Here is a 70,267-nt window from a genome sequence, read left to right on the forward strand (position 1 = left end):
ACACTCACCTGTCGGGAGAGCCGGGCCGGACACCTGGGTGAGCTGCGGCGCTGCCTCTTCTGATCCACCTCACACATCAGCTGCGGGTCGAGCCGCACGTCCTGATTTTCCCGTCACCTCCATCAGCCAATGAAAACGCTGGAATTCCGGGATGTCATGATGTGGCTCCACCCCCCCGCTCGTACGTGCAGAGATCCGCGACTCCAGCGCATCATCACCGAGTCCTTCGAGGCGAGGCGGCGTCCATGTCCTATTATGGTTGCTGCCGTTATTCGGTTAGTCTGTCACAGCGGTGAATGAAAGGCGTGGGCGCATGCGCAGAGGGTGGGTGGGGGTCGTGCGGCGTCCCCTCAGCTTCCCATGATGCCTGTCGCTGACGACCTTGAGGGTAGAGATGCTGCTGATGCTGCGGTTGCTGATGCAACGCCTCCGGTTACCGGGGCAACGAGTCATGATGATGCTCCAGTTGTTTTCTTCGAATACAGTCTATGACCATAACACCATCAACTAAACACAAACACATCTAAGTTCCCTCAGTCTCGTGATTTGTCCATGACAGCTAAAGTCAGCTGTCTGTTCGTCAGTGGTTATTTTAGGGTGTAGAATGTTGTTGATACGTTCAGACAAACAGCTGTGGTGGTGTTTGTGATCATTAATCATTTGCTTCCCTTCCTCTCGCTGGTCCTCTTCATCCGGCTGGAACATCTGGAGGTGAACCAGCTCCTCCTGTAGTCGTCTCATGGAGCTGACCCAAACCTGCAGAGAGGAGCGGTCTTTAAACTGCTGGCATGAAGGAGGGATACAGTCCTTGTTTCATACTCACCGGGTCCTTCCTCCAGCACGGAGCCGATACTGGCTGCTCATCCAGTTAGCTCTGATAAGACTGAGCAAAAGTTGCATGAATATTATAAGCAAGGCTAAAAAATAATAATGATAATAGACTTTAAGGTCCGAAGATAAACTGTTAGACAGAGCCAGCAGAGCCAGCGGGACAGTTTAAAGACACATGCCGGGATGAGGCTGTTCTCAGCGGGGTACGATGGCACCTTGACAGTTTAATCAACTTCATTCTCGACAATAAATCATAAAACTGGGCCTAAAGACGGAACAATAGCATTGCTTTTACTTATTTTGTATTATAATTGTGTTTTCTTTCGCCGCTGCTTGGTGTGAAATGCATTCTGGGATACTATGCTTTCTCTACTGTATAAGTGACAAGGCATTGATGCATGCTCAAGGCTTAAAGCAAGAAAAAAATCCTGAGCCTGAATTTCTTTCTGGGGGTGCAACAGTAAACTATTTAGAATTACGACATAAATAACCAAAAGGCGTGTCGTCTCTGCCCCTCTCTTCTATCCATTTATTTTAAGTCCTTTGTCTGTTGTCTTCCTCTGGCTTCATAAACTGACTCTCCATCATCTCCAACTGTGACTTTGATTAAAAAAAAAAAAAAAAAAACAGCTGGATGCTGCGTTCACGAAAACTCAGAACCGCGAATTCTATATTACAACTCGGACATTTCCGACTTCACACAACAGGTCCACCCGGAGGAGAAAAATAAGGTTGGCATATTGCCATTGTTTGCTGGTCGTTAAAATATGTGCAGCAGCCGTTTATGTTTATTTTGGAAGCAGTAATTCCCGAGTTTGACCACTTAGAGCTCATTTTGCTGGTTGTGTTGTGTGTTACCTCCTGTTGCTGTCGACTGTTCACCTTGATGAACAGACTGCTCTGTGTGCTCCGTGTCCAGTTCCTCCTCTGCCTCCTGTTATGATAGCACTTCTTGTCATAGATGGATGGGGGACGTGACTCTTAAATGTTTGTGTGTGTGTGTGTGTGCTGTGACTGATGAGGAGTTGGACCGTGTTGTAGTGATGTCCACAGAAGACATCCAAACTCTGGTTACAAGCCAATGTGTGTTCAGGTAATAATACGGCCACGATGTATAATGAAGAATGAGCCGATCGTTGTGGAGGAATAATCCAGGTAGGATGAGGATTATACATCGTGGCCATACTCTTACCTGGAACACACACAGAGGTGTGCATGTTACAAAAGCAATTACAATTAACAACAATTAACAGTAATGTTAGACTAGCGCAGTGCTTCTCAAATAGTGAGGGGGGGGGCGTGTGTGACCTACTATAATAAAGTGTGGTCTATATTCATTTCTTTTTTCTTGTCCTTAATGATTATAAGAGAGAAAGCAGAGGTGTACTTATAACAATTTTATAGACAAATTATACTATTTATCGTCACGGCGGGGGGCGAAATATCTTCTTCCTGGGGGGGTAACAGAAAATAATTGAGAAGCACTGGACTAGTGCAAAAGTAGCTGGTAAGACAGCATCAATAGAAATGTAGTGGAGTAAAAAGTACAATATTTGTCCCTCAAATGCAGTGAAGTGAAGTTGTTGTTTATGTTGATGTCCAAAAAGTCTGAGGATTTTTTTTATGGCTAAGGTTTCTACTAAATAATTACACACTGATGAAGTCAGCTGATATTAAGTCACGGATGGGGCGCAGACACACGGAGAACATGAATAAAAAATAGGCTTCTGGGGAAATGTTCCGGCCCCCACTTCGGTACCGGTCACCGTCCGTGTCCTGATCTGACGTTACTTTAACGAACGGGGAGCGCTAGTTAGCTAACGTCAACTAGCATAGCTGTTAGCTGCCGTTTGACACCATTCGCTTCCAACGTGTTCGCAAAAAAAGCACCAAAAAGACTTACCGACATTCTGACGGCAAAAGGGAATAATTCGTAATTTGCTTTATTTCTGTCTTGCCAAGAGTCGAAGCCCCGGGTTGCTAGTTGCTAACTGCTAACCGCGGGGGTTGCTAGGAAACGCTCGCTGTCTCTGGGCGGAAATGACGGGTAATAAACAAACATGTCGGCTGACCTAACAAAGAGCTACACATCGTTACACTTCCATCTTATGTACGGAAGTGCTTTCATAACAGTGATCTAACTATCCACCATAGAATTAACGTGCGAAAGAGAACTATTTAATGAAACCACATGATAGCATAATGTGTTTTCTACGTTTAGTTTGAAGCACAGCAGCTTACTTCACCAAAGCTCCACAGTATTTTATGAGTAGAAAGGTGTAGCTTACCTGTCAGCACAGGTGATTAACGACTGGTTGACGAACAGCCGGCGATTTAAAGTTTTCGTGAGGTTTTTGTTTTGTGTTTTCAGATGGAACTTTATTTTGAAAATTATTCTATTTCCGGCACTATAAGTCAAAAGCGCGTGGGCTTTCTCGCAAATTTAAAACAAAACAAACAAAAACACCGTTTCCTGTCGCGTCTTAAAAAAAAAAAAGATCAAAGGATTCCTTTGTTGCGGTTGGTATGGCTTTGATCTCCACGCACTTTGTGACGTCATTCCTTACGTCATATTTTTTTATATATAGGCACAGAAGTCGTTCTCTTTCTCTCAAACACATTCATCTTCAGTGAATAACTCGATGTCAATCATCATGACTCAAACGGAGAAATCGCAGGAAGTGCTGCTGGATTTTCGTCCAGTCTTGGCATGTTTTAACAAAAGGATCACAGAAGAACAGTGGAATCTGATCGAGTCAGGAGGCTTCAACGATGCCACAAGATTTCTTCTGGTGGAGCTGCTTTTGGAGATCATCACGTCAATTTCAGGAGCCATATTGTCGTCAGGCAACATTGTGGAGGAACATGTGCAGGCCAGCATCCACAGCTCACTCAAGCAGGCTTTTGCTGACCTCTTTCAATCAGAGGCCGAAGTCCAGCGTGCAGATGACCTGAGGAACATGATTGTTAAAGAGGTTGTGGAAAATGTCAACTCTGCCCTCTCTGGTGGCGAAAGGCCGGCAGGGCCTTTTCTAAACCGCATCATTCCACCTTGCACACTTAAGACTATGCTTTGTCATGCCAGCACACTTCTACGAAAGGTCAAATCCAGGATCAGGCTGTTTTTTAAGTCTCTAGCCACCTTCACAAGTAGCCCAGCTGCTGAGAAACAAAGTGAGGAACAGGAAGAACCAGATAGCGAGTCATCAGAGTGGGTTTCCCAACCAAGGGTTCCCCCACTGAAGGTTCCTCCACCAAAGGTTTCCAGAGAGGCCATAACAGCTGTGGAGGAAATGATACAGAAGGAGATCAACAAATTCACAAAACCTCTTCTGAACAATTTACCAAACTTTAAGTATAAGCTGCTCCAATCTGCATCTTCACGAGACATAAAAATTGCTGCAGAAGAAATTGCTTTAACAGTCTTCCAAATATACACCAAAGGTCAACGTAAAGTGGGTTTGCAACGGCTGTGGAGCATCATCGAGAACCCTCTTGCCTTTCAGTTTGTTAAGGCATCCATACATCACACGGTGGAACAGCTAAAGGCAAAATTTAACTGCCACTCCAGCGCTGAAAACAGGATGTCAATGCAGTCGCTTATGGCTAGAATTGATTCTTTGCTTTTTACAGCAGCTGGAAATAATAATGAAAATGACATCAATGTATTTTGGAAGTTAAAGCAAATTTGCAGTGGTAAAGTTCAGACATTCACACAGGAACTACATAATCTCCTCTTGGACCACATCAAAGCGAACTGGACGCTGAAGGATCCAAAAAGCGCATCCATCCACAGTAACATGTACTCAGAAGTATGGAACAAAGTTCAGTGCTGCCTGGGACTGATGAGCTGGTGGCTGAACACTCAGGCTATCGTTCACAGACTCCATGTGACCCAAGCTTTAAAGAAACATGAGCTATTCAGGAAACCGCAGCCTAACATCAAACAGATCGCTGTGAAAAAGACTACAGATGCTGCTCCTGCTTCACGACACAGAGAACCGAGTCCTCCGAGTCCCAAACAGAAGGCTGTCCATACACTTGTGGAGAAAGTCATCAAGAAGACGTTCAGAAAAACGGGTGTCAACTTTCCATCTGCAAAGTCAGACGCTGTGTTAGAACACCTTTCTATGAAATTATGGGCAGAGGTCCGGGACATCGATTTTGATCACAACCGTAAAAAATTTCAAAAACTTCACAAATCCATTTCCAAGGACCTGTGTCAGAAATGGAGGAGTGAAAGGCTGCTGTTCCATGCCATGGTATTAAAGCAACCAGCAGTGGAGCAATGCATCACTTCCTCATTCAGACATCACATGACACAACCCAAACAGCCAAACGCCATCAGCAGGTTCTTCTCACAAGTCGGCAGATCCCTCACCAACATCTTCAGGAGGAATAGAGTTGTCTAACCAAGGCAAGCTCTAACATTCAGCTCGAAGACATTTCTCATTTTAGTAACCAAGAAGTAATAGATGTAATGAAGAACTCTAGACCTTTCCCCAATCATCCACTACGATGGTGTGGGTTTTCCCCGGGTGCTCCGGTTTCTCCCACTTATTTATATTAAACAAACAAACAAAAAAAAATCAATAATAATAATAATTAAAAAAAAATATTAAAATAATAATACCAAATCTATTTATTTTCTCACCAAAGTTTGAAAAGGTAAAGCTGCCATCTCCCGGACTTATGGAGTTATGGTGGTGTGGTTTTTCCCACTCATATTATTTATGATAATAATGTTAAAAAAAGAAAGCAGAGCTCCACATCCTGTGTCCATATTACAGACACTGCAGGCAAAGTTTGAAAAGGTAATGCTCCCACCTGCTGGACTTATGAAGCAGGTGCAACAACTCAACTCAACTCTATTTTATTCAATAAAGATCAGCCAATGAAGATGAAAAGGAAAATAATCTTAGGTAGTTACTGACTAAATATTATCAGCAAAATTTACACTATCAAGACACAGAGACGGTATTACTTCCCCACCAAATCTTAAACAGTATCAACAGTTAGGAAAATAAATGTACATGTACAGCTGATATTTCAGGCAGAGCATCTGAAATGTTTACAGCTGGACAGACCGTCAGACATTATAAAGTGTCCAGTAAACTCATTTAGAATCATTTGATGAATACTCTGATCTGTTTCCGGGTCACGGGGGTTCTGGGGTCACCCTGGACAGGTCTGCAGTCCATCACAGAGACCAACAACCACTCAGACCTACGGACAGTTTAGTGTCACCAATGAACCCAAACAGGATGTCTTTGGAGGCCCCAGGCCGGGAACCGGACCCAGGACCTCCTTGTTTTGGGCCGGCAGCTCTAACCTCCATGCAGCTGCACTGCCTGATGGAGGAAATATGCAAAGAAGATGTGTTTTAAAGAATAACAGTGCCCCCCAGTGTCATTCAGTGGGACTGGCTGCTGGTCCTGGTCTGTCCTGACCAAACAGGAGGTGTCCACCCAGCTGGACATGGACAAACTCTGTCTGAAGGAGTGAGGAGGCCATGGTGGAAATAATTTATCCTCTCGGTTCATTTTAATCCGCCTCAGGCCCAAGATGACCTTTACTCAACAAAAACGTTAAACCTGCGTCAACGGCCATTTCAACATTTTCAACTATGAAAACATCCCAGTGAAACAGAAAAACTTGCCTTTTCATGTATGAATTATGAAACCATTAAAAATGACATCAAAACAGCATGAAAAATATGTTCAAACATTTATCCAAAATGTAATATTCTGAAAAGGTTAATTACGTGTTGTCATCCATCATCCACAATTATAATTATCCTTAAAAATTCTGTTGGATCTAAGTATGTCAGTGAAAATTACATCGTTACGTCACTCTGCAATTCTATTTGAGGTTGAAAAGTTCATTGTGTGCAAAAATAGACGACATAGTCAAATTTGAACAAACAGAATCTGAGCTGCTGGTCAAAAGATGTTTCTATTTGATCCGTTGCCTGAATGAAAAATCACCAGATGAGACTATATGAGTTAATGCCCTTAATGCTATATTTTAATTATTGGGTCCATCTCTCACACCTGCATTAAATTGGCAGAAATATTGTAAAGCCAGTCTTTTCCCTGGAATGAGGTTTGTGTGGGTATTTATTTCTGCAATTAACTGTGATGTTGAATTTTAAAGAGCTCTTGCTGCTCTAAGCACATAAAATAAAACTTCACTTTAATTCTGGGGTAAGTGGTCCTTGTCTTTTCTAGTGCAAAATGAAATGATGATTTTTATTGTCCTCTAAATTTTTTGAACTAAAGTTCAGTCTAGGAGCAATAAACACCTCGCGACGAACATGAAAAATGAGTAAATCATTAAGTTAAACTCAACGCTTGACATTTCCTGCCAAAGCTGATTTTCATGTGAACCTGCTGTAAAAATGGAAAGTTGTTTGAACTCAAAAAAATCCACTCAGCGCTGATTCATCTCCCTCATGGCTTCATCCAACAGAATCTCAACTGGAATGCAGGTTTAGTTGTAATAATTGCTGAACAACATGTACATATATGCTGCACATTACAACAAAAGGAAAAAAAGAAAAAGTCCAGATTGTTTCAATTCTTGAAATATTTAAATAGTTTTATTCAAAATCCTGACATCGTCCTATTTTCAAATATTTGACAGCATTAATAGTTCATTTTCTTCCTCTTTCAAGTTTCATAATTCAGTTTATAGCTTTGGCTTACACATGAGGGAGGGGGAGGCTGACTCAACACTGTAATACTCAAAAAGACACAAGAAGAAACATAAGAGAAAAGCTAATAAGCATTCGAATGTACAGCAAAGGCAAGATAAGCGAGTCTTTACACGTAAAGTTGTATGATGTTATACACAGTGAGGGAGCAGGAGGAGGTGGACGAATCCACGTCTACGACACGTACGGTTTGGCCCACTATCATGAAAACGAGAGCACCTTTTCAAAGTGCTGCTCCTTGTCTTGGCATTACAGTCAAAGAAGAACATTTTGTGGATATTTACAGCAGAGAAGCGGGACGCGGTCGGGATGATGCGGTCCTGATGGTGGTCTGTCACCATGGCAACAACAGATACCTCTTTTAGAGTTGAACACAAGCGACACAGTTACTCCCAGACGCGGGGCTGAGAAAGCGCTGTGTCATTATTTACAGTTAAAAACAGTCCATGTGATATAATTTACATGTACAAAAACTCCTTTTCTTATAAAAATGTGAAAGTGCAGCTACAAACAGTTCAACAGAGTCACCGTCCGCCTCCTCATCTTCTCTGAGTGTGTGCGTCCGTCTCTGCCATGTGGTTTGAGCTGGTCAGAAATAGGATCAGATCAGCGGCCCACAGGTAAATCCCGCTGTAAGCCACCTGGTTGCCGAGGAGACAACAGTATTACCGCAGTGACACGTTGAGGAACAGCCAACATGCACAGATGCAGTCAGGCGGCGGCTCGTGGCCGTGACGTGTCATGTGCCATACTGACGCTCTGCTGTTTGACTTTTGAACAGAGAGACAGATCAGATACTCAGAAAATCAGGTATGATGGGTCAGGGACAAAAAGAAAGATAATTGGAGAGATAGATCATTAAATACAAAAATGACTGCAGAGTAAAAACCCTTTCGCAATTTAATTATTTTTTGTTTTTTTTTTATAACATTTATTTATCTCTGCCTACATTTATTTATGAATTATTTCGGTGTCTTTATGTGAGCCATTTTCTTTCATTAAATAGAAACTAATAAAGTGACTTTTGGGCCAAAAATCTATCTCCCATAAAGGAGAGTCACAGTCAGGAGACATCTCAGTCTGCAGATGGTGACGGAGGTTTTCCACTGCCCACATTTTGAACATATGGACACAGAAATAATCAGATTAACAAAAAAGATGTATAAATAATGAAATAAATAGAATGCAGTCATAGCATTTTTTTCATTACCAAAAAGGTTTTCATTTGTTGATGTTTTAATTTCTGCATTTCTCTCATTATATTAGGGTCATTTTTATCAAGCATAGTGGCAAACACATTAGATGTGGATTATATATTTTTTCTGTGACTGCAACAAAAACAAATTTAGTTTCCTTTCTACAAAAAAAAAAAGCATAAGAGAGAGTTTTCAATATGAAATACTAAAATAAAACAGTCTGCCAAAAACTCAGTTTTCAAATTCAACGTCATTAGTCTGTGCTAAATCTGCAGCAAAAAAAAAAAGTCCTGGCAGAATAACTGACAGTTCTAAGACTTTCCTTAAGTCCTTAAGCAACACATATGAATCATCGTGCTTCTTTTACCTCCTGCAATGTTTATGTCGCTAACAGCAAAGGGAACGAGGTGGGGCAGGTGAGCTAAATGCAACCAGCAACCTTTGGGCCCGTTCAGATGGGAGGAAATCCTATTACGTGTTTTGGATCCCTTCATAGTGGCCGCAGTCATGACCACACAGCCGGTAAATCCAAAGCCCTGCGCTCTTTGGAGCTTTCAAAGTCGTCTTGCTGAGAGTGTGAGAGCGAGGAAGTGAAGGTGTGGGTGGAAAGGCAGGAATGGCAACACATCTCGCTCTGCCTGTTTTTTAAATAAATAATTCTCTCATCTTTGATCCAATCCGGGGCAGATTCCAGTTCTCCTGCTCCAGGCCTCAGTGGCAGGGTTCAAAGGGCAACTCGGTGAGCCCGCCGTGGAGCTCCACAGCCTCCTCCGACCACGACATGACATCACCGACGAGGTGGCCGGCGCAGGTCGCCTGGCTGTAGATCTCATTGGGTGTCAGCACTCTGGACCAGAACTGGAGGTCCGACAGCTCGCCCATGAAGGATTGGGTGACGTCAAAACGGCCCCCCATTGTGTCCTGAGGACAGAAGAGACTTTTTGTGGGACGCACTCGATCTTAACAGACTGAAATGTGACAAGAGCTTTTTTTTTTTTTCCCACATCATTTAGAGAAAAACAGAGAATTCATGATTTAAAGAGTTTTACAAATGAAAGATTAAAAAGAAATCTGACCTTTCAGATTATTAAATGTAAATTAAAGCAAAGAGAAAGAATCTTTTTAAAAGCTGCTCTTTACAAGCGGCTGCTGGAAACAATGAAGTACATATTTCATTTTGCTCTGTGACCTGTGACCTCCTACCTGCTCCTGCCCCAGGATGAAGATGCCCCCTGGTTTGATGGAGTGCCAGGCGGACAGGTTTTGCCCTGAGCCTTTCTTCACTCCGTCCTGGTAGGCCACCCAGATGCCGTCACGTGTCGACCACGTCACACAGATGTGATGCCATTTCCCATCCGTCATGGTTATCGGCAAAGTCACCGCCTGAACACAGAGAGAGAGACGGGGACTGATGTGAGACAGGACATCAATCCACCGAGATTTTGGTTCCAAAGCTTATTTGGCTTGACTTTAATTTCAGAACATTTTAAAGGTCCCATGTCATATAAAGGTTGATGTCTGAGTTCAGACATTTAAAGGCTGACTGCGTCACGTGTGGAAGGTTCCTTCAAATGAGGCCTGGAAATGTCTTTAATTTTTCACCCAACTCCTCCCAAGATTCATTGCACAGCTGAAGGATGCAGCGCCAGAAGGGGGCAACAGCTCAGGTCTATGGTCTGCATTAATAAAGTACCGTTGAAGTCTCAGCCTCTGAATACAGACTGTGAGCATTCTCTGTGCCAGGACTTCAGGTTACACCAATATCAATCAGTTGAAGCTGAATTTTGCACCAAATTTCATTTTTATCTGAATGAAATCACTCTGTTCAAAGGATTTAATCATGAAAGCGCAAATCTTTCACACATTTTTAGAAATGCCAGGACATGACACATGCTACATCATGTTTTCTCCTCTGGGCTCTGGATATTTAATTAAGAATGACTGAATTTCATCATCCCGACGATCGTTTAGCTTTGTTGCCGATCGGTTTAATCACTGTGAAGTGTGTGACTGGAGAAAAACAAACATGACACTTTATCTCCCCAGCTAATGTCGCTCCTACGACAATTAGGCCAATCAATTACAATAATCTGATTAATTGCTTTGTTGACTGTTCAGAGCAGAGTGTGGGGGGGGTTAGTCTTCCGTTTAGTGGAAAAAGGTCTCAGCCTTTCAGAGAATAAGAGATGAGAGGGGCTGAGACGATGATTTGATAATTCACACCTCAGTCGCTGCTGTGTGCCATGCTTGTTTTTGTTTTGTGAATCCTGCCTCAGCACAAATATGTCGATTGATGAGCTGCACTGAATTCTGAAAGTCTGACCTGTATGTGATTAAAACCATGAATGAAAGTGGCCCAAATCTGTCCTTGTCCCTCCGTCCCTTCCCCTCTGGGTTCTGGGGGTGTGTGAACTGGACTGTTACATGCAGATTGGAATAATCCGAAGATAAACAGGTCTGCACGTGTTCCCAGTGCCAGAGTCAGTCGGGATCAAAGCCAGAACACAAACATACTTTGGAAAAATATCAGTAAGGAGTTGGATTTCCAGCTGGTTTGGTCTCTGAACCTTTACCTTGTCGTTGATCAGCAGCTCCATGGGATTGGAGCCCCATTCCACCAGCACCAGCTCATTGGCCTGGCCCGGCACAGCGTAGGAGAAGGGAGTCCCGAGGCCCGGACCTGCTCCCGCCTTCAGCCACAGGCAGACGGTCAGGGCGAAGATCTCGTTGACCACCGAGCGCTTCATCCTGGCGTACATGTAGTTGGTCCTCATGGGGAAGTCGAGCAGGAAGGCGCTCGGACTCTTGAGCTTCTTGTGGTCTGAAGAGATGCAGAGTGAGAGATTTAGAATCCCCCAGCAGCTGTTCGGTCCAGCGTTTTGTCAGATCTGACTCCATGCTCAGCTGAGGTTCAGGCTGTTAGTTTGATCAGTTGGTTTGTGTTGAAAATAATTTTTGGCTTTTGTCAAAGTCAGGACGCTGTCGTCATGGTTACAATAATAAACACATGGTAAAGGAGACAATCGCTCACTCCCAACCTCAAAATATGGATTTGTTGACACAATCTCAAATGTAAAAACAATCAACACTTGATGGATACAAAGTACAGTATGTTGTTGCTGTGTGTGTGTACCGTGGTCACCGTTGCCGTGGTGCAGTTGGCTCAGCACCGTCTCCAGCTTGCTGTGCCCGGCGCTCCGGAGACTCGTCTCCTTGCTGCTGGAAGGCAGTCGCCGAGGGGGGTGATCGTTGCTGTGGTGGCTGTCATGGTGATCATTGTGGTGGTCGTCATGGTGGTCGCTGTGATGGTCGTCATGGTGATCGTTGTGATGGTCGTCGTGGTGGTCATGGTGATGGTCGTCGTGGTGGTCATGGTGATGGTCGTCGTAGTGGTCGTCGTGGTGATCACTGTGATGGTTGTCATAGTGACCGTGATGGCGGCTGTGGTGCCAGTCATAATGGTGGTCATAGTGATGACTGGGCTGGCGGCCGCGGTGACTGCTGTGATGGTTGTTGCGGTGGCTGTCGTGGTGGTTGTTACGATGGCTGTTGTGGTGGTTGCCATGGTTGCCAGTACTGTGTTGGTCACCGTGGTGGCTGTCGTGATGGTTGTGTTCATCGTGACTGTCGTCATGATGGTCGTCGTGGTGGTCGTCATGGTGATCACCATGATGGTCGTTATGGTGACCGTAGTCATGGTGATCTCGGTAGTAGCTGTGCAGCTGCTCCTCCAGGGCGTTGATCTTCCTCTGGAGGAGTTCCCGAAGGGAGCTGGAGTACGAGCTGGAGGAATTCCTGGCCTGCAGACACACAAAACATTTGTCAATAATAATTCTAATACTAATAACACTGACCCATTAAAAACATAATGAAAAATAGAAATTATTCTTCCGCGAGTTTTGCTGATACTAAATTTATTTAATCACATCCACCAAAAACAAACATAATTCTGCTGAAAACCATTTTGATACTCGGGAAGAATCACGTAATGGTCGTGATTTGGGATGGTTGTGTCAGATGGAGTTTAGAAGTTCAAGTCAGAATCTCTTTGCTGTGAATTTAATGATTTGAATAAAGGGGGGGGTGGTTTCTTCCTGTCACCTCACGGCCTCCTCCATCCTTGTCTTCTTCACCAGTAAATCCGGCTTTGTTCCCTGCCAGCACACGCCATGAATAATAGCTGCGTCAGGGAGGATGAAGCTGATTGAAGGTGAGGCTGACTGCCCCCCCCCCCCGGCGTGTGGCCAGAGGCCAGCGGCATAGACATCCTGTATGTGGGGGGGTGATGCAGGGCCAATCCTGGCTCCTGCTCTGTTTGGTCTCACACCTTGGAGGGAGATTGAAGGGGATTTTGGCTGAATGCAGTCTGAGACCACCTGCGTTGATAATACGGCGTTCAGGCCCAGCGGACGGCCGGGTTTTAGTCTTGCATCGTGTTGCGGCGTGGTTGAATTGTTGTAACACAAGTGAGACAGCAGAACTACATGTTGTTTAGCTGTTTGAACGCAGTTTAGAAACTGCTGCGTTCTGTGCAGCATCTACAAATAAGACAAGACCACAGAATGCTAAAGGTCCCAGTGAAATTTAGGTTGAATTTGGTCTCCCTGCTGGAAAAACATCCTTAATCTCAGTGTTTCTGAAACCTTCCACCTTCCCCAACCTCATGCTTCCTGTCCCCGTCCTCCTCCCCCGAATCAGGCGACGGTTGGACGGCCGGGTTGTTTAATGTCAGGGGTGAGGGCTAATCAACTTAGAGCGGCTTCCTGTTGCAGCTCAGACTTGGCCACTGATATCCAGGAGAGGGATCGAGAGCCGGAACACCTCCAGAGCTCGTGTCCAAATGACGCAACATTTCACCCCAATTAAGTGCAGCCTCGGAAAGGCCTCGGCGACAGCCGTCCTCTGTAGACACACTGCTAAGCGATTTAAAATAATTGTGTGGTGGAGAAAGGTAACAATACTTACGGCTTGCGGATACAAAGCTGCACTTTATATTCTTTGAACAAGATGCTCTTTAACTTTTATAAAAACACATAAGCCGCTTTAGGATTATCTGTGAACCCCCACAGAATTGAGAAAATGCAGAAGAACATCATCAGAAATGTGAATAAATGTTCATCAAAGGTTGGCATTCTTTCATTTGTCTCTGCGGCTCAAAGCTCAGCACATCCACACTGTTCTCGTTTGCGCGCTTGTTTAAGACATTAACTTCCAACTGGCTTTCAATTTGTCTGCTGATTTTGAACACGAGCTCCCACATGGCCTTGAGAACTAATTACATTCAAAATGTAGAAACTAAGCTCAGCAAAGATAGACAGAACCCGGCATTTTAGTATTTTAACATTCCTGCCTGTTTTTGATTTGATTCAGATTTTTTGATGACGATGGGACGGATGACATCTGAATATCTGACACTTCCTGTTTCAGTTCTCCAGCTGAGCATGCTGATGGCACAGAGAGAAATGATGGTGACATTATGAAATCACACCTCCAAACTATTTAAACCCACCTGCAGGTTCTCCAGTCTCTCCTTCAGTGTCTGCAGGGTTTTGCCGGTTTGCTCTGGAGAGAAGGAGCTGTGTTTGCTGTAGGACGAGCCCTTCCTGTGGTGGGGGTCCGGGCGGTGGCTGCCGTAGGGGTAGTGGTGATCGTTGCTGTGGTACGCCGAAGGCCCGTGGTGTGACGACGATGGCGTGTGGTGGTTGCTGTGATGTCCGTGGTGGTCGTTGTAGCTGTTGTCATGACGACTGTCGTGATGGCTGTCGTGGTGGCTGTCGTGGTGGTTGTCGTGGTGGCTGTCGTGGTGGCTGTCGTGGTGGCTGTCGTGGTGGTTGTCATGACGGTTGTCGTGGTGGCCGACGCTGTGGTGACCGCCGAAGCCCTCGCACAGGGTGAGCTTGGCGGTCAGCTCCCGGATGGTCTCCCGCTGGTCCAGGATGGTCTCCTTCTGCCTCACCAGGCTTTCCCGCAGATGTAAGATGGTGGCTTTGGCCTCGTCTGACATCAGGCCTCGCCGATTGCTGCCATTGTGACTGTTAGCGTGGCCGTTACTGCTGGTTCCATGGGGCACGCTGGGTGGGGAGTAGCAGCTGGGGTCGGCATCGGGGGGAATTGGGGTACAAACAAATTTGGGACTGATGCCGTAGCTGTATTCTATACCAGGCAAACTGCTGGCTGACGCTGCAACGCAAGAGAGGAAGTAGAAGAAGCTTATCGTGCGAAGGAAAAAGAAAGGCGGGACAAACCCCACAAAGGCGCCAACCGTTTGGCGATGCCTTTCAGACGAAGGCATGAGACCCAGAGGACTGATGTCTCTGGCCATATTAGGTCGGAGTCCAAGTTATTTCTTGACAAATTACAGTCCTCCCAGGATTTAAATTTGCTGTGATGAACACCATGAATGGAAGTCATTCATGGTCAAACTGCAGATAAAAATCTGCAGTCGAAGTGCAGATGAAACCTCCTTCTGTCGTTCTAGAGGACAAAAGTACACAAACTCCGAGGCTGCTGCCAAACTCTTTATCTGCTCGGCTTGGAGACGACCCTGCGGGATCAGACGAGGGATCTTGGCTCCATGGCGGGTTAAGAAGCTGCGAGGGCTCAGTTGATGGAGCCTGATGGGTTCGTCTGCTGCGTTTGGGCCACCTTGAGCTTCAGGGATCCCCTGTGTTTGGGAGCCAGCAATAATCCCTTCAATTCTGGCTCCTGACCGCCCAACAGATCCCAGAACTCTGCTTCCTGTAGGACAGAGACAGAAAGTGGGAAAATATGTTAAAACCAAAGAACAAAATCTGCTTTGAGCTAAAGGAAAGACGAGACTCGGTCAGTTGTTGTGTGTTGGAGATACACAGGATGAAGAAAACAGAAGTCAGAGGTGATCTGCATCATAAACACTTCATCTCTGATGATCAAATCATTCCAGGTAATCAGATGAGCCAATTAATCTGCCCCCAAAAACCACAAAACCGCAAAGCTGGGCAGAGTCAGAGGAGAGCCGTCCGGACCGGACCAACGTTTCCGTCCTCGTACAGTTCCCATTTCGTGACGTACAATGAGGTCCACATCAGCACATGATTCTGACATTGAGACATTTCATGAATTATCTGAAGGTCTGATTCTTCACTGTGACTCGTAGAATCAAATGGATTTTCACACTTCCCACATTCTCCAAATTTTCTCCTCTTAACTGGCAGTTTTGTTTTTGTTTTTTGTTTTTTTTTTAAGATTTTTTGATTTAAAACTCTTCAGTTGTAATTTTCTTTTTTCTGCCTTTCAGCAGTTGAAAGCAGAGCGGCTGATGGAGGTTGATGCCGTTGAACTCCACGTTTCCCTCCACGCCTCTCCTCCTCCTCCTCCTCGGGCCAACACACTAATAGGATTGGCTGGATTTAATGCTGTTTAATGAAGGCTTGGCTACAGCCCCCCCACCCCCGCCCAAAGAAGTCTGACCATTGTTGTCACACGTGTTCCTGCAGGAGAGGAACATGTGCTCGGCACGCATTATCGTGAAGCTGATGTAAACAATAATCACACATTTTAGTGTGAATGCAGATTTGTTTCTGCAGTTTCAGGAAGTTATCTCTGATGGTGCTCGTGCTCCTGGGTCGGGTTGCTGATCACGCAGCGCTCTCTCGGTCAGCTGATCTGTAAACTTGTTTTGGGATGAGTGATGTTGGTCGAAACGTGACCGGTCTGGTACCTGTTGTCACATCATGTGTCAGAGGTGACAGACTCACTAACATCAACAGAGACCTTAAAGGCTCGTTCCTCTGAGCGGTCCTGTGACCGCCTCAGCTTATTTTATCACAAACATCCTGATGGGAATCATTTGGAAGTTCTGGAGAATGCAAGCATGAAGTGAATAGAAACAGTAAAATAAACACAGCATATGGCCACTACTATGAAACCTTCTCTGCCTAAAACCTTTTACACCAGAACATTTTTGCAAAAGAGATGCATCAGAGTCCATTAATGTGCAGCTCAGACACAAAGAGTCTTTCATGTTCTGCTGTACGTCCTGTTCAGCCATCTCCATTCTTTACAGAACCTAAACTCACTCAGTGTCTCACTGAGCTGAGAGCATGTTGTCTTGTCTACATTTGAACTTTTCCAGATTCATTTCTGTAAAAAAACAACAACTGCGTCACGATTCATTATGTAAGAAGGAGTTTTTGTTGTGAAGATGATTTATTGCTTGAACATTTCCTTGTGAGAACTTTCAGAAGATTTTGTTGTTTGGGACGAGGACTTTTTTTAGTTGGACTATCGACTATTGTCATCAAGCTTTCTTTGCTAGCTGTTTATATTTTAATGTGATGTAGAAAAAAACTCCCCCATCTTCTTAATTTCCATAATTATTCCTCTAACCAATCAAAGTTGCATTAAAGTGCAAACCACCAATTTGATTTGTTGATTTATGCTCCGGTTCTATTTTAACTTGGATATCTTTGACATTTCTGTAGCAACAGTTAAAATATTCATCATGAGCGATCTGACAACGTATTATAAAGTCACATCTGATAAAATACGTCTGCTTTTTAAACTTTCATCCAATTTTCTTCAGGTCATCGGTTTCAAAATGTTCAAAGTAATTCTAAAAAAGAACAAACGTTTATGAGAATACATTTTTTTTATCTGCTACTGTTAATTTACCAGCTGAGAGATAAAGATAATAAGATTAAATTAAACTGCAGTTGTTTTAACAAAGACTAACAAATTGGGTGCTAATATGAAACTAAAATAGTAAAACTGATATAAAGCACAGATTCATCGTCCTGTTGCTGCACAACAGGCACCACTTCAATTAAAATCCTCTTCAAAGGACTACAGATGAATTTCTGAAGCTCTTTTTTGACCTCAGTCAGCTTCACATTCACACACAAACACAAAATTACAGTTGGGAGCTTTCTGAGTCAGCAGGCTTCCACTGAGTGCCTTCTCTATTTTAACACATTTTCATGACCTTCTTTTGTAATCGTCACAAAAACATCGTCCTTTGCTGCACTTCAAACTGAACCACTCAAATTCATCAGACTCACTGAGAAGGAAACCAGGTTCCATATTTAAAGTGCGTAGCTTAAAAAAGCAGCTCCAGCAGAGGCTCAAGTTGGCCCTAAGTAAACTGCCCCCGAGGCAGAGGTCAGAGGTCAGAGGTCAGCCACCTGAGGTCCCTCAGGGTCGGCTCCAACAGGACCTCCTGTCGTTAACCTGCTTTGTGCTCTTTTTGCCCGTAAAGCTGAATCAATTTCCCCTGAAGGAGAACATTTTGTTGAAAAGTTCAAAAGGTCATAATTTTCTCCAGAATAAGTTTGATCTCGATGTTTGTAAAAGTCGGAGCAGGAAGATTAAAGTCACAGTTCAGTCATTTATCTCAGCGTTTGGCTGTCAGCCATGTTGGAGAGCTGCTGTCACGCTCACCTCCAGCGAGCGTGATGGACCTCCTCACATTTTTTAAGCTGCTAAAGAAGAAGAGTCAAATCAAGGTCTCGGTCCGGCACGTGGCCTCAAGCCCATCGACGCTGCGCTGGATCGGACCGAAGGAGCCGCAAACTCTGAAACTTCAACTCAGCTGAAAGACCAACTACACACCCACCTGCTGCAGTTAGTGACCTTTTTACTGATGAATAAACATAAAAATGTGTGTTTGTGAGCTCCAGCAGCTTCAAACACTCACCAGCAAGAAGAGCGCGCTCAACAAACACAGCTAAAGCTCAAAAACCACACTGAATATTTGAGATGAGGCCGAAGGCAGCGATGGAGACAGGAAGGAGGAAGTCTTCACAAAATCTGCTGACTCATAGTTTGAGTTTGTCACAACATGAAATGAAACCCCACACATCAAAAATATCACAACACAGAAGAGTTGTTGTTGTGCAACAACAAAATAAACACTTCAGTCTGTGAAATACAGCCAAACAAACACACATCTCACTCATGTCAACACAACTAGACAAAAACAAAGCTTTGCTTTGAGCTGCTGAGCGTTTTAACACTTGTTTCATAAGACATCGGAAGAAGAGCTGAGCTGTGAGTTCACGTTTGAGGAACCCCACCGGAGGTTAAAGGCTCCTCATCAGAAATAATAATGAATCGTCTGACGGAGGTTCAGCAGCTGAAAACAAAAACTGCTGGAATCATTTGATGAAGGACAGTGAAGTTTTCTTACCTGCCTGTGAGGCTGAGTCCTCCAGCTCGTTAGTCCATTCAGCTGTCTGATCAGCTTCAGGAGGATTTTCTTCAGGTGGATAATTTTAACACTCCCTCCCTCCCTCCCTCCCTCTCTCTCCTCTCTCTCTATGTCTCTCTCTCAGACTAACTGTGTTTCTGTTTGTTGGACTTGTGCAGTGAAAGCCTGGTTCTCTTCGTCGGCCGCCTCTGATCTGATCATCTCATGTTTCCTTTTGAATTCTTCAGCGGGAAACACATTTCTGCGTCTCAGCAGACAGAGCTTTGAATTCGGTCCAACCACTTTGGCATTCTGACGTATTTTTAATTGAATTGATTTGCTTCAGTCTTCGGCCCTCCCTCCTTCCTGTCAGGCCCAAACGCCCACCTGTCGACCCACCTGGTGTGCGTCTGGGCCGGCCCGCCTCATCAGACAGCAGATTTCCGAATGGAAAAGTCCCACATACCCGATTGGCCGACTGACAGACCTACAAACGAGCGACGAGACGAGAGGAGATTTTCCCGACACAGTTTAAGTTTTTTTGATCACACGTAAAACCTGCTTTTTATCCAATCACCATCAAAAGAGGTCACGCCGTATTGAAGTCTATGGGAAAATTACCTACATATGAGCTTTATCATAGTAACCACGGTAACCAAGGTGGAAGAGAACGACCTGCGGTCTTGTTCGGGTTGAAGTTTGACTCTTTTCTGTTTCATTTCGTTGTTGCAGTGAAATGACCGTCGTCGGTTTAGTATTTTCTCTGTGAATCATGAGCTGACGACACGGCGGTAAACTTGACAGCCTCCCTGGAGGTCAGGGCCTTTCCCGCTCTAAGCATGTTTCATAATCCTGCTGCGGGCTGACCTCCTAACCCCGGTCCGGCTAAATCCAGGTCTCACCCCGAGACTCTTATTATTGGCAGCACAAACTTTGTAGTTGATCTTCGGGTAGAGCTAAAACGGCGAAGACCACTTTGTTTGGTCCGTTTATAGTAACAGACATTTAAACCAGTGAGTGAAAGTCAAGTATAAATAGAGTTTATTAGGTGTTGTGTGTTTTCTTTTTTTAGTCCCTCACACACACAAAATGTTACACAAGAAATTTTCATTATTATTTCTAAAGATAAAAATGAATTCAACATGAAATATAATAACATTTATTGACTAAGAATACATTTTTCAATAACATGTTTGGTTTCTTTTGCAGAAGTGAGTTTCTCTCAGCTTCATCAGCAGTACATTTATCATTTCACTTTTCTTTTGATTTGCTTTTACGTGAATCCATTTTATTTTCTTTCTCCTGTTGTAAGAACTTTTAGAAACAGTACATTCTCTCTGTGTTAAAGCTGTTATCCCGCCACCACGAACCAAGCAGCCATCTTAGACGGCTTCTTCAAACCTCAAAGCTCCTTACAGCTGATAATGTTCTTACTGGAAAGGGTGAAATTGTGTAGTTTCTTTAAATAACCGTCTCAAAGGATTTGACAGCTCCCAGTTTCCTCACAGTTCAGACCAGTGAGTCATCTTTAAGGTGTTCAAATTAAACATATTGTACACATACATTTTTAAATGCTACACACAGAAGCATTTTTAAATTACATATTCATCCAAAACTATTTAATAACTGAAATAATCTATCAGTCCATTGAAACTGTGTGAAAATGTAATTTTCCTCCTGATGATGATAAATCCTCTTTTGTGTGTCTGTCTCTTCCCTTTTAAGCAGAAATCCTGCTTTCCTATCAGACAGCAGGCTGTTTGAGTGTCTGCCTGAATAATAATTATATTTTTGCAGACCGCCTCTCTCTCAGCTTGTAGAGCTGTTGAGTCACAGATTGTCTGGAAATTATTTTACTCCAAAACGCTTTTGTGGCAGAATGAGACGAAGCTCTTCATGAGGTAAAAGTGCTTCAGTCAGGTACATAACAGTTTCCACAACCAGATAAGTACACGAAACACAACCACACAAGAACAAACCTCTGAATATATTTGAATATTTTTGTTCGAACTGTGGATGAGAAAAGCCTTTTTTAATAGAAATTTAATTGAATTAAGTTATTTGATGGTAGTTTTCCACATTTGGTTGATTTACATCTTCCAAAAATTTATATTACAATAATCTCATTTCCCTAAATTAAAATTTTGTCTGTGATTGCATCTAATGCTTATCTTTAGTTTGGAACGTGTCTCCAAACTTTAAATTGTCCTTCAAGAGAAATTAAGATTTGGACTAACTGATGTGAGGAAACAACATTTGAAGTGAAAGATAAAAAAAAAAAAGATATTTTTGAGGGCAGAAATACGTGACTGAGGGGAAACATCTTTTTTATCTGTTTCATTAGAAATGTTGTAAAAATGTCCACATAAAACAAAAGATGTTTTTTGTCTAATCTGCACGATCTGTGTTCTCAGAAAAAGTCGTTTTTATTCCTAAAACGTTCATTCCTGAAATCTGCTGTTCATCAAACGGCCACTAGAGGACGTGTGTCCCCCTTTAAGTCTGAAATTAACAAAATAAATAAAAATAAAAATAAATATTTTTCTTTCCCTGAAGTCGTACGTGGAGTTGGGAGCTGCCAAGATGGCGATGGCGTTTTCTGAAACGTGACGTCACAGAGACGACGTCCAGTCATACCTGAGCATGTTGTTTTGTGCTGTCAAATCCGAATAACAACTTGTCAGTCAGTGAAGTTGTTCCAGATTTGCTGTGTGTTTCAGAGAAAAACCTGATGATGCAACACTCTGCCGTTCAGTCAGAGGCTGCAGGATGATTACGCCTGATTGTCTATCAGACAATAACAGTTAGGGACGGAGGGAGAACGAGGTGAAGGAGAAGAACGAAAGAAATTCAGCCTGTTCAGGAAAGTGAATCTGCTCTTTCTGAGTCACAAACTGAGAGGAAGAACTCATCGGCTCTGTTTGTCATTTCTAGTTCCTCTTCCTTTGACAGCGATCTTCTTATTTCTCTCCCTCAACTTTTGCGTTGTGCGCTGGTCTGACTCTGAGCATCCATGTTGGATTGCGTTGCATTAGTTGTTGGACGGTGTGTAAACATGAAGCTGGACGTGTGCATCATCCTCAGCAGCAATCCTCTTACGCCTCTGTGTTGTCGTAATCCCATCAGACCTCGCTGCAACGCACAAGTTCAGGGTTCGGTGTCCTGACGGCTCAGAGCTGCCCCGCCCACCCCGGCCCGGACCGACCCCGATGCTGATGAACCGGAAGGTCACGGAGCGGCCTGCTGCGCTGAGAACAGGTCACGTCGTTCCCAGAAAACTTCGCAGCTGAGTCGGAACATGGAGTCGGACTGAAGACGGAGCTGGTGAAAAGAAAAAAGGCCCACAAACAGACGAAGTGGGATCTTCTCTCTGTTTTCAATAAATTCGATTTATTTGTCACTTCTCTGGTTAAATCTGTTGAATTCGGTGTGAACAAAAACTCTGAGTCTGAACGTCTCAGCATGCTGTGAATTTTAATTTGGCCGCTCGGCTCAGCGGTGAGGTAACTGTCTCCCCCGTCTCCCCCCGTCCATCAGCTCCTCTGTTTCTCCTCGTCTTTTCCTTCCTCCTCTCACGTTCAGCCAGTCCCTGCCTGTCTGACCTTGCTCCCTCTCTCGCTCTCTCACACACACCGTTTATCACAATGCAAAGCACATCTGACTGCGGTATTCTCTCTCTGCGGCGGCTGACCCTCCGATCAGACCGGCCGAAGCTGCTCCTTCCACGAACGTTACACAGTTCTGGGTAAAATAATGGCGTTTCCAACCCAAAGAAGCAGCTGACCAGTCTCTGAGGTGTTGGATCACCACTTCCCGCCTCAATCAGCACGATGGCGGCGGCGAGGCTGGGGGCGAGCTGACACAAGCCCCCGTGCAGCTCTGTCCCCCGGGTCGGCTTTAATGTCATTAACAGGTGGGGGGCAAAAATAGATAGAGGAGGGATAACGTGTGCGCACACACAGACACACACAGAGGCAGCTACCTCCTTAGTGTGTGTCTGTGTGTGTGAGTGTGTGTTTAGCACCAGAACATTTTGAAGCCGAGACAGTCGTCCAGCAGAACGGCCGCTCCATCGTAAACAGACAGATTCACTTACAGAAGCTACAGTGTGACTGCACACAACACACACACACACACACAGGAGCAGGCCGTCACACACACTCACACAGATATGTAAACTGCAGGTCTATATTTATGCGTGCACACACACACACACACGACCTCCACCCCTTTTCCCCTCCCTCGCCCTGTCCACCCGTCTCTCTCTCTCACTCCCTCCGTCACTCCGAGCAGAAGCACACACACTTAAACCAGGTCAGCAACTTGTTAATATCATTGTTGTGATGTTTGTGCGGCGGCGGCGCTGGTGGGGTTGATCTGCACGCGTTAAAGAGTTAAAAATAATAAAACTAATGAGTCTAATTTCAGCACGATGTCTTTTGGCTGCTGGGCTGCTTGGGGAGTGGGCAGGTTTCGGCCGGGGGGGCGAACCATCGAGGCCTTTTTGGAGCCCACTTTGCTGTTTGTGCGATATAACACACTCGCTGCCTCCAGCAGCTTATTTTTGGAGACAGTAGGACGGATATTTTAAGAGGCTGAACTTGTTAAACGGCGCTCGTCGCCGCTCACAGCTGCTGTAATGAGTTTCTTCCTTCCACGCCGCTTTTCCAGCTCGTCCAATTGGCTGCCTTAAAAGGAGAGCTGCCGTCCGTTTTGACGAGTAAGGACACGACAGTTCAGCTCATTCGTTTCTTCTTCAGAAAATCGATTTTTGTTTTCCACCAACTCGTTCAGCTCTCGCTGGTTTCCGGTTTCTGTTGCTTCGTCTGTTCGTCTGTGACCTTTTTTCATTTCTGACGTTTTTGCCAAAACTGCAAATTCTCTGGATTTCTGGAATTATGTTCCTTTCGTCAGATATTTAATTTAAACTTCGTCAGTATTGTTGTGTGATTACGGTTGAATCTGAGCAGCATAAAAGTTCACCTCCACCTCAGCGTAAAGGGGAGGTCGAAGGTTTGATGCCGACACATCTGTGTGGATGAAAGCTGCTTCAGAGGCCGAAGCATCAGGACTCAGCTTGTCCTCATGAACCTCCAAAATTTACTAAAAGGGGAAATCTTTGATCGAGCGTTTCAGGATTTGTAGCTTGAAGATGGAAATAGTTTCCTCGATGAGCTGCTTTCATCCAAATATGATTTGATATGAATTTGAATATATTTTCATGTTGTGACGGAGAGCTTGGATTGTCAGCAGGAGTCTGATTATGATTTAATGAACAATTGCATGAAGAATTTCAGTTTATGATGTGTTTTCTTTTCTTGACGTCTTCTTGCTCTGTACCTTGTTAGGCGTTTTTTTTTTTTTTTTTTTGCCATTGTTGCTAACGAGGGAGCTTCGTGCTGCGTCTGTTGTCGCCACGTCACGGTGGAATGTGGCGGGACAGCTGGCCAACACACACACACAAAGGCTTTGGATATCCAATATGTCAGCAGCACATCTGCGTGACTCCTTCACGTCCAATAGACGGATAATTGGTTGAGCGTCTCAGAATAGACAGCAGGTTATGATTTTACTGTGTCAGATAACATCTAAATACGTAATTGACTTTGACTCTGCCATGTTAAGTGCTTCTATTTTGCTCCTGAGTCCAAATGAAAGATGTAAAACAGGCAGAAAAGCTGAACCCTGAAGGTTCCTCGTGCTTGGCGTCAGACTGTTAAGATGATGGATGACGGGGGAAAAGTGATCAGCAGATCACTGATTGATTAACGACTTTCACTCTCTCCTCTCATCTCCAGGAGGCCGGACGTCTTTTCCTTTTTTCACCATGATTCATTTATCAGTTTCCAATCTGTCGTCCAAGCCGCCGTTTTTTTTAATCGAGCTTTTTCTCAAGAGGATGCTGATTTCTGCGTTTTCCTGCTGAAGTTTTAAAAGTCGTTGCAGATGGAGATTTTCTAACCAAAGACACTTCTTGGGTTTTTTCGTGTCTTCCTTTTTGTTTTGGGGCACGAACTGAGATTGTACTTCATCTGTTTTTTTGTTTTCCTCAGTTTGACTTTTTTTCTTGCTGGGGTGACACCGCCCCTCTACACACACACACACACACACACACACACACACACACACACACACAGACAGAACTAAGTGAATCCCACTTCGCCGTCTCTGTTTTCTACAAAATGTGGTCGACCTTTTTCGTGACGGACGAAGATGGCCGCACAGTGGGCCCGGTGCCACCCGGAACCATGGGGGTTCCTGTAGCAGGAGGACCCCCCCCGGGCCCGGTGGGTCTGGCCACCCTGATGAGCGGGCGCAGCACGTTTGGGGGGAACAAGCGGCGCAGGGCCACGACCAACGCCATGAGCGAGGCCCAGGAAGGAAAGGTGAAAATGGAGTCGACCTGTCACACAGCTGCCTCGTCAGCTTGACTTCCAACTGGTCCTTGAACGCACCACCAGCTCAGATGAGTGACTTCTAATGTTAGAAAATGAGAATTAGCACGAGATCAAATGGACTTCTTTGACATTAAGAAGAAAAAAATACGAGCTTAGTCGTAATCTGCAGGTGACTTCAGACTGCTGAAGTGGATCACGTACCCTCACATACCCAGAATGAACTTTAGAAGGCCACCGCGGCGTAACGCAGACAAACCTGGACCAGACTAATGTCCTCAATCTCATCATCTGAAACTGGTCCACACAAAGATAGAAGCACAGCAGCAGCCCACCCACACATCTGATATTATATCTGCTGTGACTTAAAAACTTCCTCTCTGAGCTCTGCCGTGTTGTGTTGCAGCATCTGCTCCATCTTCATCTCCATCCGAGCTGCCTGCAGGTCACAGCGAGTTACAAGGTCGCTCCTTTAATCGTTTAGACTTTAAAGGGCAAAGTAAAAATAAACTTTACATGTGGAATCTGTGGAAGAACATCACATGACTGCACCCAGTTGGCTTTAGCTAGTTTTTTAGCCTGTTAGTACCCAAAGTACGTTAGCATCAGGGCTAGTTGTTAGCACATCAGGAACATCGCCTGCACTGAATGAATCATTCAACTATTTTAGATGTTTATTTATTTTTTAAATTTATTGTTTAAATACTTTTCTGTTTTGGTCCCAGATAAAGTTGGCGTTCTTCGTGGCCATCGTGGGCGTCGTCCTGACGGTGCTCGGCGTGGGGACGGAGTTCTGGGTGGAGCTGTCACCCCCAAAAAGTTTCTACAACAACCAGGTGAAACGTCACATTTGACTTTCCTTGAGTTGAGTTGAGCTGTCCGTCTCCGGGACGAAACTCTCAGGATCAACTTCCTGTTTGATGCTGTTTTTGCAGACATGTCTGACGACTCACTTCGGCCTGTGGAAGGGCTGCACCAAGACCCTGTGGGTGGCCGACATCGACCCGGAGAGGGAGAGCTGTGGACCTGCTGAACTGCCTGGAGGTGACGCAGATTTTCCGCCTGCTCTGTGGAGGACTGTGTGAGATGGAGGGTTGTCGGCGCTTCGTCCAGTCAGGAGCGTCCAACCCGACTTTCTAACACCCACTTCGTTGGACAGGACGTCCTGAGCTCAGGAGCAGCAGGTTCAGTCCAGGTTCACATTCGCGGTTCGGCTCGAGCCTTTTGCAGCTGCAGGAACAGCTAATGGAAATAACGCTTTGCTTGTTGAAAGCTCTCTCTCTGTTTCCGTGAGTCATCTGCGTCAGAGTGATTCAAAGGAGAGAGAGAGTATGGGAATAGTCCACCGAGGGCTGAGTGTGTGTTTGTTCAGACAGACATGTTTGATTTCTGTGAGACGACGTGGGCGTGTCACAGCGTTTCCTGGTCTACTGAGGGACGATGTTTGTTGTGCATTCTGGGAGTTTTTGAACATAGAAAGTGAAACAAAAATAGACTGACATCAGGTAGTTTTTGTTTCCTGTTTGAAAGTCGTGTCCCTACATGACAGCGTTTGATAGTTTTCTGTTCCCGACAGACTGAGTGGAAACCCGCCGACAGGAAAAAGCTCCTGGAGATGAAACTGACACCCTCGTTATGGGTCATCTGACACATGAGTGAAATAAGTAAATGGAAATGGACTGACGTATTTTAAGCTGTAGGAAGTTTCGTGTATAGATATTTGGAAACAACAGGAGAATGTCGAACTGGAGGATTTCACTGAGGGGAAACTACTTCTGGGCAAAGACTGCTGATGACCTCAGACAGCGTGAACCTTCATGTCCTCAAAGGGCTGAAGTTGTTCTGATATCGGCCTTTCCTCCCCCGACAGCTGACTGGATTGGCGGGGTTGGACTCGGAGGACGCTAATGAAGAGCGATGTGTTTGGGTGTTTGGCTCAAACGTGCGAGGGAACAGATCAAGGTGTCGGACTCTAATTACCGTAACGCATCATCAGAACCGCAGAATACGAAGCGGCACCTCGTTGTCACCTTCAGATCCTCATTGATGGCTGATTGTGTTTGATGGAGAATCCTTTAAACCAAAGAGGCTCCTTGAATGTCGATAAGATGTTGCTGTGTTGCCTGTCGTTGTGCGTTTGTGTCAGTTCCAGCTCTTCCATCTCTGTTTCTTTTTGGCTCTTACAGCATCAAACTGCACCTACTTCAAGTTTTTCACCACGGGGGAAAACGCTGTGATGTTTCAGAAGACGACGCAGAAGAGTGAGTCATGCTGCACCTCTTTCAGCCTCTCAGGGGCCGTCCCACCTCGTCCGCCCACTCCTTTCCTTGCCCCTCCTTCCCTTCCTCTCCTCTTCCTTTATCCTCCCATCTCCTGCCTGTCATCTCTCTCCCACCTCCTCACCCGTCTCTCTAACAATCCATCCCTGTCTTTTTCCGTCCTGTCTCCTTTCACCTCTCCACGTCGGCCATTGTCTGCCCTGTGAGTGTTTGAATCTATTCCACCTACGTTGCGTCGGAGTGTCTCAGAGCGGCCGTCTAACCTTTCATTTTACTGGCAGCTCCATAATGTGCCTAAATCACACGGTGCTGTTTGCTCTGTTGTTCTGTCACGCTGTCACGCCGAAGCGCTTCACAGCTGGTTTCATGAATGCGGTCATGGCTGCAAAATAATGTTGAAGGATCATTTGCTTTCTTCTGTTCGACAGAAATGACAAATATCAGCATCCTTAATGAGCCAAAATCTGTTTTCTGCTTTGACATCAGTAAAAACATCGCTGCCCTCATTTCCTGTGCAGATCTGAATGTAGCGGCGGCCATGTTGGCCATGTTCAGCCTGTTCCTCATGGTGATGGGGGCCATTTGCATCACCATGTCTCTCAGTAAAGAGATCCTCTTCTTCCTGAAGCCGGCGTCAGTCTGCTTCATTCTGTCCGGTCAGTAAACGCAGCGACGTTTGTTTGATTCTGGATAAAAGTGGAAACGAGTGGAGGTTTTCTCTGCCGTCTCGTCCTCAGGTGTCCTGGTCCTCCTCTGCCTCGTCGTCTTCCACCAGTCCGTCCTGGCTTTGCTGGCCAGCGACCACACGGTCCCTCTTCACCACGAGCTCTCCTGGTCGGTGTCGTGCATCGGTTGTGCGGGGGCCGTCCTCATCGTTGGCGGGATCCTCTTCCTGCTGCTGGCGCTGCCCTACAGCCCCTGGCAGAGGTGCCTCCCCCAGAAGGACGACAGCAGCTAGTCCCCCCGGAGGTGGTGTCGCACTTCACGTTTCCCAAAGACGTCTTAGCAAAGTGAATACGTAGAGGAGTCACGAGGATCAAAAGTCTGCTTATATCTGAGAAAGAGGTTACGTCTCCCCGTTTCTGCAGGTTTCAGCAGAAAATACCGAACTTGATGCAGAGTTGGTTCGTGGGCCACCGAGAAGCCGATCCAGATCCTGTACGATAAAGTCCGGTGTCTTATGTGCTACTTGGGTTTTGGTGGACATTAAAAATCCAGCTCTGGCTCTTATGTGGGAATCATCCTCTTTATTTTTTTTAACTTTGATAACACAGTTTTGGATTCTTGAGCTCCGAGTCCTTCGCTTTTTGACTCTCTTGTTAGCCGTGCAGCTAGCTTTGTGCTGAATATGCCACCATAATTTTCCTTCATCAAATACAAAATCTGGTAATCTTAATGCATAGACGTGTTTGGGAAACTGTTTTATTGTCTTACTAAATATCCTACCAGGGTTTGCAGGCAATTTACTGTTTGTAAAACAAAAAAAAACAAGCAATTCCACATTTGACGTAAAGTCATTGTCTGAAAAAACGTAAAAATCAGTTTGCTGAAACATCGATAGCACATTAACAAGTCTTCCATTTAGACTCATTTTGGGAACGTTCATTACGTCTCACCCCCCCTAAATAAAAAACAAAAAAAAAGAAACCTCATTTAAAAGCCGCTTCATTCTGAGCGAATCTGTGCTTCCTTCTTTATGTCCGTGCTGGATGTTTTGTTGATCGTCAGTTCTTACACAGACTTTAATTATTAATTTTATTTCATTTATCTCTCATTTATCTCGCTGTATATTTGTTATCCGTGTTTGCTCATGAGCATACCTGTCAACACAACCCGTCCTTTTATCATCAGACTTGCACTGTAAAAGATGTGAAATGTGGAAGGTAGTTTAACAGTCAGGTGACCCGGTGTGGTTTCCCTCTGAACTGAATTGATTGAGTATGAATGGCTTCATTTTATTAAACATGACGTGTATATTTAATATCCTCTCTCAGGTTCCATTTGTGTCTGATCTGCACTCCCTTCACGTTCTCAGAACAGATCCCGCTGACGAGCTGAATATTCTGTCTGAGCGACTGTACGCTGAAATCTCACTCACTTCAAATGTTCTGTATCAAATATAATGAACTACTGACGCTTTTCAACACCACAGTTGTCAACCTGAATATGCATTTCTTAAAATATTCTTCAGTCCCTTCAAATTCACAACCACAAGATATGAAGGTCTGAGGCCTAAAAGGTAAATTTGTTTGTTTTATTTTTGTTTTTCTTCAGAAACCACCTCCGTGTAGTTTTACACCTCAGGGGAGAGCGACTGAAGATTTAACGGACTACACCTGCTGCTTGAAGTCTATTTAACTATTTAATGTAATGTTTGTTTCTGTGAGTCCATTATTCGAAGCGAGAAGACGGAAAATAACGAGGGCAGCGGGGGAAGAGACAACAAAGGTCTTGGCTAAATTTGAACTCAGGATGTTACGGTTGCATGCTACGTTCCGTCACATGATACGCCGCATGCTTGGAGTGTGGCCCTTTCACTACGATTTCAATATTCCCATCAGCCTGCGAAGGCAGCACGGACATGGAAAGGTGGGAATGAGTGTTTGAGCTGAACTTTTCTTCTGCAGGAGATAACAGATTTAAAATCAGCACATCTCAGTCCCCATGCTGACCTCCTTCCAGGCTCATGTCGCTCTGAAGCATCTCCCACGCTGTTTGGCTGCACCCTCCTGCCTAAATATAGACCGTGGCCAACGGCACTGACGTCGCAGGAGAAACACAAACCTGGGGACAAGCTGTGTGTGCAGACAAACACACACGTGTGAAGCGGCACACAGGATACCCAGTTAATGAGCCGGGTGAGATGCCAGTTCACACCGACAGGCCTGACGTCATCCTGAAAGCTTCACGGCTCCGCAGAGTCTCAAATCGCCCCCCTCAAATTAATATGAGATGCTCTGAAGTGATATAAACACAGACCGCTGACCTCTCTTCATCTTCCTCCTCCTCTTTCTCTGTCGGGTAAGTTTGACACCGAAGTATCTGTTACTAATCAGACACCTTCAGCCTGCTATGCAGTGAACCAAGCCAACAGGCTAACGTCCCGTCAGCCTTTTTTCCGATAAACCACAATGATTTCCCGGCAGCAGCTCAGTGATTGCACAAACCAACAACACAACACAACACACCACATGGTTGGTCATGTGACGTATAATCTGACTTTCCTGCGTCCGGCTAAGGAACTAGAAATTCACGTTCTCCTCAGGGAGAGGTGCAGCCGCCGTCTGAAGAAATATGACCAATGCGGCTGCATTCGACAGGACAGACGATCTGCTTGGAGCTCAGCGATCCGTCTCATGCTGCCAAGTGCCATCGCTGCTAAGTGACATCCAACCAAAAGTGAATCTTTTTCCCTTCTTGTTAAAAGTTTGTCCATCACAAACAGTCTGCACGTTGAAGTCTTTCTATTGGAAAATATGTGCAGATGTTCCATCCCAATGAAATCAAATCCACTCCAATCCCTCCAATAAACACGACAACCCGACGCCACGAAAACTGATATTAGACTCCTGGCTGAACTTCGAAGTGGAGAGAGAAGGCAGACTTCACTGTAAATGGCTGCAATACCAGATACATTAAATGAAGAGCTCCTGAATGTCACACATGTCGAGAAGGGCTTCGTAAGGAAGATATAAAATGACTAATGAGCTAAAAAAAGAATTAATTGCTGCATCTGTTGGCCAACGTGTGAATATCAGGTGACTTCAGCCCCGAATGTTCTCCAGACAGACATCTTCCCTTTAAGTCACATCTGAGAAGCACAAATCTGCATTTCATCCTAATTCTTTCTGATTCGCCTCGTGACAATGAGTTTGTTCCTACTTCTGACCACACTAATTTTTTTTTGTTTTTACAATACAGACAGGATAAAATTCCTACAACAACGTGAATCCTGATTTGTTTCGTGTCCAAATAATGTAATTGAAGTGAAAGCAGCAAATGTATCTGCTCTGCCAAGTCCAGGTTTCCTATCCTGGGATCTCCCTCTGCAGTAGAGAGGAAGGATTTGAGGACAGGAAGAAAATGAGAGCATAATCTTGACTGACAGACCGCCCCAGCGGCACATGGACGTCAGTCAGAGACTCTTTGAGCTGTTATCGCCGACGGCAGGCGTGCACTCTCACCGCCACTAAGCCCTGAGAGGGGGGACTGCCGGACAGCGAGGAGACAGAATTTAAATGCTGAGTCTCTTCACAGGTGGCTGACTCCTGTTGAGTCAGAGTGGAGGCTTTCATCTCCCTCCACTGTCTGAAGGACGAGTCAGCAGGTGAACCGCGGCGTGGACATGAGCGTGCTGAGGACAGCTGCCGAGCTTTTAGTGAACGCAGCACGAACAACAGAAGCTGGAGAGGTCAGACAGCAGGGTTGCATCATGGGAATCAGGTGTGTGACTGTGGGCGGGATGATTACTGATGACAGCTGAGACCACAGGATCGGGAACCTTCGGGTCACCTGTTGGTTTGTCTTTGTAATGGGGCGTCAGGCGTCCAAATCAACGGGCTGAAGATCGCTGCAGCACGGGACGGAGACCAACTAATTAAAATTTTGACACCAAATCACTTTCCAAAATGCGTCTCTGTCTCCGGTGTGCTGTCAGCGGGATTAAAAAGCGTCACATTCCCCCCCCTGAGGGCCGACAGTCCCTCCCTGCATCCTCCTCCAAAGGAGACGTCTCACTGTCTTAATTACCGCCTGTCAACGTCTGCGCAGGTTCCTTTTCTAGAGGAGAACTGAAATTACACTCCTATCTGCCCATCTCCAAGTAATTCTGGTTCAGGGACTGAACCATTTCTCATCCTGCTGTCGATTTTCCAAAGAATGCCGCCGGCAGCCAGAAGTCATGTTTACACGCTGTGTTGACACGTACAGATGAATCAATAAAACACAGGTGTGACCACATGACGGCGAGAGCGTCAGCAAATGAGCTGTATTCTTTAATGAGCAGCAGATCTGCTGAATCATCTTTCATCAACAGCACAACAACAACAACTTTCATATAGAACTTTATTGAATATATCTGTATATTTATATATATGTATATATACCTTGTATTTTTTGTCTTTTCCAGTGAGGATCAGTATATTGCATTGCTTCCCGTTTTCCTTATTGTCAGTTTTTCGCTTTGAAAGAGTTTAAGGTTGGACACGTGTCAGTAGCCTAAGTGTTGGGGAAAAGGAGCCGGTGACTCAGGCTGGCGTTAAAATGGCTTTCACGTCAGAGTAAGAGCTGAGACGAGAGAAGAACCTTCTTCACAGTCACTTTGCAAAAACGGTAAAATGGCGACCGAGTTTTTTTTTTTTCTTCCCATTTTCAGAAGAAGGCAGATACTTTTTCCTTCCTTTTTTTTTTGCCACACATATATACATATATGTATATATGTATATATATAAAAAAAACAAACCCACTGACAACACAGACAACATTGAGCTCACTTCCCCGTCACTTCAGCTACTGACCTTCTTTGAAGATACAGGCGTCGGAAACAATATCACATTAAGAATATCTATACGTACCACCACGAAAATAAATAGATTAATATAAATCCTACCGCCTACAGTTATACACTAGTCAGAACATTAAAAAACACTGATTATTAGGCTACGTTGGTAATGTTAGGACACAAAGTGGGAGCGATGAGGCCGTCTGTGGAACGTTATGGCGCATTAACACATAAGATAGAGATGAGTGAAAAACAAAAATGATGAGGTGTTATTTAGGGTCAGGGTTAACCTCAACATGGGGGAGGTCGTCCCAGTGGAAGTTCCCTTACTGGGCGACCGCCTGTGTGTGTGTGTGTGTGTGTGTGAGCCGAAAAAGAGCATGCTGTCCCCGATAAACAACACAACAAGGACGGCCATGAGATGGACTAACACATTACTAACCCTCTTCTTTGTGCACATGCTTTCCACGTGACGCCACCGACGTTAGTGTAAATACGCAAGAGAAAGGAATATAAAAAAATTACAAAAAGGAAGAAAGAAAAAGGATTTCAAAGTGTAGAAATACCCTGCAATTACCATTACGATCATAGAAACACCAGCAACATGATATTAATACTCAGGGAGTTACAATCAAATGTAACTGAGAGATGAGACGACCCAAACGTTACCATTTACAGACATTATGTGCTTTTGTTGAAGTGGATGGATCAATAATATACTCAATATTACATTTATTATTCTAGATTGTGAAATAGTAGGCCTATATAGTAATAGCTAAAAGAGACGCAGTCGGGTTGAACTCGTTTTCGGTCCGATGATCAGACTCCAGTCCAAAAAGTTTTGAATTCAAAAATCCCGATTGATTTGTGATGAATCCTTCTCAGCCGATTCAGAGCGTAGATAATAATCATTGCTGTGCTTCTTCCTGTTCCGTGTCATTTCTTGGCTCGATTAAATGGTTGCTGCTTCATATTTGAGTATCACGTGATTTTAGCGTTGAGCTTTGAAATCTACATTCTAATTAAATCAGCGCCCCCTGAGTGTGAACTGAATCGACCCCCCCCCCCCCCCCCCCCACCCACCCAGCCTTGTTCTGGTTGAAGCCCTTTGCAGGTTCACTCAGCGTTTGCTGGCCAGAAGCCGTCAGTATTCAGTCATCACCATAAACAGTCATACAGCAGCTGAAATGAACGTCCTTTTCAAAAAGGCGATTCAATATCACCAAGAGAGCAACAACATCCGTCTGCACGAGCGTCTCCTCAACATCTCTGCTCATCGTAACTCCTGTGGAGGCAGAAATCTCTGAATTTCTGAAAACATGGCTTCAAAGTAGATTTAGTTTGGAGCTTTCTCGTACTTGAACAGGACCTTTTCGTTTCCTGGTCACGCCTCTCTCTCTACGTCGTACATAAAAAGCGTCATTGATTATCACTTCTTTAGGTTCGTCCTGTAAAAGAAATCGGTTTGGAACGTTTTTACGGTAATTCTCATCGTTAAGGCAGCGAAAAACAAGAATCTTTAATAAGAGTAACAGTCTACGCCCGCTGGACTTCAAACACTTCACACGAAGACACTTGCTCAGATGGACGTTTGTTGTGGCGTTGAACCAAACTGGCGGCGGTGCGACGGAGCCGTAAATACTTTGACACACAATGAAAGATGGAAAGGTCCACAGTGTGTGTCCTCTGTTGTGCGCTGTGTTTGTTTGTGTATTGTTAGGAGCGGATGTTGACCTCGAGCTGGCAGTCAACTCGTCACTGAGCAGCTCGAAAGCACGTCCGCGACACAAATGTGAAAGAGAAACACGCTGTTTTGTGTGTTGTTTGTTGTGTAGCAGTGATCCGGTACCCCAAACCTTTGTTTGTTTAAGAGAACTTGTAGGTTTGAGTTAGCGGAGCCCCGTCGCACCGCCGCTGTGCAGGTAACTAAGAAGTCATGACCGTGTTAAGGCGGAAGTCATGATGTCAGAAGCTCTACGACTGTTTATGATGTTGGAGGGTAAATATGGCGGCGATACTTCAGGCTCATGGACAGAAACGTTACCGCCGACATCACCACATCACCTACAGATACTTCTCAGATCTGTTGATTTTGGCAGCCCCCCTCCCCCCCCCCCCCGCCCTCTCAGCCCCCTCCAGGAGGTTTCACCTTAAACTGGCGTTGTTTTCCTGTTCAGTGTGTCTGAGTTGCTGTCCCTGTCCCTTTTGGCGGTCAGGCGGTCCAGGGTTCCCACGTTGCCCCTGTCCCTCTCCATGGTGGCGGTGGATATCGGGGCGGGCTGGGCCGGCGCGGCGGTGGACGTGGAGGTGTTCAGCGGCGCTGCGTTCTGGGCAACAGCTGCAGCTGCTGCCAAGTTGGACTTGGAGTGAGACGGGAGCGTACCGCTGCTTATCACGCCTCCTCCTCCTCCTCCTCCACCGCCGCCGCCGCCGCTTCCGCTGGAATCTTTTGGGAAGTAGTTGTGGAGCTGGTAGAGTGTGGCGCGGTCCACCGTGCCGTAGAGAGGCGGGGCACCGCCTCCCAGGCTGCCCAGCTTGGAGTCCCTCGACAGGGTGTACATGGAGATGTCGCCTCCTCCTCCTCCGCTGCTGCTGGTGTGGTGGGGGTTGGGCAGGGTGGCCACGGAGAACGGCGGGGCGGAGGGCGGCAGGCTGAAGGCCTTGGAGGTGCCTATCGGTGAGGTTTCCTGCGAGCGTGGCGGGTCGGTTGAGCGAGAGCTGGAGCGAGAACGCCTGAAACGGTAGCTGGGCAGCCGCAGCATGGCGTGCGTGGTGCTCTTGAAGAGGTCGGTGCGAGAGCGGCAGCGCAGCTCCTTGTTCTTCTCGATGTAGATGTTGACGGCGAGGACGCCAACCATCTCGGCCAGAATGAAGGACAGGCCGCCGAAGTAGAAGGACCAGCCGTACGAGTAGTGCCACTTCTTGTCCTCGTCCTTCTTGGGGGAAATGTCGCTTAGAGCCGCCGAGATATAGACGATCACGCCGATGATGTTGCTGAGGCCTGAGGAAATATACAAGACTTCTGAGTGGCCCCCCCGAGACAAATTTACCTGCAGCTTTATTAAAGTGTTTAGCAGGCGCCGATACAGGAGCAGTTTCCTTTCAATTATACAGAGAGGAGGCAGCACAACGTGGAAATGTGGAAATCAATCTGCATATCAAACATCACAGCCTCTTATTATTCCTCCGTTTGACTGATGGCTCTGAAACATGGAAGGACAAATCCATCCATTAAAGGCACCAACGCCGGGGGACACAATTTAAAACCAGGGCTGGAACATAAAACAACATTTTGAGTAGTTTCTTTTTTTTTTTTTTAATAAAATCCGAGCGGGAAGGAACACCCAGAGGGAGGAGACACAGCCGGGCCGCCGTCTTACCTGCAGCCACGAAGAGAATTCCTCCGCCGAGGATAATGTTCCTCTTGCTCTTGTAGAAGCCGCTGGAGGCCACACAGACTCCGCCCAGCAGCAGCAGGATGGCGCTGAGGATGGGGAAGATGCTGGAGGCTCGGACCACACCTGCACAGAGACGCCTCGTTAATTCAGCCGCCATTTCGAGCTCATAAAGTTTAACACCAGTCACTTTGTTGATTTTGGTTGAAAAGGCATCAAACAGGAGAAAGATGCGGACAGGAAGTGCTTTTCCAGACGAGAATATCCATCTATTATCTCTACAGCTCATCCATCAGCCTGTCAGCAGGTTACAGAGATAAACTGCTCATGCTGCGTGACACCAATGTTTAGATGGTGGCCCCTCCAGGCCCGGGGCCTGAACCGGGAACTCCTCACACGGACACAAAACAATTCGCTGTATTCCGTCTAAGATAAAGTGAAACAAAGCGATCCGACTGCGGTGCATCTCTACGCAGACACCTCCAGCTAACAGCACATTAAAATGCTGCTGAGCTCTGTCATAGAATCAAAAAACCCTTCAGGTTTTCAAGGTGACTTTCTGGGGCTGCGTTAGCGTGTGTCTGCCTCTGAAGGGAGCGGATTGTGCTGCGATAAGCATTTATTCATAGAAACTTGGGTCAGACAGTGAATTTGTTGTTAGCTGAAGAGGGACGACGGAGGCGGTTCAGCACTATTTATTGATTGTCTGATAAGGAGTTGATAGGCAAGACCGCTGAACTGGCTTCATGTAGGTGTTAGCTCTGATTTTCTAAAACCTTCATGGTAGATTAGTCAAGTAAAAAGTTATTTCCTCTGATGGGGCGGCACATTCAGTCCTGTTTGTTTGTTTGGAGCTGATGTGAAGACGCTTTTGATTTATTGATACAAAAATGACAACTTTGCTGATGAAGTGCTGATAAAAAAAAACAAAACAATCAGCAGCTTCATCATCAGCTGACCGTCACATCTGGGGATGTAAAACCAGAAATAAATTCCTCAGTCCTCCGTGACGTCACTGAGCTGGCTCCCGCAGAAAGCATCTTTATGGTTGTGCTTTGTACTGAAACTTATTTTAAATGTCATTTCATGTCATCCAGTCATAACTTTTTAAACCAAATCATTTATTTTGTGTATTATTATTATTATTATCATAATGCTGGTGTGAAAGATCCAAAAACACCAGAGTTTATCGGTGTTAATTATTATTTTAGAATATTTTCCCTGATTAACAGACAGTGACGGCGCTGTGGTGAGAACTTCACATCACATCTCAGCATCCTTCACCGAAATAGCTCCTTTATGTAATCTACGGAGGGAACGTACACTTTACAAACCAAAAGGTTCAGAATCTGCCATCACAACGCAGGCAGCAGGCGACACCTCGTTACTGAGCTGAAAATAATCCATTACTTAAAAAAAAAAAAAAACACAAAACACCCCCAGACTCCCAACCCCAAGCACCTGGGCGCTGACACGCACACAGATACACACAAACACACTGCTTGAATCTGACATTCAGGCATTGATGTCCGCCCACCAGCCCCTTCTGTCCTTTCTGTATCTCTGTGTGATGGAAGCTGTGGCGTGTGTTTGTGCGTTTCCTCTGCAGATGTATTGTGTGTGTTTGTGCGGTGTACCGCCATCTAATGTTCCTATACACCGCTGTGTGCGTTTGTCGTTGGTTTGTAGGCGTGTGTCGGTCACTCACGCAGTAAATACTCTGCAGCATCTTGGTCGTAGTCTGCGTCGTCAGGGAAATGATTGATCTGGGAACACACACCTCGCTTCAATCCTGCAGAGAGACGGAGAGGAAGAAGAGGGGAGGACGAACAGATCACAGAGAAGAGACGGAGGAAGGAAACGAGAAAACAGGAGGAGGGTTTACAGCACGAAGGGCCGGAGACAAAGAAACCAAGAGGAAGAGACGGAAGACGGAAACACGGTGAGGAAGAGGAGCCATTAAAGATGATTCCTCCACACAGTTAGCCAAATGAACTCTCCAATTTCACAATTGATTTGGACATCAAGAGAAGAAGAAACAGTGTCTCAGGGAAGGACACCAAAGAAAAGTTCCTTTCATGTGTTTGGGTGGTTTCTGTCTTTATCTGATCAGGAGTTCTGCTCATTAATGATGAAAAATCAGCTCAAAATATCAGCACAATAAACTCCACAGACTCTCTGATTGGCTGTGACATCACCCACCGGAGCCAATAGGAGCGTCCGATGCGGAGACGTGACTCTTCATATTTGCAGCGAATATGTCCAACCTCACATTTTTACTGAAACATCCGTAGTAAAGAGAGAAAAGTCGCTCTAAAATCCAACTTTGACTCCACGATGAGGAGCTGTGGCCTGCAGACAACATCTCGTGTGTGTGTGTGATTCATTTTAATACTGTATTTGTGTACTTGTGTGTCCTGCCTGTCTGGCAGCTGCAGCAACACAGGAAAGCCACTTCATCAGTCACTGAATGAGTCACCACTCATATCTGAGCTCTGGGGCATTAAGATGGGTTTTATGTTAAAGGTACAGTATAATGTGTTTGTGTGTCTGCTCGGTGGAATTATTTGTGTTCCGTCTGCGTGTGGGGGAAAAAAAAAGGCGAAGCTTCGATATCTACATCTGGAAACCTAAGCTGACGACACACAAGCAGACTGTGTGTTTAGGCTTCATCACGCGGTTTAATACGGTCCATCAGCATGCTGAAGAATTTAAATGGGTGTGATTTAAAGAGAAGCCTGGAACAGCCTGCACCATCTTCATCCGTCCGTTTGCTCACTGTGACGAGACGGAGCCGTCACCTGCATATTTCTACGTGCAGCTAATTTGTAAAGATTGTGGTTGAAGGAAAGCTCATGTCAGTCAGATTTCATTTCCTATGAAATCAATAGAAATATTGATCATGAATACGTCACAAAACATTTTATACCACTCTGGGAAAATGATGCTGTGTGTGTGTGTGTGTGACACCTGTTGATGTCTGCTCGGATTACACTGACGCTGACGGATCACACACCCAACCCCCCCAACACATCGGCCGTACCTTCCAGGCAGCAGATCCTCCAGAGGCCGGAGTGGGTCAGGGCCCCGGGGTCCTTCTTGTCCTTGTTGTTGGAGTCCTCCTGGGAGGAGTTGGCCGTGCTGTTGCAGATGAAGGCCCGGGCGTAGAGCCAGTAGTCGGTGCCGATGGCCACGGTCATCAGGGCGAAGGCTGCGAACGCCCCCATGGTGGTCAGCAGCACCTGGATGCCGCGCTCACACCACACCATCGCCGGGCGAGGAAGGAAACTGATGTCTGATAAGAAAACGCACATCATCATCATCAGCAGACACCTCCGAGCTAATGGACCGCCATGCTTATTGTCTGAAGATACAGAAAAACTGTTCGGCAGCTGATCTGAAATATGATATAAAGAAAAAGGAAGCTAAGCTCAGCTATGTTAGAGTTTTTTTCCAGATGCATTCTGCTGATCTTCATCCTAAGAGGTTAAAGTGCAGAATGTACAGCTCGTAAAGGCCATTTATTAATGTGTTACTGTAACACAATCCAACAGCACATGTCACACTTTATGACCTTCACTGACCTTTGTGTCCTCAACATTTTTCTGTTCCACCTTCAGACTGTTGTTGTGGATAACTTTTAATGTGATGAGCTTTTTAAAAGATTTTTGATTTGACATCAAATTAAATGTTGAAAAGAGGAAGTTGTGTTGATTCCAGCTTTTTGCTGTTGATGCCGTCACTTAGGGGGTGAATTTCTTTGCTCAGTGGCTCCCTCATCTGTAAAAATAAAGCTCGGTCCAAAAGGGAAAACTCATGAGGTGTTGTTTAATTCATTTCTTTCTGCTACAGGGTGTAGGTTAAAAATGCTCTGGAACGTTGAGCATCCATGGAAATGATAAAATGGGAAGCTATAAAAAAGACATGCAACCATTTTTGCATCCCATCTTGGGCAAAATTTATGCATTAAACTGTCAAATATTTATGCATTAATAGGATGACTGTCCACCGCGGGCCGCCGTGGATGACTGCTGAGAGCCGCTCATGGGTGAGAACAGTGAGAGCAATTTTTCTTCATAAAAAAATAACACAAAAAAACAATGCACACAGCCTGGAGCAGTGAAGAAATGTTGGCAGCTCGCAGTCAGCAGAGGAACAAAATGCCGACCTCGCTGCACCCACAAAATTATGAACAACAAATTTCATACAAGTGAACTGTGGAGGGTGAAAGACGGACTGCTGGAAGGAAGAAATCTTCCTGTGAGAAGTCCGTCAGCGTGTTCTCCCCAAAAATGTCCAAAAGCAGGAACAGCAGATCAATGAATTAAGATGAAGGGAGGCAGCTGAGGGCAAAATTTACAGATAAATAAAAACAGACAGACGGGAGGAAGGTGGATGAGGAGGGAGGGGGGAAGGAGAGGGGAGAGGAAAGGAAGGAGGAGACGAGACGAGGAGGAAAACTGAGATACAGCACATCTGCTGTGCTTCAGGAAACATAAATGAAACATCCAAGGAGCCATGGGGGGGGGCGTGGATTTCCATTTAACCATTTAGTTCCCCAGAAAGAATTTAACGGGGGAGAGGGAGGGGGGCGACGTAAACAATCGGTCGCACAAAAGGAGAAGACGTCACCTCCGTTTTTGGGGCTTTTAAAACTATTTGGCTAATTCGTTGGGCCGCCGGGGTGTTTCTATGGCAACGCAAATCCCAAAATAACAGTGACCACCATTCCTCTGAGTCTGAAAGTGACCGGCCTGATGGAATATGAATAAGGTAAGACAGTCCTGAAGAACCTGAAGGACACAGCAGATGTTCAATGAAGAGAACATTTAAATATTTATCCTTCCTTCTTAAAAAAAATCATTTTAATTCTCTTCACGCTCACATTTTGAGCTCCTGTTTCATTTTGGATGATCTGTAATTAATCACACATCTTCTTGCAAGTTTTCTGAAAGCTCGAGCTCTCACTTCTCTCAGAAAATAATGATGAAAGGATTCGGTGCTCACGTCCACGTGGAGAAACGGGACGAATGTTTTCTACTTCCAACTCTTTCTTAGTTGTATTGTAACGTTGCCATTCGTCTCAAACTGTTGGTTCTGTCTCATTAAGAGCACCGAACTCTGAAAACCTCTGATCGGTTCGGTCGGATGTCTCTGAGCAGAATTAAAGCTCCATGTGGTCTTCGATTCTGAATCAGGTCCAGGTTCTGTATTAAGGGTTAGGGTTATGTTGTGATGTCACAACGAAGCCATCACCAAGCTCCACCCACGCCCCTCCCCACATCTGACATCTGCTGCATTTTTCATTATATCGGTCAGAAAATCTGCCAATCAGAAGAGAGGATCAGGTCCTACAATAATGTATATTATGGATTCAACCCTTCACAATAAAACACAGCTATGGGACCTTGAAAGATATCAATTCTATATTAGTTTGTAGTGCTATTAATAAAAAGTGACATGCTTTTCTACACATTTAATCAGATCTTAATCACACAAAAACTCAAAATCTGCCTCATGAACGGTGAAAATGCTTGATATTTTTCAGAATAAGACTTCCTGTCCTGTCCGGGCTGCAGCAGTTTAGTACAAAGCTGTCGCATGACACGACAACATGGCAGCAACAGGCTTCTCTGTGAGTTCTCACTAATCAGCACTTTTCGTCGGAGTCACGGTCACTTTTGGGCGAGTCACAGCTGACGTGTGCTTTAAAAATGAAGGTGCTTCTGTTTGGCTTCTAGTTTAAAAGCATCAGCAGGAGGAGACACAACCCGGTCCTGATTGGCTAATGTAACACAATTTATATCACCAACACCAACAACAACAACAACAGAAAGGATGGAAAGAGCAGATGTGTCCCTTCAGTCGTCTCTGATCTGAATACAAACATTCCAAACCTCTGTCCACATCTGTACTCCTGTGTGTGTGTGTGTGTGTGTGTGTGTGTGTGTGTGGGTGGGTTCCTGCATGCCGTGCAGCATCAGTTCTTGTTTGTGTGTTTAAATGTTTATGCCGTAATGTGAATGTATGTGTGTGTTACCTGGGGGCATGTTTCTGCCTTTTGCCTCCATCTCCTCGGCCCCCCGCTGCTGCTGATCTTCTTCTTCTTCTTCGTCGGTGAAGAGCGCTCTGTAGTCCCGGTCCGAGCTGCCTCCATCCACCGTTTATCCTTCGCCTTCTCGCTCCTCTGCCTCTCCCTCGCTTCCTCCTCCTCTTCCTCCTCTTCTTCTTCCCTTTAGCTTGAGCGCTCCTTCCTTCTCTCCCTCTTTTTCCCCCGGCGAGCTGTGGGGTTCACTTGGCGTCCTCTCCTCTCATTGAATGGTCATGGCAGTCATCTTAGCTACTGAGAGAAGGAAGAAAGAGGCAGAGGGAGGACGGTTGTATGGGGGGGTGGGGGGTGGAGGGGTGGAGGGGTGGGGGGGAGTAAAAAGCAGATGAGAGAGAGTGAGAGGAAAGACAGAAAGAGAGAAAGGAGAACAGCAAAGGACGAGGAGAAGCAGGAAGGATGGAGAGAGAGAAGGAGATGAGGAGATAGAGGTTAGATGATGGGGGGGGGGGCATCAGGATGATGATGTGGCAATGACAAAACAAACAAACAAACAAACAAACAAACAAACACACACAAACAAATCAACATCCAGAAACCTGAAGCCGACGGCGAGAAAGGAAACGAGCACCTCGTCAAACAAGAGAAGCTGCTGTGCCTCCACAGAGAGAGATAAAGCAACAGAAAAGAACAGGCGATGCTAGAGAGCGTGCTCTATTCCATCGCCATGGCAACAGCGAATTCCAAAGTCTACAGCGGAGCGTGTGTGTGTGTGTGTGTTGGGGGAGTGGATGTAACAGCTGAGAGGATTTTTGCTGAGATGTAAAGAAAAAAAGAAAAGTGTGCGACTTCCATCGTTGTGCAGATGAACCTGGATGTGATAAGTGAAACGCACACACACACACACACACACACACACGATGAGCACGGCTTCAGAGTGCATGAGGACTGAACGTTCAGGAGGGAGATGACAGGCTTGTGAGTCATTAGCAGTTTGGTCGCTCTGCATCTTTCACCCATCCAACTTTCTTCCTGTTTGCTGTGACGGCTTAATTACAAACGTTTAGCGCCGTTTCATGATTTCAGCTGCACGACGCAGAAGTTTAAAAAGAAGAAGAAGAAGAAGAAGGAGAGGAGGAGGCTGGAATTTGAGACTTTGCTCTGAGGCGTTTTCAGCTGAGTGCCTGTTTTCTCACATCCCACACCTCGACAGAGAAAATCCCCACCAGCGCCGACTCCAGGTCAGATTCTGCTCTTTTCTCTTTTCACTTCAAACCGCTGCCAAAACTGCAGGACGTCCAAAATCCACATCAGCAGCAACGCAGCGGGGGATCCTGAGCTGTTGTACATCTCCAGGCCATTCTGACCACAAAGCCTCAGATCAGAAAACGTTTGTGCAGCAATGTTTTCCAAAACTTCAACTCTCACAAAGCAAAATTCAGATAAACAACCGGCAGCCGAAGACTGCTGATGAAAACGTCATTTATTCTTTTCTGAACCTTAACAAAATGGTTTTTGTGCCAAAACGGCCCGGCGGTGTTTCTGATATTCACGGTTTTGGGACGAGAGCGTTTCCGGGTCACGGGGCGTTCTGGAGCCAATCCCAGCTCACTCTGGGTGAGGGGCGGGGTCACCCTGGACAGGTCTGCAGTCCAACAACCACTCAGACCGACGGACAGTTCAGAGTAACAGCACTAACCACCGTCAGAACACGAATCCTCAGTTTGACTTGCCTCGGATGGACGTTACAAACAGTCAACTCTGTCGTTTAGCTTTCAGGGCTTGTTGTCCATCAGGTCATCGTCAGAGCGTGACGCAACAGACCGAAAGGCGAAGACCAAAGAGTTCTCCAGAGCAGCCATCAATCCGCCGATGGAAGCAGCAGAACTGATGTTCACGGTTTTAAAGATTCTTCAGACTTTCAGGATTATCAGAAAGAGAGTTTTTACAGACATTACATTTTTTTCTTCTCCTCTCAGATCTACAACACACAGAGACGAACGAACAAATCAAAACTACAGTTTGACTTTGAGCAAAGGAGCGATGCAGTGTTCCACACAGACAACACTTAACGCTCCCTTCGATGGACTTTGGCCAGAAATCCAGAAAATCTCTCAGCCAAAGTGTGAATTTCTGCTGGTGTATCATTCAGAGCACCAACTGCCTCCATCCTGTCAGGACCACAGATTTCATTCTGCCGCTGTGAGTGAACCGTGCTGCAGAATCCAGAATCTGCACCAGGCTTCAGCAAATGTTGCCAAGCTGCAGCAGTTTTGTTCGGATTCATGTGGCTGAGTTTAAAGTAAGGCCAGGCTTTCAGCAGCGGTGAGTCTGGTTTCGCTGAAGGATCCATCTGGTGGTGGCTGCAGGATGTGCACTCACAGGACCCAGAGAGGACCTGGACCTGGTTCAGGAGGATCAGCGTCAGGATCAGGACCGTGACAGAGCCCCCCGTCCTGGTCTGGGGTCTGAAACTGGACGGGGTCAGAGAAAGTCTGTGTTTCTTTGTGATTGTTGGTTTGTTGGTTTGTTTTTAGGCCGAAGCCGTCGATAATATCGACATCTGAAATATGAAAGTCTCTCCTGGGGAGGTGAGTTCTACAGAGACACATTTGGATTTGGAGTCCGGCTGGAAGAAAAGTGAAACTCAGCTGGATCAGTTTACACACAGACGCACAACACAACACAACCGGTCTGCATCCACTGTCCTGCAGGAGGACACACAACACAACACAAACGCACACAATGGACATAATAAAAGTGGACTGTGTCATATCCTCATTTGTTTGTGTAGAACCAGATTCTCCTGTTGTTGTTTTGTTGTCTTTATTCATTCCCCCAACACACACACACACACACACACACACACACACACACACACACACACACAAAGGGCTCCTACCTTCCGTCCCCTCCTGGTCTCAGATGGATCTGGATGTGCAGGACTTCAACGATCCGGATCATCTCACCGACAGCACGGAGTGTCGGCGTGCACGAGGCGCGAACATGCACGGATATGAGCGCGCCTCGTGCACCGAAAAAACAAACAAACAAACAAAAAAGACAAAACAGCCAGATATCAGCGATGATTAAAAGATCAACTTTCACAGCTGATGATTCAGGAGAGAGAGAGAAAGCCACACGTGTGTGTTGTTTTTTTTTGTTTTAATTTTGAGCAAATGATGGAAGAGAAAGTGAGAAAGCCTGCGAGCTATCTATTGACCATCAGGGACGACCCAGCTTCTACAAAGAAGTCAGAGTGTGTTGAAGTCTATGGGAAAATGGTTTCCTGATGAGTTTCTGGTCTCAGTCTGAAATACAACATGATGCTAATTTTTTCAATGATGCTCCATTTAGAGCAAACAGAGCAGGAAGCTCCGCCTTCTTTCTTCTGGTTCAGGTCCACAGGCCTCCACATCTGGACAGCCCAGTTTCTCCTCCAACATCCACCAACAGCTGGAGATCTGTGTGCATCACTCTGAAGGTGAAGCGCCATCTTAAAAAAAAAAACAAAAAACAAGATGGCCGACAGCTAAGTTAAGCAAAAGATGCTCCAGGAAGTGAATCACTCACCTCCGAGCTCTAATCTGCTTAACACATACAAATAAAAACACAACATCTTCATAAGTGAACTCAGAGAAGCTGAATTGGAATCGTTCTGGACTGAAGGCAGACTTTAAAGGACTGCCGACAAAGAAACGTCGGGGAGAATGACTCCGCTATGAGTCAGAAATGGTGAAGACGACGAGGTTAATTTGTTCTTTTCAGTCTTCTTGACAATCAACATGCGGATTAACCGCAGCGGGGCGTCTCACAAAGAGGTGGAAGTGCTTCAGAGTTTAAGTGTGTGTCTGCGGGGGGTTGATGAGCGGAGACGTCACGAGGCAAAAAAAAAACAAAACAAAACCCTGTTTTTGGATATTGTGCCAAAAAACTACCGTCAAATTTTAGGACATTTTAGGAAATCTGTCAGAAACTAACTCCTGCTTCAGTTAAATGAACCAAACCGACACAAATAATGAGAAAACAAAAAAAAACCTTCCTTCTCATTAACAGTTCACAACGAATCATTACTCAGAAAATAATTGTGTTACTGTTTGTTGAATCTTTTAAACCAGAATGACTGAACCTGTTCATTTGTGTTAATATTAAACATTAAATATAAACACAACGAAGGTAAAAGTGTATAAAGGACAGACTGTCCAGGTTTCATGTGGACCAGCGAGGGAGCTGAACTGCAGCAGAGCCAATATGGATCAGAACACAACTCTGTGTGTGTGTGTGTGTGTGTTGTGCTCACGGGGTGGGGGCAGTAATAAAAACAGACAGAGAGGAAATCGATGGCAGAGCAGAAAGACAAACATTTAGAAATAAAGTGCTGCGGCGCTGAGAGGCAGTCGGCCAGAACCTGACATTCACAGTCCGATCACACACACAGACTCACAACACAAAAACCTCAGAGGTAAACAACTATTGACAGGAAAATTTGTCACAACGCATAAAGGAGGTTCAAATCGTTTCCTGTTTCTGTACTAAAGAATATTCTGGACATTCTTCTACAGCTGGCAGGTGAGTGCTGTACCTGTGTTGTTGTTGTTGTTGTTGTTGTTGCTGCTGTGCAGAAGTGATAAGTGTGACGAAGGTCTGAGGCTGCAGGCAAGGACGGACTAATCTGAGAGCTTCCTGCTCAAGTTTCCAGCAATCTGGAGATGAGTGGAAGAAGTTTGTTAACATGATTACAGGCAGGTGTGGAAAACCAGGAGGCAGCCACACACACACACACACACACACACACACACCGATTACACGAACTTCGTCCTAAAGTTGGTATTAAAACAACAGACCAGAGTCTGAAAGCAAAAAGAAAGAAAACAGAACCAACTGTAGCACAAACATGTTTGAACGACACTTTGATTTCTTTGAAATAAAAGAAGCTGCTCAGTTTTTGTACGGCGCTTTAATCTGAAGCAGATGGCTGAAAAAGGAAAATAAGACCGATGTGACGCTGCACTCGGGAACTGAAGAAGTTGGGAATCGAACCAGGGACCTCCTGGATCATGGAGGACGACCTCTTCGTCCTCCATCACGGATGTTTTGCGCAGTGAGATTTTAATCGGCCAAATTTGAACGTACACGTGTGTTCTTGTGTGGCGGCCATCTTGCTTTACTTCGATGACACCTCAGAAGTTGGACGCCAGCTTTAGCCCCGCTGCACCGTGTTTCCGATGAATCGAGGATGTCTGAAGCTCTCTGTGACACTGATGAGATGTTCGTGCTAAATCTGGATTTGTGACATTTAGCAATCTCCAGATGGCCACATGCTTCCAGAACAAAATGCAGTTTATCCATCGACCAACAGCGTTGGAAGTTTCCCACCAAACTCTGCCCCCCCCTCTGACAGCCTCAGCTCTCTGACAAACATTTATAATCCAGAAAATCCAGTTCTGGCTAAATTGGCTCGGTGCTGGTGCCACTCTGACTAAGCAGCCAAAAGTGGGCCAGACCAGCTGTCCAAACAGAGACGCTCAGAACTTCCTCCTCCGATCAGAAGAGCCCGTTCCTGCTGCTGAGATGAAAAGTGCAGCTGTGAGCTCGGAGGGACGGATGACATCATCACCACCATCATCTCAGAGCGGCGTCGAGTTGGAGAGGAACTCACAAACTTTATAATTAGAGCAGTTATCTAAAAATCACAAAAGGTCTAAAGAGGTTGTTCAAAACAAAATTAGACCAGAGAGTTTCAGCAGCAGCTCAGTTTGCTGATATATCACCTGATTATCACCAATTTCAGCTGACTGGAAAATCAACGTGTGAAAATAACAAACTTAACTGACTCACTTCTTAAATTTAGGACAGAGGATTCCTCCGACCTGCAACACTTTTTATATTAAACAACTTATTTCAACTCACGTTTCCTCACAAGTGGATTGAAGGAAACTTTAAATTCATTCAGTTCTACATTAAACATGCGTGAAGCCTTGAAGGTTTGGCTCCTCTCATTCGTTTGGAAATGAGTTTTTATTCTGAGGAAGAAAATACAGAGGATGAAAGCTAAGATTTTGGATGATGAGCCAATCCGGTCTAAAGGTGATTATAAATATGTATTAATGTAGTGAGAGTTCGAGGTATCAGAGAAAACAACAAATACATCTTTTTTTGGATTCAACAATTAAAACAGGAAAAGTGCAAAACTAAAAAAAATGAATTTTCCAACAAAAACGATGACGAGACGTCCGTCACTCTGAAGTTCAAGCAATTTTTGTTTTGCTACGAAAACTTAAATAATTCATCTTTACTTGGCATTCCAAAAACATACAACTGCAGAGTGTTACTGAGTTCTGCAAAGCCTGACTCATGACTTAATAATGCACAATGTGCATTTCATTTTCCGGACTGCATTGTTACATAAGTGCTGGTGTCAACACATGCAAATAGGTTTGTGACTCATTTTGTCTTATCTGGTGTGGTTTCTTGTCTTTGCTGAATTGAAGCCACATCGTCAGATAATGGATTTTAAAATTTTCTAATTAATATCCAACTCGTCTGAAATTCTCTGCTTGTGTTTGTTGGACTTGTTGGCGTTTGACCGTTTCGAATGAAGAGCAGCTCCTGTTCAAATTATGTGGCTCACACAAACTAATGGAATGAACCAGTTAAATCAGATTTAATGAAATGAAATAAATCATACAGGTCAAAAGGACATTATACCTCCCACACTGCATCTTAAATATTAACCTGAGTGGCTTAAACTAAAAGCATTCAAACTTTTTTCATGAAATGAGAAGAAACGGACGAAGCTGCGTGACGACACGGCGGAACGTTAAATCTGCTGATTTTATTCATGAAGAAGAATAAATAGCTTTGAGGAACAGGCCTTTTTTCAAACAGCTACAAAGATCCAGAAAGAAAACGAGCACACGGTCCAATTACGGGTCGTATTTATTTTAGTACCAATTAGCTCCTTTAAATACATTTTAAAATAAACAGTGTGCTGGAACCAGGCAAGCTTTATTGGTTTTAAACTGAACAAACAACACTGCTGCAGATAGAAACTGCACTCCTGCTAACTGCACGTTTTCAGGAACGATGGAGATAAACTGCTAACGGGCCGGCGTCGACTCAAAGTAAAGTTGATCATGTAAACGTTTGAACTGCATGTACAGTGTGAGTATTTACACCCGGATCACAGGTCGAAGAACAAAGTAAACATTTCAAAAAGTGTTTGGCTGCATCAGAACCCTACTTCTCTGCTGTCGAGTCTACGAAACACTAAACAGAAATAAAACCTGCTCAGAATTCAGCTTACATAAATATATCTGTGTGTGTGTGTGTGCGCGCATTGTTCACTACACAGCATGAATAATCAGCTTTGGCAATTAAATTAAACATCTAAAAACATCAGCAGAAGCTTTCCTACTCAGCTGTGAAATGATTTTAAGTTTCATTTTCACATCGCAGATATCCATAAAAGATGCTAACGTCAGCGTTTAGTTTGCTACACTTTGTGTGTGTGTGTGTGTGTGTGTGTGTGTGTCACAGGTTGTCAGTATAACCTTTGTCCCCCCTGTAGGTCTAAAAATGGCTACAAACAGCGTCCTGAGCTGGGCGCCGTCATCATCACGCTAAAAAACAATGAATCTTTAGCTCCGCCTCTTTGAGTCGCTGCGAGAACTTCGATGGGAGCCAAACTGAATAAAATCAGAACATTTTGTGCACTGGAACTTCGATTGGAGGTCATTCCAACGTTTTCCACTGAAGGTTAGGCAGTGAAACAGACACAAAGGTCCGATTGGAATTCAGAGGTTCTGTTTGACCATCAGTCTTCACTCCGTCAGTTTACTCACGGACATTTTGAAGCATTTCTTCATGCAAAGAATATCGAAATCTGACAGAATGGATCAGTAACACGTCTGAAACGCACCCGTCACACTTCCAGGTGATTCTTTCTTTGTTTGGCCCGTAGAGCCAGCTAAGCTGGAGAATCTTATTTCAATGATAAATAATGGATTCAAAAATGTGAGGCCATCTGTTCCAGTGCACTCAGGTTTTCACTTTGCTCCCCATGTAAGCTCTCCACCGTCAAAAGCGCCGCGTCTGATTTCCTTCTATTCTTCTGTAAAGCCTCCAGACAGAATCGGTTTCCAGCTCAAATCGGTCAATTCAGGAAGCACATCGTCATTTATCTGCACAAAAATAAAACCTCTTCGCCGTCTTCACTCTCCTGTTTGTTATTTACTGAATTGAAGGGATCTTCCAGATGTCTGCACCAGTCATTATGTACACAGCTACAGAAATGTGATATTCTCAGTTCCATGGCAGCATCCGTTTGGATTCTACGCCGGACGATTGAGTCTCTTTTGCTGAGTGAACGTGACAGAAACGTCCCAAAGTCTCTCCTCTCGTCTCCGGCTGTGCTTTAAAAAGTCTCTCGAGCGCGTCCTCGTCTTCTGGCCAAATGTTGAACATTCAGCCCCCGAAGCTCCCCCCCCCCCTTCCAAATACAAACGGATTAGAAAATTCATCGGCTAAAACACCTAAAACGTACCGTAATATTTACACCCCACGACGGACGCAACACAAGTTTTCATAAGTTTAATTTCAGCAGAATAAGTACTATACAGTTGGAGTACACTGTCCTTTACACAGCGCACCTGCAGGTGAGGATGTCATGTTTTCTGATTCAGGTCACAGTTGGAAGCCATACTGATGATTAATGTTACATTCTGCACGACTGTGGCATTTTTCATTTTTCGTTTGGAATGCAGAAGAAAGTCGTCACCGCTTGTGACCTACGCGTGACGTGTTTATTATTTCCTGTGTTTTGTGTGTTTGTCGTGTTCCTTCCAGCTGATTCGGATCATTTCGCCATCAGTCGCCTGAAGCTCGCTCACTTTGTTCATCCTTAAAAAAACCAAACATTTTAAAATTGTAATGTCTCTTCTTTTAAAATGACGTCTCTGAACGCAGCCTTGACTGAATTTATAATGTTTTTATGATCCTGTTGTGTCGACACACAGCAGGATGAAGCCTGTGACCTTTAACCTCCACCTTCCTCTCTGCTGACCTTTCATTGACTGTTAGATGACTTTTAAGGCGGATCTATGGAAATAAAAACGATAATGATGATTTTTTTTTTAAACTGATACTTGTTTTTGTCTTTTTTAAAATAATTTAAGTGAATGGTCTGAAATGATACCACTTCCTGTTTCCTGTCGTCTCAGCCCTGATGGCGAATGTGTCCGTCGAAAAAACCCCATGATCCCTCGCTGTTCCCCTCCCGGCTCGTTAAAAGTTTCTGCTAAGCGTCTGTCTTTGTCTCGGGCTCGCCATCAGCGGTGAGTCATCCCTCCGCCCACCTGCCCCCCCCCTCCCCATATTCCACTGTGCTGCATCTCCCTCCTCCCACACATTTTGAACATACAAGGTTTGTGTTGGTGTGTGTGTTCTTGTGATGTGTGAGAGCTGTGACAGAGCCGATCTACCCCCCCCCCCCCCCCGACCACCACCACCCCCTTCCCCTTTTGTGCCCCACCCCCTTCCCCTGCGTTTGTAGCCTAGCAAGGCGAGGCGCTCATTCGCATGTGTGTGTGATAGCGGGGAGGAGGAACGGCGGAGGGCGGCGCTGCCATGGGCAGAGACTGGGGCGGGGGCCCGCTCGGGTGAGGGTGGGGCTGGGGGTGACCGTGGCCATGGGAGGCCCTGGGTATGGTGGAGGTGGCGGCTGGGTGCAGGGGGTGGGGGTAGGAGGAAGAGGTGGAGGAGGAGGAGGCCGCCTGGAGCTGGTAGCTGGTCGCCGACGAAGGCCCAGAAGACGAGGGCGTCGGGTGGGAGCTGCTGCCCCCCTTGGGTGGCTGGGGGGGCGGAGTCTGGTTGAGCTGGATGGAGATGTCGGAGGAGACATCGGAGGCACTGCGGCCACGCTGCGGCGGCGGCCACGAGTCCGGGTGCAGGAACTGACCGCTGTAGTCGCTGCAGTCAGACATGCGGGGGCGGTAGAGGGCGGGGTGAGGCCTGTACAGCTCCTCCTCAGCGTAACGCTTCATGAAGAGGTACACCGACATCACTCCTGCACCCTGTGATGGACACACAATAACACAACACAGTGACGTCGAGAACAGGACCATGGGCGGAGTCTCCGTTTGACCAGAAGAAAACAGCCTCTGCTGGACTGGGCAGCCCATCTTTTATTCTTCTTAGTCTGATAACTTCAGATCCAAATTCTGATGACTAAAATCCTTCAATTTCAAGATTTCTGTAATTTGACAACTGTTGGAAAAATTTTGCATGATGGGAGCACACAACTATTTGAGTCAGGTAATAGTCACTTTTTGACATTTTGCTGCGGAAAAAAAATTACACAATAAAACTAAACAGCTGTCTGAGGGTGTGAAACTGCTCTTTAACAAAAAGAACTGCAAACATTTACTTAAAGTTGTTGGTGCAGATCTGCATCCAACAGAATTTAAATATATTAACAAGGAAATAAAAATGTCTGAGGAGGAAGAGAGCTGGTCTCTGCTCCCTCGGCTGTTTTCTGGTTTTTATGACTGAGGTTATGAATCCAACGGCTCCTTTGGCACTTTATGACTCACTCCTGCAGGCACTTTCCATTTAACACACTCGCTTTTATTGCTGTTTTTATGTAAATGACTATTGACAGCATAGTGAGAAGCAGCTTGGGTAGATGATGAAGACGTGTTTCCCACCGGAGACCACAAATTCTTCATTTTAACATTGAAAAAAATAGTTATTAATAACATTTGGTGGTATTTTGTGACAGAAACGATGTCAGTGCTGGAGGGGAGAAAGGGAGACGACGACCACCCCCCGGCTCTTTCGCTGGTACAACAGCAATCAAACGAACTGCAGAGTTTTCAGCAAATCCCCAGAAGCCCAGAGGTTTTTATGAAACCCCAGAATAAGCATCATGCTTGTTTTGGTAAAACCGCAGCACGCTGGCTGCCATCAAACGGTGCATTTAGGAAAATCAGGATCGTTTTGCAGAGAGTTGACAAAAAAAAAAAAAAAAAAAAAAAAAAAAAAAAAAAGGCTCATCGCTCCTCAGCGGAATCAACCATCATCAAAAATATACTCATGTTTCACTTTTCATCATCAGGAGTTGGGAAGAATAAGAATAAGAGAAGAAAAGGATGACGAGAGGAACAAGATAAAAAAAGATGTAGAAAATGAGTTAAGAGAGGAGAGAAGAAGGAATGAATAACTGATAAGACAAGAGTAAAATAAAACAACAGGAGACAAATGATGAGAAAAGAAATGTGAAAAGGTGACAAGGGAAGGAAAGAAGAGAGGAGAGAAGGAAAAAGGGAGCAGACAAGGAGACAAGAAATGAGGAGGACAGATGGCCAGAGGAGAGGAGAGAAGGACAGGATGAAGGATTAGGAAATGAAAACCAGGAGGAGGAAGGGTTGGAGTGGGACAGAGAAGAAGAGGAGATAGAATGAAAGGACAAGAGGGGAGGAGATAAGGGGAGAGGAAAGGAGACAAGAGGATTAAAAAGCTGCAGATGAAAGACGAAGGGACGAGATAAAAGTAGAGGACGGACAGACAGAGGAGGAGACGGAGAGACCTCCCCTCCTCCCCACTGAGGAAGATTTGGCTGTGCTGCTGCCCTCAAGTATCAAGCTATTAACATTTATGAATATTGATGCAGGCAGGATGACGAGCTCCTACGCAGGATCTCTGTAAATGTGTGTGTGTGTGTGTGTTTGCTGAATACGTCTGCATCCAAACAAGCTACAAGCAGTTTGTGTGATTGTGTGTTCAGATAAATGATGCTTGGTTGCCGTCCAAAGAAGATTCCGCATAATTTGGGTGTGTGCATCTGTGTGTGTGTGTGTGTGTGTGTGTGTGTGTGTGTGTGTGTATGTGTGTCTGTGTGTGTGTCTGTTCACATTAAGTCTTATCAGTTCCATAGCATCAGTAAATGTTAAGCATCAGGACACATTAGTGTCTCTGTGAAGTGCCTGGTGTGTTTTGTTGTGTTTACTTGGATGCATCTGCAATGTGTGTGTGTGTGTGTGTGTGTGTGTGAATGATGTGTATTTTGTCCACATATCCAGTGTGATATCTTGTAAGTGTGGTATAAATGCATCATTTTGCTGTCTGTGTGCATTTATACATACAGTTCATGTTCATGTGTGATTACATCTGTGTGTGTGTGTGTGCGCTCTGCGTACATCACCTCTTTGAGCAGGAAGGAGGAGGCAGCGAAGGCGAAGGACCAGCCGTAGTGGTAGTGGAAAAACTGTTCTGGCTCTCTGGGTCGGTTCATCACCTCATCATTAATACTGGAGATGTACAAGACCAGACCCACAACCAGGCTGAGACCTGTGGGCGCACACACACACACACACACACACAGACACACATTAGTACATATCCAGGCTCTTCTGAATCTCTGATACTTTTCTGTGAGCAGGGACTTGAATGTCTCCAGGCCTCTGATATACAACAGGCCTTTTGATGTCTTTGTAGTTGTGTGTATATAAGTGTGCGTGCTGTGCAGCTGGAATAACTAATGATAGCGTGTCCTGGTTGTACTGTAAATAGGCTGAGAAATTCCCAACAACAGGCTGCGCTGTGGTAAAGAGATAAACAAGGACACACACACGCACTGACTCCTCATTAGGAGTGTGTCACAGCTTCCTCCCCTGTCGACAGACTAACCGCTGCAGCTGACCTCTAAAATCCTGCACCGAAAGCTCCGACACATGAAACACAGCGCAGAAGCTTCCCTTTGAAAGATGTGTCGATATTAAAAACACACAACGCTGAACAAACGGGAACAACAACAAACGCTGTCCGACATGGACTTCCACGCCACGCGTTAAGCCGGATTTAAGCCTTTGGGGAGTGAAGCCGATGTGCCCCTCCCTCAAAGATGTCCTTACACGTCTGTGGTTGATCCGCATCACAGCAGCCCCAAAGTTACCTGTGTGCCAAGGTGGCGTCAGATTTTAGTTCGAAGGTCACAGCGTCATGGACCTTCCTCTGTGGTCCAACCGTCACAACGCTCACTGAGCCATCTGCTCCTGACTGGAGAGACCTGCTCGACGTGACAGCTGTGCCAAATGGGACCAATCAGAGCCGGAGACATGTGGCGGCAGATTCCTGTGAGCTCGGTTTGGACTCAGTTTTATTTCTCCTGATTAAACGGCAAATGTTTTTATGACCACAGTTTCACTTCAACTCGTTTCAAAGTTGGAGGCAAAGTGACAGAAACAGGAAGTGCGTACGTCGTCATGGTAACAATAATAACAAGAAACATACAGACTGCATCTCTGATGAAAGATGTCGACTTTGGTTAAAATCAGAGACATCAAACCATCCTTGTTTGGTCACATTACTCAGGTTCCCATCATCCACACAAACTGGGAATCGAGCACGGTCAGATCGAATTGCACTTCGCTTGTGTCATCATCACCAACCAGCAGCAGAGCCAAATGATGACGTCATAAGGGTCAGGAACTGCAGGACGCCCTGAAGCGTGAAGGAAACTGCACCGGTTCATCCCTCAATTACAGAGACAACTTAAGAGAAAAATTATAACTCAGCTGAAAAACTGAAAACACAGAAAAACAAGAAAGGAAGAAAATAAAAAGGAGGTGAAAACAGGAAAACCATGAAGGTTGTAATGATCACATTTGGCCATGAGATGGCAGCGTTGTGGCTAAATGCTCATCAGAGCAGGAGCTGCCTTCAGGCGTCAGGGTGGTGAACCACAAGTGTGGAACACACACACAAACAGACACACACTTACAGCGATGGGAAAATACCAGAGAGGAAGAAAAAGAGAGAGAGCGAGAGGAGAGAAATCACTGGAGGAAGGAGAGTCAGGAGAAACAGGAGGAAACAGCTGGGCCACGGCCGCCATGTTTGACCTGCAGGCGCTTTCATGACGACAGTTTTCACGACAAAAATACACACAAACTGACTGAGACAAAATCAGCTGTAACCGTTGTGTTCTTTCCTCCTCTGTCCTGCTGTGAGAGGAATAATTGCAGCGTCGCCTTTTGGAAAAGCAAACTTTAAGAGAACGAGCCAAACAAACACAAACACTTTTCTCAGAGGTGGGATTGACGTCAGTCGATTTCTGTGATCGATGAACTGTCAGGCAGAAATATCTGACTGCTTTCAGAAAATACCAAACAGTGACTGGATGTTGAAATCACTTGATGATAAGAGACATGACTCAAAAAAAAAATTTGGTACAAAATTTCTTCTTACATTAATTGAGGAATTTTCCTTTAACTAATGTTTGTTGTGAAATTTGTATTCTTTTTGGATATAAAGGGTGATATAATATTTCATGTTTCATATTTTATATCATATTTCAGATGAAATGCCAGAAATTAAATATCTTTATTTCAGATTTTTCCATATTAACAAAGCTCTTGTTACATTTAATAAAATAAATACAAGAGAATTCTATTAGAGCATATAAAATGAATATATAAAAACCAAATTGGGAAGTTTAAAGTCTAATTCTCTAATGTGTGTATGCATTATGATTGTGCAGACTAGTGTGTGTTAGTGTGTGTCTGTGTGCGCACGCATGACTTCATCTCCATATTGGCTCGGTGGCATTTCTATGACATCATGTTTGTCACGACCGTCCAACTGTCCACTCAGCAGTCCACCATGCTAAGCTAGCACCTGTGAGGTAAAGCTTGCCTCATGCAAAAGAACTAAAATAAAAAAAATAAAATAAAAAAAGGAAGGATGATGTCATCCTATCGGCTCGGAGACAGAGACGGTGACTAACAAGGTCCAAAAAATTCCCCAACAACCCCTTCATCAGCAGAGCTCGATGTAACTGTCCGGAAACGGCAGCCGGCTGTCTCGCAGCGATACGAGGAGGTGACGCCACCCGGCTGGCTGCTGGGATTCTGCTCCCTAACAGGACACAAGATTTCACAGCTTCGGTTCATCAGCCTGACGGAGGGAGTTCATTCCCTCAGAACTGACCCAAAGGAAGAGTTCAGTTCTACCTTTGAACTGAACAGTGTTAGAAGTATCAGTGCATGACACTTGACAGTGAAGGTTAATTACACTTCTCCTGTCAGAATATACTAAAAATCAAAAGAGCTCAACACTGAGGGAAGGTTAGTTTGATGTGGAGAGACAGTTGAGTGTTTTCTCTGCTGCCAAAAATGGTTTCTTGAGCCTGAGCGGATGCTGCTGGAGGTTTTGTCGTTTGATTAAAGTGTCTTCTGGGCAGACGGGAGGCCGCTGCGACTCGGTATCTGAAAGGGACCAGACGGGCCGGAACTTGCTGGCTAGGGTGCTAACCTCAGTCCAAGAAAAGACACAGAAGGAGAAGCTGGAGAGGAACAAAGTTCAATGCTAAATTCACGGATACAACAACTGATGTAGCAAAAACTATTCAAAGTCAAGCCTGTTTGATTCTAATTAAAAAATATTTGCTTTGTGAGTTCTGTTAGAATATCGTGTTTTATCTAATATCAGAAGGTTTCTGCTGGTTTTGACGGGTTTTCCCACCCAGTTATTTTCTGACAGGGCCAAATGATTTAGATGCAGAGGCTCACTCTCCTGGTTTAATGGACTCCCAGGTGGGTCAATAAAAGAAGAAGTGTGATCAAACATTTCATCCAGTAACTTTCCGCTCGGCTCTTCAGGCTTTCAGCTATGTGGCTGGAATACAATTCGACTGCAGTGAAATTACAGGAGAACCAAAACCGAAGACATAAAAAAGGTGTCAGCCAGAACACCAGCCTCATTAAAGACTTTGTGATTAAGATGTCAAACCACAACTAACTTCTTCTCCAGTTGAAACTTTCTTCTTTTCACTTCTTTTTTTTTTTTAACTAGGAGCCTGTGGTGAAATATATCACTGCTGGCCAGCAGCTTCCTCACAGAGAGCAATTATTTAGAATTAAATCCAATTCACTGGGCAGCCACCAGAAAGAACAAGGTAAGTCTGACAAGCTGTCAGCTTGAGAGGAGCTGCAGAGTCTCCCGTCCATTCAGCTGTCTGCTTTTATCATTAACCATGAAGGATGTGCCGCTTTTTAACACCTTATTTCGGCCGACAGGTGATGGAAGAATTTGATCCTTTCACACTGCCCTTATATTAAACTGTACTGTACTGTGCTTCCCTCAGACTGACGGCCTGCTTCTATAGTCTGATGAATCTGCGGCGTTCTCCAGCTATCAACAAGAACAGCTGTTTGAACAACAAAGACAGCTCTTCTTTTCTCCGGCACCACAGACTCTTTCCGGCCAATTACCTTTATGTTGGTGCTTCTTGTGGAACGTCAAAGAAAATTTGTGCAGCAACGCGACCCCACCGGAGCTTCAGGACAATGTAATTGCAGTAAAACTGTAACCTCAGCAAGTCTCAAGTCTCTCCGATGCAACGCCTTCCTAAATCCTTTTTATTGAAGAAATTGGAACGAGTTGTAAATCTCTGCCGCAATCACGTCAAACTTTGAAGCTCTCCCAGGCTGCTCTGACCCCAGAGCAGCCTGGGAGAGTTCACGGTGAGGTTTAACTGCTTGATCATAAACTTTTGCAAGATGTCCAGCCAAAAGGCAAAGACAATATTCCTCCATGGAGGTGCATCTGTCCTATTGGCCGGTTTGAGCTCGCATAATTTTACTTCTGGCCCAAATTTACAGCTCGCATCACATTTAGCACCGTTATAAAATGTTTTTTTCCCCCTCAGACCTCCCTTGTACAGATTTTTCGAACAGCTGTGTGCTGAGCTTCTTCTCCCAGCTTTGTAATAACTGCAAGATGTAGGAGAATAATTGGAAAATATGGAAACAAACCGTGACAGGAAGAGCCTGGAGTCTGCGGTTGTTGTACAACTACAAAATTAGTGTTCTGCTTGTTTTTTCAATTGTTTGCAAACGGAAACAGATGAGCCTGTATTCCTCCTCAGGAACATCAGTTACAGTGTGGAAGACGTGTTTTCTCGGCTCTTCACATCACCTGATAGGATGAAGAATATTCCAGAGACGAAGGCGAGGATGGTGCGCTGAGGCCGGATGTGTCCGATGTTGCTGATGACGAAGGCGGTGAAGACAAAGAGCAAGGAGATCATCGGGAAGGGGGTGGCGGTTCGGACCATTTCTAGAACACAAGGGGGGAAAAGAACAAAAACCAAAAACTGAGACCTGGTTTATAATCAAAGACCACGTAAAAGGTCTTTAAAAGTTTTAAGGCAATGTGGGACCTTTAAGTCGAAGACTTTTCACCAGGCAGCCATCATTATGTGTGTTAGTGAGCAGATTATGACTCTCACCAGCCAACAGATAATCAGGCAGAGTTAAACACAGAATCTTATAGCTGCCAGCGAAGACAGAGAGCTGTAATTCACTTTCCATGTTGTGCTCACGGCTGCTAGTCGAAGCTAATGAAACTCAATCACACAGACTGGTCCACGTTACTGTCAGCAAAAGAAGGAACAGAAAACTGGACTTTTCAGAGTAAAACTAAATGGCAGTGTGTGGGTGATTAAGTGTATTTTAATACAAACGCAGGCATGGTGTGATCCTCTGCTGTATCCTCAGAACCAGAAGTCCACTGGATGATTTACTCAGTAACGTTTAAACAAAGTTAGAGCAAATGGCTTTGCAGTCTGTTCTCATTGTTGCATACACTTCTAGAAAAAGTTTGCAGCATAAGCAAACCAGTTTGATGACAGAAAGTGCAGAACCTGATTCGGAGTGATTAATGTTGAACATAATCAACGTAAATGTTAATTCGTATTAATTCAGATTAATGTTGCCTGGTCCATCAAGACCAAATCCTGCTCTGTCAGACTCTCAATTTTGACCAAAAGAGACAAAATAATGTCAAAATATTTCCCCTGAATGTGAAAGTGTGTATTTCACGTATAGACTTACTGAGTATGTTGGCTGTGTTTTCTGTGGTGATCTCTATCTCCGGCTCGGTGAAATATTCAGACGCCACACACCGGCCTTTCTCTGGTCCTAAGAGAAGAAGACAGAATGAAGATGAAGAGATGAGTCACCTTCGGGTCACAAACAATCAGGAAATATTCACACAGTTAAAGAAAACACAGGCAAGAAAAAGAAAGGTAAACAGAGGTTAAAAACAATCGGATGATAAGAGAGCTGAGAAAAAAAGAAATCAGAGAATAGAAAGCAGAGGGAAAGTAAATTGAAGGTGGAGACAGATGGAGAAAAGATCTGAGCTGACAGAGACAGGAGCTGAATACAAACAGCACAATTAGCCTCACACTGTCGGCACAGAGAGACACACAAAACGCACATCTGTGTCTGCATGAAAATACATGGCGACTTCGTGTTCGTTTCCATCACGACTGAACCAACAACCCGGCAGGACACCGAGGAGGTCGTGAATCTTTACAGCCTTCGTGTCACGGTGGACGATGGGTTTCGATCCTGCACTGCAGGTGTCGAGGTCTCCTGCTCAATTTTCAGGGCCCGCTGTGCGTTCTGAAGTCGAGCGCCCCGAAGTGAACAATCAGAAGAAATAAATAAGAGGTGGAAGTTTAAGGTTCATGAAGTCATGAATGAAATTTAAAAGTCTGAAAACCAAAAACTCACAGAGGAGTTTTCAGAGAAGAAGAGTTGTACTATCTGCTGCTCTGAGTCTCTGCAGACACACACACACACACACACACACACACACACACACACACACACACACACACACACACACACACACACACACACACACACACACACACACACACACACACACACACACACACACACACACGTTCCAAATGCCACCAGCGTTTCCCTCCTCTGACCTTTTGTACCAGGCGTCCAATAACAGGGAAACACAAATATGGCTGCCTCCCCAGAGCGAACACCATGATGACCCGAAACGCAGAGACAGCCACCACAATAAGGACAGTTATTTGTATCTGTAGTGTGTGTGTTTGTGTCTCAGTGTGTGCATGAATGAACAGCTGCTGGAGCATCACCGTCATCATCATCATCATCACAGGCAAAATTCAACAGGAAATGACTCAGTCCCATGATTCACACGGACAGCTTTGAAAACATATGACTACTTTGGATTGAAGTCTATGGGAAAATGTCCCTCCTTCTCCCTGATTTATTAGCTCAGTAAATGTTTTCCTGATGTGTTTATGGTCATTTTTCATAAATGACACAAAAAGGGAAGTAGCAGGATTTTGGGGAAACTGAACCTCAACTGACTTCAAACTTGAAAATACAAAATAAACTATGATAAAGAATAAATAGACAATAACAGTAAAAAAGTCAAAATGTGACTGACCTGCTACGAAGCAGACCCTCCACAGACCCGAGTGCAGCGCCATCTTGACCTCGGTGGTCTGGTTCTGCTGCAGGACGATCCCCTCCTCCATCAGCAGCCAGTAGTCCGTTGACACAGCGACGCCCACCAACAGCAAACCGCACGCCCCGAAAACTGATGAGAGCAGCGTCAGAGCCCTCGTGCTGAAGGAACTCATCTGGGGAGAAGAAGGAAAGACAGCAAAAAGTAAGAGGAGAACATTTCACAGACTGACCGAGAAGAATCTCTGAGTGCAACCCCTCTTGACTTTCATTCACTCCGGCTGTTAAATATGGATGTAATATCGGTCAAGAGGGAAGATGGAGCAAGAGGGCACTGAGGAGAGCAGATGAGAATGGTCAAACCGAGTTCATGTTGAAAATATCAAAACTTTACAAAGTTACAAGAGAAAACTTGGCCTTGACTTAAACTGAAAAAATGATGACAAACCAACAAAAGGCTCACAGACGGCTCACACAGCTAAGATTTATGTAACACAGTTTTAATGCTCACAGCAAATGAGTCCGTGGAAGGAGGTCAAAATACATAAAAGGCAACACTACAGGAAAAGACTGGAAGGTGGCAACACAAAGAAACACACATACAAACAAACTGGCAACATGAGGGAGGATTACTGTGACTATATCGACCAGGGTGGGAAGAACAGAAACACAAGCATTTTCAAATTAAACAGGAAATGACAAGGTGAGTGTAACCTTACGGGAGGTCAACACAAGAAATGGCACGTGGAAGGAAATGATTGTTCAAATATCACAAAATTATTTAAGAAAAGAATTAACAAACAAGAAAACAAAGTCCCTAAAAATGACAAGAAACTTAAATATAATGGGAAAAGATAAAATGTATCTATCTATCTACTCTTTTATTTCAGTTGTCCTCTGCCATAAATAACCTTTCTGATGGTGATCATGTCATCAGGTAACATGCAGTGCAGTTTGACGCTCACTAGGTGGCAGAAATGCTGCCATGAGTCATTTCAGCTGTTGACATGCTGAGAAACATTATCACACACACACACACACACACACACACACACGCAGCAACTGATCCATCCAGTCAAAATGGAGGTCACATTCCTCATGCTGTTGTTTGTGCTGGTTAAGCATGCTGGACTCTGCTGGTCTGGCCGGCGACTATAAACACCCAGAATCCAACTCTGCTCAAACACAGAACTGGACTGGAAGGACTGAGGACACCGACGTAGACCACAAACGGGTCCAAAACGTCCTCTCAGACCAGCACCGCAGCACATTTTATCTGACCAAACCAGTCTGAGGTCTCCTGGTCTGTCTTTGGGTTCATTCTTCTGCTCGTTTGTGCATCTTCTTGTAATTAAATATTATATTATATATTATTTCCCCCCTCTGGCTCTTTGTCGTGGCCTTAAGAGTCGGGTCAGGTCAACAGCCAGCCCACATAATTATGTAAGAATGTCCTAAAGAGTCAAAACATTTTGAATTAACTTTATTGCTGAAAGAACAAGAAGAGTTGGGCCATTTTCATGAAGCCATCTTTTACTGGGGAGACTCCATTTCTATTAAAAGGAAACATTCATGTCTTTAACTTCCCTTTTTGATTGTTTTTGTATTTCAGGAAAGCAATCTTTTTTTTGATACATCATGATGATTTCTTTGTAAAATGCTATAATGCTAATGGAGAGATTCCATTTATTTCTATTTTATAAACAGTGTTTCTTTACCCACTGATCTTGGCTGCCTGACTCTTTTTACTCTCTCACATATGAAATTTAAGAAGCACATTTACATCCAGAATTGATAGAATCAAAATGAGTTTATTTGATATTTTAAACGCGCACAGACAGCTCTGAGGGCAACTTGTTGATTTGAGCTGAACCCAGTGGGAGACGAGCCAGAGGACCAACAGCTCCAGGCCACCGGCTGGAGTTTGATGGACTCGTCCCGAAAGTTGACTGCAAACTGACAAAGAACTTTTTTTTCAACTGCATCTACAAGAGCGATGTTTACGGCGTTCCCGATGATAAACGAGGCTCCGAACAGGAGGCTGAAGACGGTTCAGTGCTTCTTTAAAATGTTAGTTACGAGGCTGAGAGAGAAAGAAGCAGATAAGCGAGCAGCGCGGAACAAAAGCAACTCGACAGCATCCCAACAGATAAGGAGGGAAAAGAAAGTGGCTGTCAGGAGGGAGGAGAGCGAAGAATGACCTCATCAGTCAGCCGCCACACTGCAGACAATTCGCTCACTCTGACACGAGTCACCTGCTACAAATATTTGATATGGTAAAACACGGCTTGCCTCGGGGGAACCAATCAGATAATCCCCCTGCGAGACGGTGGCAGACGTGCAAGTGTGTGTGCATTTTGTGTGTTTGTGTGACAGTCACATAGATTTAAAGAAGCGCACACATACTGTAGACGCACAAATGCACAAACTGGTGAAAATGGCAGCTCTTCATTAAAGGTCCTTACGATGTAAATGTAGATATTCATGCTCTCCTTATTATAAAGCAGCGCTACCAAGTTTTATATGATTATTATCAAATATTAGGCAAAGAAAGCAACATGCAAAAGAAAAGTTACTGACCTTGTTGTTGTGCACTTAAATTCTACAGTTTAATATTTTTAATTTGAAAAAACCTCATTGTCTATTTTTCAATATGAAGATACTTTCAGACATGACGTTTGACATAACATGTTGTTGGTTCTTTCATTATGAATGGATACATGATGCTTTATCCTCCGTGAGGTCTTTGATCCAAAATTATGTGTAGGTTCTATATTAATACAATGAAATTATCAAAGACCTGGACTTCTGTGTCTTTGTGATGTCGCAACTCAGAAAACAGCCAGCCAATCAGAAGGAGAGAACCGGATCCTCTTGAATATTTCAAGCATGTGTGTTTGTTTTTCAACCGCGTGCCAAAAATGCATCCACATCGCAGAAGAACACAAAGTGAAAGTGCTATAACTCGAATTAGCGCCGTGACTTTTTCCTCTGTCTGCAGAGTCAAACACGTTCAGCGCTTTAGTAGAGGTCAGCACCCCAAAAAGTCACATCCCCTGAATCAGACCGAGGTGATTTGTGCTTGTGCTCGTGTAAATAAGCATCAGTCTTAGTGATGGAAATGTCAGGCTGAACACAAGAGGCAGTCAGACGCTCAGCGCTGCTGAGTCAAAACACACAAATCCATCCACTTAGAACGGAGCAGAGGGAGCTGAAGACCTGCAGGAGGCTGATAACTGTGTCGCCCTGCGGCCTTTCACACGGCTTCATTCACGCCTTTTCACATTCTTTTAGCTAAAACATACAGAATATGATGGAGGTGCCTGTTTTGTTGTTTGGTTTGGTAATTTGTCAGATCTAAGAATTTGCTCATGTAGCTGCTGCAGCTCTTTGAAATGCACAAACTGTATCCTCCTGAAGGCGAAGAGCAGTTTTTACAGAAATACGCGGCAGTGAAGAGAAAAAGGTTTAAAACTTGCGGGCTAACTGCTCAGCACAGAGGTTGTAAGGCTTTCATTTTCTGCTTTTTGAACCCCAAACAAAAAATTCTGAAGGAATGCAAAACAAAAATCTGAATATATTCTTTTTGTTTCTTTGCTCATTTGAACTATCTTGTTATTTTCCATACTTAGTGGAATCTACTGCATTTATATACATACATATTTTTTGGTTGATTTTTTTCTAGCTCTAATTAGATTGAGTTTTTAACAAACTTTAGATTATTTACAAATAAATGCTTCATATGATTGTGAATTTTTCTTTCTTAAGCTAGAGGTTAGCACACCAGCTAATTTAACCTTAACCATGTAATTCTCCTTTGTCAAAGACAAAAAGATTTCTTCTGGCTTTGCATTGGGCTTTAAAAACCACGCTAACTGTAAAAATAAAGGCATAAAAATATTTGGGTGTGTGCTATTTTCATCACATTCATGTTTTTAATTCTGTTACTGTGACTTTAAAACTGCAGAGAGACGAAAAGCCTGGAGAAAATGTGAGTTTAGAGGACAAGAACTATTGTGATGGGTCAGTGCATGAGCGCTTTTATACACACACACACACACACACACAGGCCTGTGTTTGCTGAGACAGCTGACAACAAATGAGCAGGGAGCAGGTAGTCTTTGTAGTTTAAGCCTTGAGACTATAACCACAATTCCCAGGTTGCACCAGCAGCTAACTAACTGTGTGTGTGTTTGTGTGTTGGGAGACTCCAGGAGCGATGTAATGAATTACAGATGAATGGAGCCGTGATGCCAAGGAGCAAACAGTCAGAGGTAATGATGTGGGGAGGAAGGAGTGAAGGATGATGAGAGAGGGAGGATTAGGAAGGATGTAGGGGGTGAGGGAAATGAGAAAGAGGAGAGGAAGTGGACAGAAAGGGACCGAGGGAGGCAGACAGTGAAGATAGGAGAATGAAAATGAGGGAGGAAAGAGGATGGAAGTAAGAATCAAGGTGCTAAAAGTGGAAGAATGAGGGAGAAAATAAGGTATGAAGGAAAGGTAGAGGGAACAAAGGGAAAGCGGGATGGGGGGTTGGAAGAATAAAGAAAGGTTTGTAAGGTGTGATTAAAGGACACTCTGGTGGAGATAATGAGTTCATTTAGTTGCTGACAGATTAAGATGGGATTTTTCTTTTCAGTAAATGAAACAGGAATGTGTGTCTGCCGGAAATAGAAGAAACAGAACAGCCGTGAGTCCAATACGACATATTTTTATTCCATAGGTCGTCCTCTGTTTCTCTGTCTTTCCTGGAGGACAGTTGGCATCATAATGCAGCTGCTTTGTCCTCGTCACGCCTCAGCCTGAAGATAATGCTTGGATCTTTTTGTCGTCTCCGTGTAGGATGACTTCTGTTTGGTCTAAATTCAGTAATAATCAATAAATCGATAAAAAAAAAATGAAGAAAATTTGAATTTTCTCTTTGGTTCGTTGGACAGGAGACCGAGGAGCCGTCCACCACTGTGGTGCTGCTTCCTTCACTCCTTCCTCTCCTCTCCCTTCTCCCTTCCCTCTCTCCAACAGGGCCACTACTTTATATTTTCAAGCTTTCAAATGACTGAATTGAATTCAATATATTTGCATTTTCCAAACAGAGCAGATATAAACCTTCTTGGTTAAAAAATGACAACACATAAAGATGACGCTTTTGGGAGAAACTTCCTTTTCAGAGACAGAAGCCTCACGATGTGGAGCCATCCGTGGCTGGCCTGGCCCATCAGCAGACGCTTGAAAAAAGTAAGTTTCTTCATTGCAAGGCAGCCGCTGCCACACAGAAACACTCTGCACTATTTGAAGTTTTCCTCCGATTTATTATTAATTCTGTTTAATTTTATTGGAGACTTAGAATCATCCTCAACAAAGTCCAACTTAATGAGTGAGTGTGCCTTGCTAATTAAAGCATTAAAGGAGGGTTGTCAGTGTAGGAGCGATAATAAGTTGCCTTAATCAGGAGCTTTGTACATATGAATTCATTTCCGGAAATAGGCCATTTACTTAATAAAGAGTCCATTGTGCTGTAAAGTCTGAGAGATGGTTTTTATCTACTATCAACAATTCTCTTCATTGAGGGTTACTTTGGTGTGTTCGTGTTCATAATTGTACATCTTACACAATGAGGAAAGCCTCAGTTTGAGTCACACAAGCGAGATGTAACCTGTAATCAGACCAAAACCAGCCGATAATACGGCTTCAATGTGGGATATAAAGCACCAGGACATATTAAAAAGTAATGAATGTGTCATCACAGGAAAGGATAGCTGCCTAACTTTTACCTCTCCCCCAAAAAACTTTCACAGTTTGAAGGCCGAGGAAACTTTACTGAGGTGACCATCTCAGCAAACGTTGGACTTTTGATTTTTGGCTCCAGAAATTAAGCAAGGATATGAAAAAATGAGGGCCTGAGAAAGAAGAGATGACGGGTTCGTGTGGGCCAGCGTGGATACAAGAGAAGCAACTGCTGAGCACCGTGAAACTACATGTCCAATGGTGCCAGGCGGGGCTCCACAGATGGCGTTCCCAGGTCAGCTTGCTATAGTCGAGGTGGACGCCTGTTTCTGTTGAGAAGGCAATATGTTCCTCTGTCAGCAGTGAGAGACCGGAGCCAACTGGCACGAGGAGAGATGGATATTTAAAGACGGGAAGTATGGAGGACGAGACGGGGAGAGGAGAGAGAAGGGGGTGAAAAAGTAGAGAAGGAACATGAGGCAGGTGGAGTCCAGAACATTGGTTAAATCCTTAAAGTCTAACGACAGAATCAAAGCGTGAAGGAGGAAGTCAGTTAGAGCTATTCAGACATATACTCAAAGTACCGAGAACTACTTCTGACTGGTATTCTCAAGACGAAATATTTCGAGGAATTACGCTGAACCACGTTCAGGTCTCTGAAAACCGCAAGAAGACTCTAATTTCTCAAAGCGGTACTTAAGACGATGAAAGCTTTGGGAAACAAACTCTCATCTTGTAGTCTACAGAATGACTGCTGGACTGATAAAGATAATTAGCTTATGCGGCGGGCAAGAAAACACACACACACACACACACACACACACACACACACTGGAGGAAATGGGGGAGGGCCTTCAGGAGACTTCTAATGTGGCAAAAAGAGGTAGATAAAGGAGAGCGTAACAAGGGAGAGGGGGAAAAAGGAAAGACAGCTCACAGAAAACGGGTTAGACCTTGGCCCAAAAACTGAGGAAAGTCCTTGTGCCACAAACACACACAAACACACACTTTACATCACACCCCCACAAAAGCACCAGAGCTGGCAGGCAGGCAGCGCTGAGTGTGACACATCCTACATGCTTGTGTCTGTGCAGAAACCGGCCTCCATTCACCTTCGCTCAGACTGGATGTTGTATAATTTGGATTTGAGGTCACATTTGGCTCTGACTGACCTGAACTCCCTGAAACAAAATGCTGAAAATCTATCTGATGGCTGGAAAGATACAAAAACAAGCTCAGCTTCATTTTTCCTCTTCACTGATTTTTTTTTCTTCTTGTTCTTGTTTGGGTTTGGATTCTCAACTTGAACATGAAGGGATGTGACCCAGCGACTGAATCTGGGTCATGTTGCACAAAGATGAAATCAAGGCCGGGGGTTGGGGAGCTGGGGAGTTGGGAGGGTCAATCCAATAAACAAACCCACTTCACGCTGAGTCCGATCAGGTGTGAGAAGCAAAGAAAATCTGACAGAATTAATCTTTTCCTCTCTTTTTTTTTTTTTTTAAATCCTCACTTTTGTTGTTGTCCCAAGTCACAAAGCTACTTTAATCAGTTCTTATCTCGCCATGAATCCCGCCGAGGACAGAGTGTCTTCCCTCATCCCCATTTGCTAGATTAATTGTGTAGAGACAACAAAGACGCATAAGACTTGGAGAGAGATGGGACAGGCCTGATGGTGCAGGCAAAAGGAGGCTATGAGATCAGGCTCGCTGCCCGGCCTTCGATGTGGCTCCTCACAGCGAGAAAAAACCTCTCTGGGTGTCAGATGGAGTCGGATGACATGAACTAGTTCACCAAACTTCTGATTGCAGTGAGTCCTTGAACCTCAAAGCAGAGGAGTTTGCCAATGCTTTCTTTCTGAGCCTTTTCTGGTTGGATACGACTGTTGGTCAATCCCTTTCATCCTTAAAGCCAGGAGGTTTTTGGAAAGAAAGAAAGAAAGAAAGAAACAAACAAAGCACACTGGATTTACACATCAAGAAAGATTTCAAAAGGTTGTGGTTGAAAGCAGACAGAGACAAAGGTAGATTGGAAAAAATAAAAAGATTGAGTCCGATTCAAAGAGTAAATTCACTCGTCTCACTGTGATTTCACCAGATGATGGATGAACACATTTTTTGCCATTTTAAACAGATAAGATTTTTTTTAAATAGTAAAATGTAAAAGTAAACTATGGCTACTCCAAACTGTAACCATTGCCAACTGTTTCATCAGTCCCAGGTGTATGAATGGGCCCAACCACAAGCATGCAGAGATGCACCATCACTATCAGTCAATCCTTCAGAATCAGAAAGTTCATCACTTTCTGCCTTAATGCTAACCCAAACACAAAAGGATTGCTGAGTCGATTCAGACATGTAGGTAAAAAAAAAACTCACAACGAATCAAATAACAGCACAAGGATTTCTGAAGTTCTGGTAGATCCTTGGCTTAAAGAGAAGATCTGTAAAGCTCAGTGTGAACTGAAGTGCTCAGTTCGTCACAACCAGCACATGAACTTGTAGGAGAAGCTGACATGACAGCAGTGATGTGTTATTGACCGTGTTGGACAAACGTCTCTGAAGACCTTTGACGTGGTCTGAGAGACCTCCGACCCAAATGAATCAGCCGTTTCATTTGTTTTGACCTGAGAGGGACGAGGGCCAAAAGACAACAATGACACTTCATATTTCATACAACACAAACATTGAATCCTCCACTGTGCAGCTGAACATTGT

At 44.7% G+C, this 70,267-nt stretch overlaps 4 protein-coding genes across 7 annotated transcripts; 1 reads left to right on the top strand and 3 right to left on the bottom strand.

The window, feature by feature from the left end:
- Positions 1–9,453: 9,453 nt before the first annotated feature.
- On the bottom strand, positions 9,454–15,064 carry LOC115051395 (neuronal pentraxin-2). Its single transcript, XM_029514787.1, has 6 exons — positions 14,252–15,064; positions 12,293–12,542; positions 11,876–12,166; positions 11,316–11,563; positions 9,946–10,125; positions 9,454–9,663 (listed from the first exon to the last, which is right to left on the bottom strand). The coding sequence occupies exons 1-6, from the start codon at positions 15,062–15,064 to the stop codon at positions 9,454–9,456; spliced, it is 1,992 nt and encodes a 663-aa protein (XP_029370647.1).
- An 8,126-nt stretch (positions 15,065–23,190) lies between these two features.
- Positions 23,191–29,555, top strand: LOC115051076 (voltage-dependent calcium channel gamma-6 subunit-like). Of its 3 annotated transcripts, none has more exons than XM_029514353.1 (7): positions 23,191–23,221; positions 24,706–25,293; positions 26,028–26,138; positions 26,238–26,346; positions 27,489–27,563; positions 28,100–28,237; positions 28,319–29,555. In XM_029514353.1, exons 2-7 carry the CDS (start codon positions 25,090–25,092, stop codon positions 28,537–28,539), a joined length of 858 nt encoding a protein of 285 aa, XP_029370213.1. In that variant the 5' UTR covers positions 23,191–23,221; positions 24,706–25,089; the 3' UTR covers positions 28,540–29,555. The 3 variants fall into 3 exon arrangements, with proteins under 3 accessions (XP_029370213.1, XP_029370215.1, XP_029370214.1); XM_029514355.1 differs by lacking the exon at positions 23,191–23,221 and adding an exon at positions 23,552–23,627; XM_029514354.1 differs by lacking the exon at positions 23,191–23,221 and having other exon boundaries at positions 24,321–25,293.
- A 5,676-nt stretch (positions 29,556–35,231) lies between these two features.
- Positions 35,232–42,547, bottom strand: LOC115051140 (voltage-dependent calcium channel gamma-4 subunit-like). Its single transcript, XM_029514455.1, has 5 exons — positions 42,517–42,547; positions 39,520–39,771; positions 38,185–38,268; positions 36,462–36,602; positions 35,232–36,082 (listed from the first exon to the last, which is right to left on the bottom strand). The coding sequence occupies exons 1-5, from the start codon at positions 42,545–42,547 to the stop codon at positions 35,232–35,234; spliced, it is 1,359 nt and encodes a 452-aa protein (XP_029370315.1).
- Positions 42,548–52,076: 9,529 nt separating this feature from the next.
- On the bottom strand, positions 52,077–62,002 carry LOC115051284 (voltage-dependent calcium channel gamma-7 subunit-like). 2 transcript variants are annotated; one of them, XM_029514634.1, is made up of 6 exons: positions 61,807–62,002; positions 60,417–60,503; positions 59,500–59,640; positions 54,725–54,870; positions 52,379–52,595; positions 52,077–52,144 (listed from the first exon to the last, which is right to left on the bottom strand). In XM_029514634.1, exons 1-6 carry the CDS (start codon positions 62,000–62,002, stop codon positions 52,077–52,079), a joined length of 855 nt encoding a protein of 284 aa, XP_029370494.1. The 2 variants fall into 2 exon arrangements, with proteins under 2 accessions (XP_029370494.1, XP_029370493.1); XM_029514633.1 differs by having other exon boundaries at positions 52,077–52,595.
- Positions 62,003–70,267: the final 8,265 nt, after the last annotated feature.

The sequence above is a fragment of the Echeneis naucrates genome, chromosome 11, assembly GCF_900963305.1.
Source record: "Echeneis naucrates chromosome 11, fEcheNa1.1, whole genome shotgun sequence".
In the NCBI taxonomy this organism is placed as follows: Eukaryota; Metazoa; Chordata; class Actinopteri; order Carangiformes; family Echeneidae; genus Echeneis; species Echeneis naucrates.

Excerpts from the sequence above, each read along its gene's own strand:
- LOC115051140 (XM_029514455.1), bottom strand. The coding sequence starts at position 42,547 with ATGGAGGCAAAAGGCAGAAACATGCCCCCAG. Across the intron at positions 39,772-42,516 it reads AGGCAGAAACATGCCCCCAG|ACATCAGTTTCCTTCCTCGC; the intron begins GTAACACACACA and ends TTTTCTTATCAG. Across the intron at positions 38,269-39,519 it reads GAGGATCTGCTGCCTGGAAG|GATTGAAGCGAGGTGTGTGT; the intron begins GTACGGCCGATG and ends GTCTCTCTGCAG.
- LOC115051284 (XM_029514633.1), bottom strand. The coding sequence starts at position 62,002 with ATGAGTTCCTTCAGCACGAGGGCTCTGACGCTGCTCTCATCAGTTTTC. Across the intron at positions 59,641-60,416 it reads AAACACAGCCAACATACTCA|AAATGGTCCGAACCGCCACC; the intron begins GTAAGTCTATAC and ends CTTGTGTTCTAG. Across the intron at positions 54,871-59,499 it reads AATATTCTTCATCCTATCAG|GTCTCAGCCTGGTTGTGGGT; the intron begins GTGATGTGAAGA and ends GTGCGCCCACAG.
- LOC115051395 (XM_029514787.1), bottom strand. The coding sequence starts at position 15,064 with ATGGCCAGAGACATCAGTCCTCTGGGTCTCATGCCTTCGTCTGAAAGG. Across the intron at positions 12,543-14,251 it reads AGAGACTGGAGAACCTGCAG|GCCAGGAATTCCTCCAGCTC; the intron begins GTGGGTTTAAAT and ends GTGTGTCTGCAG. Across the intron at positions 9,664-9,945 it reads TCATCCTGGGGCAGGAGCAG|GACACAATGGGGGGCCGTTT; the intron begins GTAGGAGGTCAC and ends TTCTGTCCTCAG.
- LOC115051076 (XM_029514353.1), top strand. The coding sequence starts at position 25,090 with ATGTGGTCGACCTTTTTCGTGACGGACGAAGATGGCCGCACAGTGGGC. Across the intron at positions 25,294-26,027 it reads GCGAGGCCCAGGAAGGAAAG|ATAAAGTTGGCGTTCTTCGT; the intron begins GTGAAAATGGAG and ends TTTTGGTCCCAG. Across the intron at positions 26,347-27,488 it reads ACCTGCTGAACTGCCTGGAG|CATCAAACTGCACCTACTTC; the intron begins GTGACGCAGATT and ends TGGCTCTTACAG.